Here is a 72,089-nt window from a genome sequence, read left to right on the forward strand (position 1 = left end):
TTAGGTCTTTTGTTAACCATGGACCACAGTTTGTCTGTATGTATAACATTGATTTAAACATAGAAAACGTTAAGAAAAATAAAGAGAATATACTGCTTGGAATCACAGCCCGTTTCTTAAAAAAAAAAAAAAAGTGACAGTTACCCTTAACGTTACCTTTTGTCTCTCTTGTCATGTTGGAGACATTGATAAAATGCAACTAAGTTTGTAAAAATCTTTATTAGGCATATACTTTCATGTTTTAACATTCACTTCTGGAGGAGTTTGTGTAGTAGTTCAGTCAGTTTAAGCAGACGGAATCCCGCTTCATTGGAGTCACTGCTTTCCCAGAACAAGCATCTGGTTTGGGCCCCTGGTTTCCAAAGACAAACACAGTAACAAGATGTATAATAAATATGGTGACGATGATGATATGAACAGCATATATACAGGTAAACATATGAGAAAGAAGAAAGGAAGAGAAAGCAAGATAAAATCTGAAGCAGAGAGGAGGCTAGACTACTAGGAAATGAGTGCAATATACATAGAAATCATCTACAAGCAGTGTTCACACATAGTATTTAAGTCTTTTTTTCAACCAAAACAAAGAGCGAAATGAAAACACAGAAACTGTGCAAATCTTTCAATTATAACTCTGCCCTGTCAGTACCACTCCTGGTGGAGACTTACAGAACTACTATGTGTAATCATACCCAGAATGTGATAGACAATCAAATATGGAGTGCAGTGATAGTAAATTGTGTTTTCCTTGCATTTATTTTAAAGCGACTCTGTACCCACAATCTGTCCCCCCCCCAAACCACTTGTACCTTTAGATAGCTGCTTTTATTCCAAGATCTGTCCTGGGGTCCGTTCGGCAGGGGATGCAGTTATTGTCATAAAAACAACTTTTAATCCTACAGCCCTGTGTCTAACGGCCGGGACTTACATCTGTATATGCATTAGGCTGGCACCACCTCTCTGTCCTTCTTCCCCACCCTCCTCAGCATTAGGAATAATCCAGGAACATTTACTGCTGTTTGAGCTTTGCACAGGTGTATTAACAATCCAGCCCATGTGCCAGGCTGCCACAGGTGGGGAATAGGAAGCAATCTGCCTAAGGCATTCCTAATGGTGGGGAGGAAGGACAGAGAGGGTGTGCCAGCCTAATGCATATACAAATGTAAGCCCTGGCCGTTAGACACAGCACTGAAGGATTAAAAGTTGTTTTTATGACAATAACTGCATCACCTGCCGAACAGACCCCAGGACAGATCTTGGATTAAAAGTAGCTATCCAAAGGTACAAGTGGTTTGGGGGGGACAGATTGTGGGCACAGAGTCGCTTTAAGGGAAACTAACAGTAGGTTAGAAGACTCCAGCTTGCTTTTATGTTCCCATACGGCACGGGACACTGAGAGTAAAGGTAATATCTTTAACTTAATCATTCATCATTTTTCATTAAATCCTGCATTTTTTTAAAAACTGTAAATGAGATGGTTTGGTGCACTGGGGGCGGCACTACTGATCCACCCCACTCACCACCTGCCTCATGAATATTGGGGTGGCACAATGCAGTGCCGGTACTCCAGGCTCCCATCACGGCAGAGTGCTGAATGAATATTAGGAACATTAGGAGGGGTGGCCTGTTACAGTATCATTGCACTGGGGGCTGTAGGCAATATTGTATTAACCCCTTAACGACATCGGGCGTGAACTTACGCCCTCACGCCCTGGTACTTGGCGCATCAGGGCGTAAATTTACGCCCGATGTTTCCCCGATCGCTGCGTGTTCGCACACAGCGGTCGGGGAAGATGGCCTGCTATAAATCATAGCAGGCCATCTTAGCTTCTCGGCACGGGGGGTGCTTACGATCGCCGCTATAGGCTGATCAATTCAGATCAGCCAATAGCGGCGATCGGAACCTTTCCGGGTCATCGGTGACCCGATGACCCGGAATAAAATGGCGGTCGGTGCTGTCCGAGGTCCTGATCGGCGTCTTCCGGGTTCGCGGCGTCCTCCGTCATTCCGTTCGGTCTTCGGGTCTTTCCGGCGGTCCCCGTCGTCTTCTTTCGGCTATTTTCGGCTCCAGCCTCGTCATTTTCCGGATTTTGCGCTCTGCTGCCCTCTAGCGGCTGATATGTGTAATACACGTATCAGCCACTATAGGGATGTTCAGAATATAGAAAAAGTTTTTTTTTTTTCCAAATTTTTTTTTTTTCTATTTTCCGCACCCTATCGCCGCTGAGTGTTGATCAGCATCGCACGAAAGTGCGCTGCTAATCAGCAACTCCTCCTTTTTGGCGTAGGGTGGTTTTTTTCTATATTCTACTGCCACGGTCTGCTGTTAAGTGCCGCACATAAGTGCGGCATTTATCAGCAACTCCTTTGTTGGCGTAGGTTTTTTTTTTATACTTACTGTAAAAAAAACACGTAAAAAACACTACATTACACCACACTACATTGAATAAAGTTTGACACTACACCACTACATACCCCATATACCAATCCCCGTATAAAGATGGCCCCCAGGGTGTTTTCGGCGTCAGAGGGATACGTTATTATTGCCTCCGACACCGAAACAGCCAGTGAGGATGAATGGGGGGGATCCTTCTTTCCTCCATTCATCCTCATCATCCTGTGACGTGTCTGGGGGTAGCGTAGCGTACGCTGCCCCCCAGACACGTCTTTTCCGCCAGTACCATCCCAATAAGAGATCACGGTATGGCGTGAAATTCTCCAAACTCTGTGAGAGTACCTCAGGGTACTCTTACAGATTTAGGGTACGTGCACACTGCGGAATAGCGAAGGATAACCCTTCGTGCATTCCGCAGCTGGCACCCGCCGGCGGACTGATGCGGGCGCATGTCTCTACCCGTGTCATAGACTCCATTCTATGCACAGGCGGATTCCGTCGTCCATCCAAAGAATGAATACGTTGGACGGAGAGCGGAATCCGCCCGTGCATAGAATGGAGTCTATGACACGTGTGGAGACGTGCGCCTGCATCAGTCAGCCGGCGGGTGCCAACTGCGGAATGCACGAAGGGTTATCTGTCGCGATTCCGCAGTGTGCACGTACCCTTAGAGTGTATGAAGGAAGGGACACCCGAATCCAGCCCCCAGATGCCCCCCCCCCCCCCCCCCCATCCTCGGAACAAGTGGGAAGATCGTCCGGTAACTGATCTTCCGACTGCTGGATAAAGGTTACCACCTGTACGGGGATAACTTTTATACCAGCACCCCCTCTTCCGGTCCCTCGCTACCCTGTAGCTTGCGGCACGATCCGAACATATCAGAAGTAGTAATAGAGCCCTAATATTTAGCAGCCATGGAGCGGACACAGCGCTTCTGGATATGAAGGACCCCGTATCGCACCAGGAGAACATTTTCCAGGTGACGTCCCGCACACTGGAGAAAGGGAGACCCCAGAAGAAGTGCAGAGTGTGGCGTAACAGGGGGATCAGGAAGGACACCATTTTCCAGTGTGACACCTGTCCTGATCACCCCGGCCTCTGCATACTGGATCGCTCCAAGGCGCACTACACGTCACTGGGGTTCTACATTATCTAAATTCTGTCCCTTATTCCTATTTCAGGGGTCACGTTGATCCAGGGATTATTCTGATCGCCATTATGGAGTCGGGAAGGAATTTTTCCCCTGTGATGAGGCTACTGTCGTCTGCCTCACAAGGGTTTTTTGCCTTCCTCTGGATCAACACAGATTGAGTTTGATGGACACCTGTCATTTCCAACCTTATAAACTAATAATTGGCCTAATACCCCCAAATAAATTAGAATTGTCCCTTTTCCCCAGCTAAGTAGGTATGGCTGCCATTCCCATTAGAGGATGCCATGATGCAATTACAAAGCCTCTGTGCGGCCAGGACAGTAGAAACCCCCCACAAGTGACCCCATTCTGGAAACTACACCCCATAAGGAATCTAACAAGGGGGGCAGCGGGGATATGGCCCCCTGGTGACGGCCACATTTGGGACGTGAAAATGAAAAAAATGGTATTTTTTATTTTCTCGGCACATGTTCTACGTAAGTGACTGTCACCAGTGGGGTCCATATCCTCACTGCACCCCTTGTTAGATTCCTTATGGGGTGTAGTTTCCAGAATTGGGTCACTTGTCGGGGGTTTCTACTGTCCTGGCAGCACAGGAGCTTTGTAATTGTGACATGGCCTCCATCCTCCATTCCAGCCTCTAAATGGCGCTCTGTCCCTTTGGTGGCTTGCCCTGTGCCCATATGGCACATTATGCCCACATATGGGGTATTTTCGTACTCAGGGGAAACTACCCTACACGTTTTGTGTTCATTTTCTTTTTTAACCCCTTGTGGAAATGGAAAAAATCAAGGCTAGACCAACATTTAGTGTAATTTTTGTAAAGTTTTTACTCTAAATCATTAATCTTGTCATGATTTTTTCATTTTCACAAGGGGCTAAAAGATAAAAAAAACAATAAATGTGTAGAGCAATTTCCCCTGAGTACGGAAATACCCCACATGTGGACATAAAGCGCCATGCGGGTGCAGGGTAAGCGTCCGAAGGGAAGGAGCGCCATTTCGTTTTTGAAGGCTGGATTTGAATGGAATGGATTTCGAGGGGCCATGTTGCATTTAAAAGGCCTCTGTGTTGCCAAGACAGTTGAAACCCCCCACAAGTGACCCCATTATGGAAACTACACCCCTCAAGGAATGTAACAAGGGGTGTAGTGAGCATATGGACCCCACTGGTGACGGGCACAAATGTGGAACAATGTGGCGTGAAAATGAAATATTACATTTTTTACACTATAATGTTGGTTTAGCCTTGAATTTATCATTTTCACAAGGGGTTAAAAGAGAAAAAAACACACTATGTGTAGAGCAATTTCCCCCGAGTCCGTAAATACCCCACATGTGGACATAAAGCGCCATGTGGGCGCAGGGCAAGCCTCCCAAGGGAAGGAGCGCCATTTGGATTTTGGAGGTTGGATTTGGCTAGAATGGATGATGAACGCCATGTCGCATTTACAGAGCCCTCGTGCTGCCAAAACACTGGAAACCCCCCACAAGTGACCCCATTCTGGAAACTGCACCCCTCAAGGAATCTAACAAGGGGTGCAGTGAGGATATGGACCCCTTGATGACGGGCACATTTGTGCCATGAAAGTGAAAAAATTTTATTTTTTACTTTTACGTCACATTGTTCCACATTTGTGCCCGTCACCAGTGGGGTCCATATGCTCACTGAACCCCTTGTTAGATTCCTTGAGGGGTGTAGTTTCCAGAATGGGGTCACTTGTGGGGGGTTTCCAGTGTCTTGGCAGCACGAGGGCTCTGTAAATGGCCCTTGAAATCCTTTCCAGTGAAATTCAGCTTCCAAAAGCCAATTGGCGCTCCTTCCCTTTGGAGGCTCGTCCTGCGCCCCCTTGGCACTTTATCGCCACATGTGGGGTATTTCCGTACTCGGGAGAAACTGCGCTACACATTTTGTGTCTTTTTTTTCCTCTTATCCCTTTAAGAAAATGAAAAATTGAAGGCTAGAACAACATTTTAGTGTAAAAAATTAATTTTTCTTTTTTCACGCCATATTGTTCGGAAAATCTGTGAAGCACCTGTGGGGTCCAAATGCTCACTGCACCCCTTGTTACATTCCTTGAGGGGTGTAGTTTTCTAAATGGTGTCCCTTTAGGGGTGTTTTTTAGGTTTTGGCACCCCAGAGCCTCTGCCAACCTGAAGTGGTACAGTCAGAAATGACCAAATATAACGGAGGCGTTGGAATTCACTGGGCGCTCCTTTATATCTGAGACTTGTGGTTGCGTCAAATAGCGCAATAGGGCCACATATGGGGTATTTCTATAAACTGCAGAAACGGGGCAATAATTATTGGGGTGCATTTCTCTGGTAATAGGTTTATAATTATGAAAAATATTGGATTACAATAAAATCTCTGCACAGAAAACTAAAATTTTCAAATTTCTTACACACTTAGCTTTTATTTCTTTGACTCCCCTAAAGGGTTAAAACACTTTCTGGATATGCTTTTGCAGAGTGTGGGGGGTGCAGTTTCTGAAATGGGGTGCTTTGTGGGGCTTTCTAACATACAGGCCCCTCAAATACACTTCAAACCTGAACAGGTCCCTAAAAATATCTGATTTTGAAATTTTACTGAAAATTTGGAAATTTGCTGCTAATGTTTTAAGCTTCCTATCGTCTAAAAAAAATGAAAGATCGTTTAATAAATGCCGCCAACATAAAGTAGACATGTTGCTAATGCTATTTAATATATAATTTATGTGGTATAGCCAATTTCTGTATACGCAAAAAAGTTTCAAAGTTGGAAAAATGCAGTTTTTCACATTTTTTCACATTATTTGGGTTTTTTTCATAAAGATTCGTTATGAGTATCGACTCCAATTTACCAGAAATGTAAAGTACAATATGTCACGAGAAAACAATCTCAGAATCAGCCGGATAGGTAAAAGCATCCCGAAGTTATTAATGAATAAAGTGACACTGGTCATATTCATAAAATTTGTCTCTGTCATTAAGGCCATTTCAGGCTCTGTCCTTAAGGGGTTAATCTGATAGGAATAAGCCATCAGCGTGCTGATTTTCTAATGGTCACATTGTTGATACAGCATCTGCCTTTTCTAGATTAAAACATAATTGTCTTCTCCGATACACTGTTTGTTTCTACCATAGTGTAATCTTACTCTTCTTGTAGAACAAACTATACTAGAGCTGTGTCAGGAATGGCACTTCAAATCATATCAAAAGGAAGTAGTTATGTTACAGTATCTTGTGAATGGGTTCTACTTTAGGACCCTATTACACAGGGCAATTATCTGCCTAATCAGGCAGCATAAACACAACAATCAAGAAGTTTAAAAATCATTGGCCACTGCCCATGCATCTCTATGTGTGATAGGAGGTGCGCGGACAGGGGCTGGTGAGTGTATAGAAAATACAGTAATTATATAGTTATATACTTAGCTCTCCACACTCCCCAGTGTCCTACTGCCTTTTCACTGTTCTCTGCAACTGCCACTGTCACTTATGAAGCCGCGGCTCTGTCCCATCTTGGCCAGTGATTGGCCAGTCACTTCAGAGACAGCTTTAGACATGCCAGCGTTGGCTGCGGTGAGCGGGGAACAGGCAGGAGGACACCAGGGAGCCCGGAGAGGCAAATGCTAACTTCATTATTTTTTATATGTATATACACACACAGCTCTTGCTACGTGATCATCTAGCTATCTAATAGATCTAACAGATCGGTGCTCGCTTACATCAAAAAAATTGGGGCGCATTATACAGCCCTAATGCACAGTCATAGAGTAAATCTTGACATTAGTGCAATACTTACAGTGTACGTTTCACAGATAAGGTTGAACAATGCACTCATGGCTCTATCTTGAAGTGAATCGCTGTGTTTCTAAAAAAAAAAAAAAAAAAAGAAAAAAAATTACATGAAGTGTTCATTAAAGTTCATGTAAAACATTAAAACACGGATTTGACAGCTCTTCAATACCAATAAATGTCCTATATCATGTTGGTAAGTTTGACAAGATCTAACTGTAGAAAAATGTAAAGAAATGTGAGATGAGAACCAAGGAGGAGTGAGTGCACCCTCACATTCTCCTACCCTCATACCCTCACATGCCCACACACTCCTACTCTCTCACAACCTCACACCCTCTGTTTCTGTAGTTTGTATAGGATTTAAAACAGACATGAAACACAGCAGTATCTAAGGTAAACAGGGTATAATGTTTTCATAGGCAAAGGCGTTTACATAAGTGATAGATGATAGATGTGGGTAGATGAAATTATATAATACACTACTATAATTCAGCCAATAACAAAAATCTTTCAATTTCATTTCCTTAAAATCATAAACAGTAAAACTTCTACTCTAGGGTATTAAATAGCTTAGACCAGAGTATACCCCAGGGTATAAAATAGCCTAGGCCACACTATACCCGTCCAGGCCAGAATATACCCTGGGGTATACAATGGCCTAGCCCAAAGTATACCCTGGGGTATAAAATAGCCTAGGACTAACTATACCCGTCCAGGCCAGAATATACCCTGGGGTATAAAATGGCCTAGCCGAGAGGATACCCCGGGGGTATAAAATAGCCTAGGACAAACTATTCCCCGGGGTGTAAAATAGCCTAGACAAAACTATACCCATCCAGGCCAGAATATAGCCATCTAATGTCTAACGAGGCCACAGTATACCCCGGGGGATAAACGCTATACCTGGGGGTGTAAAAGGAAGAGTTTGATCTGAATGAATGGGTTCGGTATGAATATGTGCAGTTGAGACATGCCTTTGACACATCTAGGGACAAAGACCTCTTTAGGGTAGATCAGACCCCAGAAATAATTTCTCAGATAAGGAATGGAATTGAAGTTAAGAAGTGGCTCTCATGTATTTATAGGAAAATAATACCCGAGACATGGGAGGAGAGTAGAGGAGGTAGAAGGGGAAAGTGGGAAAAGGAGTTAGGGAATATCTCAGAGGTACAATGGGAGAGGATATTGAATAACGTAAAGGATGTTTCTAACAACCAGAACCATCAGATAATACAGCTTCATATTTTATATAGGCTGTATTACACTCCCGACTTTCTGGTAAAAATTGGTAAGAGAGAGGTGGCAACCTGTGCAAGGTGTGGAGAGGAGGCAAAGGATTGGACACATATTTTTTGGTCCTGTAAGGCACTGCAGGAATTTTGGAAGGAGGTATTGGAGGAAATTGAGAGGGAGTTGGAAATAAAAATAACACCTTCCCCCTTGTTGATAATGTTAGGAGATGATACACTCATAGTAAGTGCGAATAAAACTAAGAAGAAAATTATAAATAAAAGGCTATTTGTAGCCAGGTTGCTGATTGTTAGGAGCTGGAATACCGCAACTATGTTACACGTTAATGCGTGGAGAGAAATGGTAAAGCTGTATAATAATTATGAGAAAGTTTATAAAGGATGTTGGGATTAGAATTATTACTATCACTGTGCCCGAAGGGGGGGGGGAATAAAATATATCTATTGATGTTAAGCTATGGATGTGTTTACATTTTTGTATATGTTGGAATAAAATAAAATATTATTAAAAAAAATAAAAACTGCCTAGGCCATGCTATATCTCTCCGGGCCATAATGTTATTACTTCACTGGTTTTCTCACCTCTGGCCCAGGCCACAGTATACCCCAGGGCATATATTTTCATATCCAGGGGTGTAATATAGCCTTGGCCATACTAAAAACCTAAGTATAGTCTAGCCCAGGCCACAGTATACCCCAGGGGATAAACTCTATATTTAGGGATGTAAAACAGTCTAGGCCAGACTATATCCCTCCAAGTTATCATGTCACTGGTTTTCTCACTTCTGGCCCAGGCCACAGTATACCCCAGGGGATATATTCTTTACTGGGATTATAAAATAGCTTAGACCAGAATATATCTCTCCAGGTAATAATGTTATCACTTTACAGTTTTTTGGTTTGGTTTGTTTTTTTTTTCACTTTATCTAATTTGTTGAAAAGTGTGTAGATATATTATTATTATTATTATTATTATTATTATTATTATTATTATTATTATTATTCTTAGATACACAGCTGCTTTCTCTTGTTGGGAAATATAGTACAGTGCTTACATTGAACTGACAGTAGATGGCGCTGTCCCATCAGTGCATCATCTGCACAGTTTTTTGAGCAGGAGGGGCTTTTTATGGGCGGCACAAAATTTTACGGTTGTGGCGCAAAAATCATCATTAGACACAAATGCCTTGATACATCTTGCACAAATTATGCCTATGGCTGGGTTCACAAACAAAAAAACAAAAACGGATAAAATAAAACGGATCAAAACGCATCTTTTTCTAGCGTACACAAAAACGTGGTCAACCACTTTTTTTGTGTACGCTAAAAAACGAATGCACTTTGATCCGTTTAAAAAACGGATCAAAACAGAGACACACAAATGCATCAGTTTTTTTCATCCATTTTTCATCCGTCTTTACAAAAAATGAATTAAAAAAGCAGTGTGAACCCAGCATAAAACAGCTTGGTTAAAAAACTACACTAGGGTAGGATTTAGCACAAAAACAGAAAATTTGCACATGATAAATCTAATTAAAAAAGCAGTTAATAGAAAACCCCACCAACTCTCACTGCAAACACTGAAAAAAAGGTGCAGTATGCGGAAACTGATGGACAATAGCGCAAAACCTTTAATAAATCTTGCACAGATTTTTATGAAGTGCCTGTATATTACTCAGTGCTACTGATTTCATGGGGGGATAATTTGGCCTGAGGCAGTATGAATTGGCCTAGGCCAAAATATACCCGGGGTATAATCTAGCCTTGGTCATTTTAACCCCAGGTATAGTCTGGACTGGGGGTATACTCTGGCCTGTTACACCGGGCTCGAGGTAAATAGATGGACTGTGGATTCCACAGCCATAGAAAACAATGGGTCCAATACTGTCAGCAATTGTGGACATGCTAATTCTTGATGTGGAAATTAAAATAAGCACTGGAAAATACCACTTAAAAAAACTAACTCTAGCTGCCACTCTATCTGTTCTAGAAATAGAACAGATAGAACTGGAACTAAAGATATTTATGTATTTGTAGTCTTGACCTCAGCCTGTGTTACTAAGAAACCAGGAGGACACCCGTCCACGCCCCCTGGTGTCCTCCTGGATTCTCACCACTGACATGTTGTCAGTGACAGGCCACTCACTCAACCACTGGCTGAAACGGGACTGTGCAGTGGCCAGTGATTAGCTGAGCGGCCTGCCACTTCAGAGACAGCCTCAGAAGGTTCAGCGGTGGCTGTGGTGAGCGGAGAGAAACCAGGAGAACACCAGGAAGCGTTGACAGGTAACTATTACTTTATTACTTTTTATATACTAACTATATATATTGACAAAGATAAGCAGACGTGTGAATGACCCCTAACATTTAATGCTGATTTTCTTTACTCACGCCAGCAATACATATATGAACACCGTCCACCAGCTCAACGCAACGAAAAGCTGCTACTGAATTGAGGTAAGAGATGGGGAAGGAGGCAGTACACAGTACCAAAGGTTAAAACTTACCCCATTGATAACCACCCATGGCACATACTCATGTGGAGGATTTAGTGCATCTGTTTTCATGGCATTCTCGTGCATTAGTTTGTTACCCTGGTCACCATTTGCGCAGTCCATTACGGTTTTGACTGACAGGTCTGGTTGGTAAGCTGCAAGGCACTGTAACAGAAAATCACTGGATCAAAGTAGGAGTTGGCCTCTTTCCCTACAGAATGACATATATATCAACGTTTTGTTGTTTTCAGTTGCCACCGAAAGGCAGTTTATTGTTTTGTGTAGACACAAAGGGGGCAGTTTTTATAGATCATCTTTAAGACCTCATTTACACATTCAGTAGTTTTTTAGGACCCATATATTATGTCCGAAATCTTCAAAACATGTTTACGTAGTGCATACATACTTTTAGCAGATCTGCAAAAAATGGGAAGGTGAATTAAGGTGATCCACATTTTTTGTGGATGTTATGGATGTTTTTTCTGCCAAAGTTCCGCAAAAGTCACTTTCATAGACTTCTATGGGTGATTTTTTTTTTTTGTGACACAGATTGTGAATCCATAAAACTTCGGACAGCGCAAATAGCCCAATAGGAAACAGTGATCCCTAAATTTGTCCGTAATTGCAGATCTGCAATTATAAATGAATTAACTGAATGTGTGAATAAGACATTAGACAGCAGTTCTTTGGTGGATCACCTTTTAGCTTATTCCCAGGCAACCAACATATATATTTGTTACATTCAAAAGTGGTCTGCTTTGTATACAGTGACTTGGATTGTAAGTATTATGGCCTATGGCTGTATCCATGTTTTTCAGAACTCTCTACTGCAAATAACTTCAGCAGCCACTGGTAATCAAATGACGCACACTCAGCTTTTAACGAACCCCAGCGTGCTCAAAGTTTGCTCAACTTTATTTGTAGCAGGTCCGATGTAATGTTATTTTACCCAAAAAATGAAATTCAGAAACATATACATCATATATTTGTGTGTGTACATATGCAAACCTTCTATTAAGTTCACTTTGACTTACTGGCCCCAAAGCACTTGTCACATTAGAAGACAGTTCGATGCAGAAAATAACAGGAAAGTAGCTTGGTATTTCCTTCAGGTGATGCATAACACAGGCCTAAAAATGTAAAAAGCAAATATTACGCAGGTAGAAATGAATGTAAGTGATACTTGAGGAAAAGACTGTATTTAAGTGAAATGCAGACAGTGTTCATGGAAACACTAATAGAATGGATTTGTGTTATGCCACATGTAAAAAGTAGGGAAGGTCCGAACCTGCCGAGGTAATGATTCCCGCTGTCTGCCCGCTCCGTGGAGAGGGTGGATACAGCGGGAGGACCGCCTGGAAAACTGGGATACAGCCATAGCCATAGGCTGTATCCCAGTTTTCCAGGCGGTCCTCCCGCTGTATCCACCCGCTGCATGGAGCGGGCAGCCAGCGCGAATCTGATGCCAAGAGTTCAGGTTCATACGAAGCCGAACCTCGGCAGGTTTGGACCATCCTTAGTAAAAAGTGTAAATCTTTTTTTTTTCTTTGATTTTAAAAGTGTTTTCCATAGTTAAAGTGAATGTACAATTTTATTGGTAAATTTTTTCCCTACCTTGTCAGCGCTGGCGCGGAAATCCTGGTGGTGCAGTCCCGGTTCCCGCACTCAGCTCCGTTCTCTTAATGTGCATCGATTCGGCTCTATGCACTGGAGGCTGGCATCCCCGCTGTAATGATATCCCTTCCACTCGGTGACACGGCCAGACTTGATCCTAATGGAGATGCGCCACCGAGGGAAGTGGATAACATCACAGTGGGAGCTCTAGGCCTGCCTCCAGAGCTTAGAGCCAGGCCGATGCACATGAATAAAACAGTGCCGACTGCGGGAACTGCATGTGGAAAAAGGGAGAGTGCCAGTAGTGTGCCAGTGATTGAAAAAGAAATGAATTTATGAAATGGTACATTCACTTTAAAGGAGTTGTCTGGGATAATATGATTATTGGGCATCCTGTCGAGGCTGCGGGCGGACATTTCAGTATGTTCCACTCCCCCGCTACTACCAGATCTTGGGCTGCCCGCTGTCAGTATAATGAAAACATCTGAAAACATGCAGCTCCCACCGGAAATGGCCGCTCAGCATAAACTCTATGCACATCACAGGGTGATGCTAAAACGCAGCAGAGAGCAGGCGGCCCAGCATCCAACAGCGGCAGGGGAGCGGGACAGGTAAGTATACATGTAGGATTGAGCAGGATGCCTATTATCATATCATTCTGGACAACCCTTTTTATGGGTTTTATGAAGTGATTTTAGAGCTGAAAGAAGACACAGACAAGTGTTATACAGGTATATATGGAATGTACAGCATCTAATCTTGTGGATGTTGCAGAGAATTTTTTCCCTTAAAAAATGACCATGTACTATGTTTTATCTTGCAGCAGCAACAACTAATCCAGGTCATGGCAAAGTTAGGCGCTGTTTCTGTAAAATAGCAGATACATTTTTCTAAATCTATTTTACTCTTGTAACTTTTCCCCAAACCAGCGGTAGATAAAGTAACTTGTAAAGAGTAAATTACTAACATTGCTCACCAGGTTGGTTATATATAACATTAACCAAAATGAAAACTGTATAGGCCTATATGCTTCTTGATGGCTTTATAGCACCGTATCCACAGCGGATACCTGCCCATTCCCTTTAATGGGATGACATACTTGCAGTGGGATTGTCATGCCCCTACGAGTATGTGTCAAAATCAGGGCACTAACCCCAGCGGCCTGGGAACATACTTTACCGGGTCCCCGCTCCAGCTTGCTTCAGGGGCTCTTGGCGCACAGCCAATCAGTGCACTCCCCCACCCCAGTGCACTGATTGGCTGAGCGCTGGGAGCCCCTGAAGCAAGCCGGAGCAAGAACCCGTTAAAGTATGTAGCCTGGCCGCGGGGGTTAAGGGTGCTGACTTTGACACATACTCGCAGCGGGATGGGACCCTGCGGCGAGGATGTCATCCCATTGAAGTGAATGGGCAGGTATCCGTAGCAAATGTTCCAGACGGAATCTCTGCACCAATTCTGTAGTGTGAAAGGGGCCTAATAGTTAACATTTTCCTCCGTATAATATTTGTGTTCAATATTGAAATTGCTCAGAATACGTTTCACTCTTTGTACTAGTGGCCTGCCATATTCTATATTTGTGCTAATATACAGACCTCTATTGTGTTTACATAGCATTCATCTGGTCCATGCTGACATGTAAACTCCCATTTTCCTGAGACATTCTGCTCCTATAAATAAAAAGATACTGCATATATAAGTGATAGATATATAACTTAATGGAGTGCTTCACCTTGTTCAAACTATACTCTAGTTCATCTTAAAGGAGTATTCCACTCGAAAATAACTTTTTATATGTTGCTGCCCATGGTGAGACTAACAATTCCTTCCATACTTATTATTATCTATTCTGTTCCTTTCCCCAGTTTGGAGCTGTAGCCTTCTGCTAAAGACACAAAAATTGTGTGTGAGCTTTTCTCTCCTCTCCCTATGTGCAACTTTGTAGTAACTTTGTAATGCTTGGAGGATTAATCACAAAGAGTTCGTCAGCAACTTGACCTCAGATTAACCCTCCCAGTATTACAAAGAAGATACAAAGTTGCAGATAAAGCCAGGCAGGGACACTATTTACATCAGCCATCTTGGAAGGGAGGGGAGAAGCAGCTCAGAACTGGGGGAAGGAGACTAAATTGATAATAAGTAAGTATAGAATGAATTGTTAGGCTGGGTTCACGCTGCGTTTTTACAGTCAATTTAAGGTATCTGTTTTTAAATGGTTACTTTGAGGCTGGGTTCACACTACGTATATTTCAGTCAGTATTGTGGTCCTCATATTGCAACCAAAACCAGGAGTGGATTAAAAACACAGAAAGGAGCTGTTCACACAATGTTGAAATTGAGTGGATGGCCGCCATTTAATGGCAAATATTTGCTGTTATTTTAGAACAACGGCTGTTATATTGAAATAATGACAGTTATTTACTGTTATATGGCGGCCATCCACTCAATTTCAACATTGTGTGAACAGATCCTTTCTGTGTTTTTAATCCACTTCTGGTTTTGGTTGCAATATGAGGACCACAATACTGACTGAAATATACGTAGTGTGAACCCAGCCTTAATGTACACAAAAATGTGGTCAACCTCGTTTTTGTGTATGCTAAATAACAGACAAAAACACATTTTTTTTATACAATGGAAGTCAATGGAAAAACGGATCCAAACGGATTGCACACAATTGCATCCGTTTTTGCTAATTTTTCCCTCATAAAACATATATGCTAAACAGACTGCTGCAATGTGACCCCAGCCTTAGTGTCACCATGAGCAGCAACTTATGAAAAGTTATGTTTGAGCGGAATACCCCTTTATGGTGCGTTCACACCTACAGGATCTGCAGCTGATTTTCTGCAGCAGATTTCATTTAAATAACTGAACACAGCATCAAATCTGCTGCAGATCTGCTGCAGATCCTGTAGGTGTGAACGCACCCTTAAGGTATGAATAAATCAGCCTAGAAGTTCCTTCAGGAGAGCAAGACGGAAAAGATGTTGGTCAGAAAACTGCTTCTCTGATGGACTGTACTAATAACAAAAGATGTACAACACAAAATAAACATTTATTTATTAATAGAGAACTATGGAGAAAGTGCTCAGCTCCACTACAATCTCCAGGAACCACTGGCAATTGGTCTCCACTTACCTGCAAGCAAGGGGATTGTGGGAAAGTGCATGGTTGCCTGGCAACAGCAGGGTTCAGAGAGGAAACCAGGGAGTGATTAAATCCATGTTATGTCTGTTCCTGTCTTGACTTCCCTCAGCTCATGGTGTGCAGCTGAGACTGCACCAGTAGTCAGGTTTTTTGTCACTTGCTTTTGCGTTGTGTGAACACTGTCCTATTACTGCTATGTCAGTTAATGAATTACTCACCAAACCCATCTGTTACGCATATTCCTTCTGGTCATTTTGACATGTCGCAGAATTCCGCCGAATTTGCTCAGTGTGTACAGGCCCTTCAGGGGAATTAGGAGGCCTATCCAATGGGCTTCTGGACTGGGCTCCTGGTCCACTATAAGGCTATGTTCACACACACAATTAGGCTGTCATTAAATAGCAAATAACGTCCATTATTTCAAAATAACGGCCGTTTTAAAATAACGGTAATTATTTGCCATTAAATCATGGCCATCTACTAAATTTCAACAGTGTGGGAACAGAGCCTTTCTGTGTTTTCAATCCACTCCTGGTTTTGGTTGCAAAATACTAAGCAGAAATACTGTGTGGGAACATAGCCATAAGATGGCCTAGCATGAAGGAACATGTGACTATACCCCGCCTTCTGTATCTACCGGTATATCCTCCACTGAGCTTGTATTTACCTATGGAGGAAACTTGGGACAGGGCATAGTTACACCTTATGGACAGAATCACCACAGAGCAGGACAGCACAGCCTGGAGGAGGGGAGTCTAATTTTAGCTCTATGGGGCACACAGGGAGCTGCTGTCAGTTAGTGCAGTGAATTTACCACCTGGTTTACCACTTTCATAACAGGGAAAAGAAATTTGATTACTCTGACATAAGTACATATGTATATAACATTATAATATATTTTTTCTCATGCAGATAAAGGGGAACTATCTGCAGGTTAGACAAATCTAACCTGCTGATAGTCCCCTAAAGCACCCGGGAAGCTGAGGAGGAAGGTATGTGTATCACCTTTTACCCCTACGCTGGTCCCGCTCTATTAGTTGACATAATTTTTGGCCAGGAGAACTGTTAGGAGCACTGCTCCGTCCCACAGCATCATCCGACTCGCCCATTCCATTGATAATCAATCTTAAAATAAATAATCTTGTAATAAAGAATTGATGCATAAATAATTGGATAGAGATCACCAGTTTGGAGTCTAAAACATAATATATATACAGATTATTGGCTTTGATCCTCACCTGTGCGTTTCCATAGGGCACCAGTGTAACATTCATAATCTCATTTAACATTAGCCAAGTTGGGAAAAGTTGAAGAACAAGAAATTTGCGGCAGCCTCCACACAGGCTCTCATAGTACAATTCAACCTGTACAGCGGGATCATTACTCTTTAGAAAGTCCTTGCGAGAATGGTATTCAATGCATTGTTGTTCTACCTGCAAGAAAAAAAATCACACCCAGATTTACTATAGCAAATGAGGCAGATTCTGGTGCAGTTTACACGAAAAACCAATTTACATAACTTGTACCACATTTACTATAAGTTTTAGGCACACTTCCATTGTGCCCAAAGTGCAGTTTCAAGGAGGTGTGGCGTATTTTCATGTACAGTGGCAACAATCGGGTACACCAATAGGAGCAAAGATTAGGTACACCAACAGGGGCATCGAGTAGGTACAGCATCAGGACAAGGACGATCATGGACCAATCACAATCATGCCCTCTCAAGCCAGGTCCCTGGTTGAACTGGTTGCTGGGAGCTGTCACCACTTAACTCACATAACTCAAAGTTTAATTGTCACTTTGGAGTTTTGTGCAATTTTGTTTAACTCCTTCAGGACTGGGCTAATTTACATTTTTTCAATTTCATTTTTTCCTCTTTGTGTTTAAAAGGCCATAGTGCTTGCACCTTCACCTACAGACCCAAATGAGCCCTTATTTTTTGTGACACCAATTGTACTTTTCAATGGCAGACTTAAATTTTCCATAGTATGCTGTAAAACCGGGAAAAAAAATTATTTGCGTGGTTGTATATGTTCCTCAAGTTGTTACAATTACAATGATATGTAATTTATGTAACTTTTATTTTATATGACTGCTTTTACAAAATTAAAACCTTAAAAAAAAAAATAATGGGGTTTAAAATTACTCTATTCTCAGCCTTATAGTGCTTTTATCATTTCTCTATGGGGCTGTGTGAGGTGTCATTTTTTACACCATGTTCTGTACTTTCTATCGTTACCTTGCTTGCATATAGGGGACTTTTTGATCAGCTTTTATTACAATTTTTCTGTATTTGATATGCCAAAAAAATCACCAATTTTGCACTTTGGCGGGATTTTGCGTTTACGCTGTTTACCGTGCAAGATCAGGAATGTGATAATTTAATAGTTAGAGCGATTATGCACGCGGCGATACCAAATATGTTTGTTTATTTTTATTTATTTATAAGATGGGAAAAGGGGGGTGATTCAAACTTTTAGTAGGGGAAGGGGCTTTAATAAAAACACTTTTTTTTTTTGTTTTTTTTTTTTACACATACATTATTTAGAAGTCAACTGGGGGGCTTCTAATACAACTACACTGATCTCTCATAGAGATCAGTGTACTATACATTATACAGCACTGATCGATTAGATTAGATGTATTGCTCTGGGTTTTGACAACTGCATTTAAATGGCTAATTAGCAGGCGTGGCGATCAGACTGTGGCCTACTCATAGCCGTGGTCCCCGGCTGAATATAGCAGCCGTTCAGAGTGGGTTCGGGAAGGAGTTAATACATGGACGTGAGTGGTGCTAACATGCAGCAACCCCAGGTGTTCAAGCAGGTGAATTTGCATTAAAAAGCATTCCATTTTTTTTTTATTTGTCCCCTGGCAGCAGGCTGGTCCATATCCTTTCCAATGATGATCGGTGTCCTGCGGCATGGCTTTATTCCAGTCCTGCACCGCCATTCAAATCCCGCCGGTGCCCATGTGATTTCTTCACCAACTGTCTCAAAGCAAAGGAGGCCGGAAGTTTTATATCTATTTCCTAGAGTATAGCAAGCAATGAGTATAAGGTCTCTCTTCTTTGAAAGTAATGAGTAGAGATAAACGAATACGATTCGATCGAGATGGTATTTGATCGAATATTGTGGTATTCGAAAGATTCAAATTCAGTCAAATAGTGTGGCGAATACGCGGGAAACATTTGAAAGCCCTCCCATCGCAGTTGGCGCTTTTTTTCATCCAATCACCTTGCAGGGAGGCTGAGAGGGAACCACATGACCTCGAATCTTAACTATTTGGCTCCCACTTCTCTACCGCAGATGCGTTTTCAGCCTAGCCAGGGAAAGATCTTGGAGCAGGGAGAGATAGGTTTTTAGTAGTGTTTTTGGTCAGGCAGGCTTACTACAGAACCCAAAAGTCCTCATAGTGTCCCTGGTGTAGCCCACAAAGGACACCTGATATATACTGTTCCATTAGCCCACTAAGGGCATGTGATACATACTGTTCCAGTAGCCCACTAAGGACACGTGATACATACTGTTCCAGTAGCCCAGTAAAAGGCACATGATACATACTGTTCCAGTAGCCCACTAAGGGCACCTGATACATACTGTTCCAGTAGCCCACTAAAGGCATGTTATACATACTGTTCCAGTAGCCCACTAAGGGCATGTGATACATACTGTTCCAGTAGCCCCATTAAAAGGCACATGATACATACTGTTCCAGTAGCCCAGTAAAGGCACGTGATACATACTGTTCCAGTATCCCACTAAGGGCACGTGATACATACTGTTCCAGTAGCCCACTAAGGGCACATGATACATACTGTTCCAGTAGCCCACTAAGGGCACATGATACATACTGTTCCAGTAGCCCACTAAGGGCATGTGATACATACTGTTCCAGTAGCCCACTAAGGGCACATGATACATACTGTTCCAGAAGCTTAGTAAAGGCACGTGATACATACTGTTCCAGTAGCCCAGTAAGGGCACGTTATACATACTATTCCAGTAGCCCACTAAGGGCACGTGATAAATACTGTTTCAGTAGCCTACAGCGGACACATGATACATACTGTTCCAGAAGCCCACTGAGGGTAAGTGATACCACACAGCGAAAAAAATCATCTTTGAATTCAAAGCATATCTCAGTGCTACTACATAGATTGCAGCAGCAGCACATTGGAATCATGTATGTAACGCTGCGCAAGAAATACGAACAAAATGTGAACATTGCCGTAAATGCTCGTAAAGCATTTGCAAATATTTTTCCTTCGCAACTGTGGAGAGTGGCATTATACTGCGATTTTGGGGTGTTGGGTGCACCCAGGCATGCTCCCCCTAATGTCCCAGTGTTATTCTGGAGGTGTTGGCATCATCTAGGGAGGTTTCATGGGGGACTTGGTGACCTCCAAGTGGTCGAATTTGGATTTCCAAGTGCCAAAATTTTTTTTCCCATAGACTATAATGGGGTCAAATATTTGTTCGAATAGTCGAATCTCAGTGCCTATTCGAATTCTCGAAAGTCAAATATTTCACTACTCGCTCATCTCTAGTAATGAGCACAATAGAAGTGCAAGCCTTTAGATGTTCTTTGCCTTTAGGAAAAGAAACATTTTGGAGATTAATCTCTGTGCATGCAAAACATCCTAAAGTCAGGCTGTAGTTGATGCAGTTGTCACCATGTTTCAGTAGCCAAGACGCCGGCAGCATGAAGGTCACTGATCACACCTTCTTGTTTGCCTTTCACTGTTCTTTATATTTTGTTCCTGCTTTTCTGTAGTATGCACTATGATCTAAGGAGCAGAAGCATTTTTACTAGATTCTTTAATCCTGTCAACCTAGTTGGTTCCTCTGTAGTATTCAAATATTGTTTTTGTCTTTTTAGGGGAAACTTTGCAGAAATCGTTGTCACCAGATTTGTTAAAGAAGCATTGCCAGATTTTTTTTTATTATTCATTCAGCTGGTCACCTAGTATATATAATTCAGCTCATATCACCTCATCTAGTTTTTCCTTTCTATCTGAGAATTCTTGGAATCCTTTTCTTCCGTCAGCTCTTGTAAGATCATGGTGGCCCCCATGATTTTTCTGTGCTGTCAATGGTGTCTACATCTCAGGCTGGAGAACCTGTCTTATGAAGCTGTATGGACTGTTCCACACAAGCCCACCACAAGATTTGAGTACAGTCAGTAGCGAATTATAATAGGTCCTTTTCGGGTGGTAGCCCTGGGCCTTGAGCTCCTGGGGGGCCCATGGCCACCCAAAAAGACTTTCAGGAGTGTATTATCTCCTGGCTACAGTTCTGCCATGATTTGCAAAAAATTGCTACTTTTTTACCGCAATTTTGCACAAATCAGGGCATCATGACATTATCTATCCTGTACTATGAACACCAGGCTACTGCTGCCAAAGTTACAGTGGGGTGGGGGTGGGGGGGGCCCAAGCTTGGTCAACAGCCCGGGGCCTATGGTAAAGTTAATCTGCCCCTGAAGACAGTTCAGCCTTCCTGAATGTATAGTTATAGTGTCTTAGTTTCTAATCTCTCCTTCATCTCCAAACTCCTAGAACGTTTTGGTCTATTCTCGCCTTACCCGCTATCTCTCTGACAACTCTCTTCTCGACCCTCTACAGTCTTTCAGCGTATCCTTCTCTGGCTCTACTTCCTGTCCCCTACCTCATATTGTTGGAGTTCCCCAGGGGTAAGTTCTGTGTCCTCTCATCTTCTCCCTCTATACAGCCCCCATCAGACAGACCACCAGCAGGTTTGGTTTTCAATACCATCTTTATGCTGATGACACCCAGCTATACACTTGTTCCTGTGACATCACCCCTGTCTTCCTGCAAAATACTAGTGACTGTCTATCCGCTCTCTTTAACTATGACCTCTCTATTTCTAAAACTTCTCTATTTCTCAAATCTCTCTAAAATTGAACTTCTGGTATTTCCTCCCTCTAACAAACCTAAACCCGACATCTCACTCTCAGTCTGTGGTACTAGCATAACTCCTGGGCATCAGGCTCGATGTCTGGAGGTTATGCTAGACTCTGATCTATCCTTCACTCCCTATATTCAAGCTCTTACACACTCCTGTTATGTTCATCTCAAAAACATCTCCAGAATCCGCCCATTTCTCACCACTGACACCGCTCAGACTCTGACCCACTGTCGCCCTGATCTACTCCTGTCTTGGCTACTGTAACTCCCTACTAATCGGTCTTCCTCTCTCTAAGCTCTCCCCTCTCCAGTGTATCCTTAACGCAGCAGCCAGGCTCATCTTCCTCTCCCGCCACTATACCGACGTCTCCCCTCTGTGCCAGTCACTGCACTGGTTACCCATTAAATCCATAATTCACTTCAAGCTCCTCACCCTCACCCATAAAGCTCTCCACAACTCTGCCCCTCCATACATCTCCTCCCTCATTTCCACCTACCATCCTTCCCGTGCTCTACATTCTGCTAATGATCTAACCTTAACATCTTCCATAATCAGAACCTCTCATTCCCGCCTCCAAGACTTCTCTCGTGCTGCACCAGTTCTCTGGAACGCCCTACCCAAAGACATCAGACTTATACCCAATATTCACAGTTTCAAGCGTGCCCTGAAGACTCATCTCTTCAGGCTCGCTTATAACGTTCCCTAAACTTTTTTCCCCTTCTATTGTTTCCCTTGCTCTATCTCTGACGGTTCCTGCACTTTATATGTTTACTTGCAATCAGATATTGGTGTTGTTACTGGCTCATCCTGTATTTCTAACTATGTACAATGACTGGACCATGGACAAATAAAGCACTTATGCCTGGTGTCAACCAAATTGTAGTCTGTAAGCTCCAACAAGCAGGTCTTGTTTACACTTTGTATTTTTATGTTATTTTTATTTATTCTAATTATTTAACTGTGTATTAAGTACCTCTGTACTGTATGCATAGAAAAAAGCGGTGCGGAATCTGTTGCCACTATACAAATAAATTTTTTATTAGTATTATTATTATTTGGAGCTATATTGAGCTGAGAATTATTACAATGTTCTAGCAAGAAGAGATGGCACTGGCTTTATCTGCCCATGTGATGCTTGAAAGGAAGATGATGCAGTATAAAGCGAATGTACCACTGTTATGGATTAGATGTATGTCTAATGGAGGATATTAGTTTTTTATAGATTTTTTGTTGTTGTTGTGGGATTCCTGCTCCTTGTGTAAAGAGTGTAAGGCAGATTTCACTCCGTTTTGGTGGTGGTTTGCCATATTTTGATGGGTGCCTTATTTTACCTTTTTTTTTTTTAGGGGTATGTAATGGTGTGGCTTTGTAAAGCCTAGTTCACTGATGTAAGTTATATTTCTTCAAAACTATTTTCAAAGGCTCCAGCCACAACAGTATTCCCAGGTTTATAACCGCATTTATACAGATGAGTCATGTAACGTGTGATCAGGGTGTTGATATAGAACAATTATTAAGAAGAGAAACAAGGAAACGAGAAATTAGATGACTAAAGGGGGATATTTTGCCCATATTATTTGTAATAATGCCAACATAATGATCCTGCATTACATATGCTGCAATACATATCCACTGTGGTTATGGTGAGTGCACACTTAACACTAGTAGTGTTATACTTTTTAGTGGGAATAAACAAGAGTATATGAAATACAATCACATGGGAAATCCAAAAGAAAGACAATAATGTAATCTCGATAATGTAAATAGCGATACAATAAGTTCTAAACTAAAAAAAACATATAATCCGGGAGGGGTCAATAGTGACAATCAAAGGGAGCATACAATGGGGGCATGAGGTATAATGGACAGTCCAGTAGGCTTGGAATTAAAAAAAAAATGTGGTTGTATCGCTTAATCGGTTACAGTGTAAGACTGGGTTCACACAACGTAAGACACCAGCCATTCTATGACACGGTTGTGTCACAGAACGGCCAGTGTCAGTGAAGTTCACCCCAGCTGATACTGCAGTACCGGCCGGATGAACTTCATTCCTTTAGAATTGGGATGCGGGGCGTTCTGGTGTGCCCGCATTCCAATTATGACCATAGATATATGAAGGCCGGGGGGTTTCCACTTAGAGGCCACATGGATTCTTGCAGTTCAAAGAATAAATTTGGGTCAGTTTAAATGTGGGATGTCAAATGTGGGATGTCTGAGGGTTTATCAACCAAGGAGGCAGAAGGCAGGGTGGAGGGGACAATGTTGAGATAAAACAGCAGAAACTAGAGGGGTAATCTGGTTCCAAAAGGAGGCAACAATTGGACATGACCACCAAATGCGGTACACAGTACCCTCAGACATACACCCCCTTAAACGTCTGCAGGGTTTACTTTATGCAGCATAATCAAACAATAGGTATGGAAGAAAAAATGTTCTTATTAAATTGCTGTCATCTCCGGTTTAGTGGAAACCAATACGCTCTGTAAATACAAGGCACAGTATACACTGTCTTCGTGACTTTAGTTTCATTCATTCAGAACATAGATGCAGCATATACAGGAGCTCACAGCTGATGCAAACATCAAACTCTGATGCCCAGGTACATTTTTCTTTTCCTCCGAAACGTCTGTGATAAGATGAGAGCAATTTGGTGGAAAAAGTTTTTTCCCTCCATACCTATTGTTTGATTATGTTGCTGAGCTGGACTGGTGGTGTCTGGTAGTGTGAAGGCTGCTATTAGCACTATTAGTGCGGCATTTATTTACTTTATGCAGGACAAAATATGTCCTATGAAAATTATTATGACCATTACTGCCAACGCTACCTCCCAGCTGTCTTTGGTGAGTTGTTTACAGCATGATTCCCACTTGGAAAGTGTTAGGGTAGTGTTCAAATCCTCCTCACCTTAACATGAATGGATGTTTTGTGTTCTTCGGAGGTTGGTTGGAAGATGACTATTGCTAGCCATCTGCCTCAACGAAGTAGTAGTAGTAACCTCTTTGTTCTTGTGGAGAAAGGTGTAAAGAAAAGAGAAAATCTGAAAAAAAGTTGGTAGGTTTGTTCAAGAACCACCATAAGTGTTGGTGTCCTGGTAAAGAATTGGGGTTGAAGAATATAAAGATAGCAGCGGAGATCGCAGATTGGAAATCAAGCTTAAATCTTACTAATCTCTATAGTGTACACAGGGCCGTTTTTACCACTATGACAAGGGAGAGAAAAAGAAGAAAGCGGGCACCGGCGCCTCGTGTGATACCTCAATACACCAAGGATAAGGATTATGTGAGAAGGTGCTCACCTGGATGCCACTTGGGCTTTGTGCATATCACCCCTCAACAGGGTACAAATCCGAATCCAGGGTCTTGTTTGGTGACAGTCGACTGTATAGGGGCCTACTACCCAGTGGCGAAATTTGGTGGGGGCAAAGGGGGAGGTCGCCCCCGGGCCCACTCAGGCAGGGGCCCACTGAGGTCTCAGACTGCTAATGCTGTCTGCAAAAGCTATTGCTTTTGCAGACAGCCTTAACACATGTCTGTAGTGGCCGGGGCCCCCAAGAAGGCAACAGCACCTGACAATAGCGGGCCCCCTGCTCCTGAGGGGCCCGCTCAGCTGTCGGATGCAGAGCCCGGCCAGGGCTGGATCTTCTCCCTGCATCTTCCTGCTTCTTCCTCACACGCTGCTGCTGGCCCCTCCCCCTCACTGTCCTACAGAGCTGGTATGAGGGGGAGGGGAGGGACCAGCAGCTGGAGGGATCCTCACCGTCTATGGCTGCCAGGGAGAGACTGAAGACGTCCAGCAGCAGCTCTGACAGGAAGTGAGGCTGCCGAGTGCTGGAAGATGTCAGGTACTGAGTGAGGACTGTGAGAGGAGTGACAACACACAGACAGACAGACACAACCCACCCACCCACACCACTGACCAAATGATCAGGAGGAGATATATTATATATACATATACACACACACACACAGTATATGTCTCCTGCTGCTCACTTGGTCACTGCTGTTTATATACGGTATGTGTATATATATATATATATATATATATATATATATATATATATATATATGACCAAGTGAGCAGCAGGATTTATAATTGATAAGTGACCGGCAGGATATATATATATATATATATATATATATATATATATATATATATATATACAGCTCTGACTTGCAACAGCTGGAGGGACTGAGTGTGACATCCTTGCTGTAGTCAGTGTGTAATGGAGGTCACCCAGCTTTCCCAGTGTCCTGTAGTCAGCATAATGGAGGTCACCCAGCTTTCCCAGTGTCCTGTAGTCAGCATAATGGAGGTCACCAAGCTTTCCCAGTATCCTGTCGTCAGTGTCATGGAGGCCACCCAGCTTTCCCAGCATCCTGTATGTCAGTGTGTAATGGAGGTCACCCAGCTTTCCAGCATCTTGTACTTAGTATGATGGAGGTCACCCAGCTTTCCCATCATTTTATAATGGAAGTCACACAGCTTTCCCAGTATCCTGTAGTCAGTATGATGGAGGTCACCCAGCTTTTCCAGCAATAGTACTCAGTATGATGGAGACTGCACAAGGGTCTGTACTAGTATGGTCCGAACCCGCCGAGGTTCGGGTTCGGCTGAACCCGAACGCTCGGCATCGGATTCCCGCTGTCTGCCCGCTCCGTGCAGCAGGAGGACCGCCTGGAAAACTGGGATACAGCCTATGGCTATGGCTGTATCCCAGTTTTCCAGGTGTTCCTCCCGCTGGATCCGCCCGCTGCACGGAGCGGGAAGACATCGGTAATCATTGCGGATGGTTCGGGTTCGTACGAACTCTGTTCGGACCATCTGTAGTCTGTACTGAGTGACTGAATGTGAGTGACTGAATGATGTTTTTGTATTTGGTAGAACACCGCTCTATGCCGTAATTAACACACTGCTTCTTCCAAGTAACCCCAATCTTCATGAAAGCCCCCCTTCCTTCCCCAGTGCTGAACTGAGCAAGGTCCGGGGGCCAAAGGCCCCCCACATCGACTCTGATCGCTAGCCTTCCTCCTCATGCAGCACCCACACTCTCTCAGAGGCCATGCTAACTTGTGTCCCTTTTTTAGAGCTCTTACCATGGTGAACGCTCTCCCTCCCTCTACTGCTTAGCCCTTACCACATTTTCACAAGCGCCCCCAACACATTTGACCCCCTTGCTATACCTGCTCCATCATGTAGTTGCAAATGCAGGTATCTATACACCTTATGCTAAAGTAAGTTAAAGGGGTACTCCAGCAATTTTTATTTTTTAAAATTAACTGGTTTCAGAAACTTATATAGATTTGTAAATTACTTCTGTTTCAAAATCTCAAGTCTTCCAGTACTTATCAGATAGATAGATAGATAGATAGTGAGATAGATAGATAGTGAGATAGATAGATAGATAGATAGATAGATAGATAGATAGATAGATAGATAGATAGATAGATAGGAGATAGATAGGAGATAGATAGATAGATAGATAGATAGATAGATAGATAGATAGGAGATAGATAGATAGATAGATAGATAGATAGGAGATAGATAGATAGATAGATAGATAGATAGGAGATAGATAGATAGGAGAGATAGATAGATAGATAGGAGATGATAGATAGATAGATAGATAGATAGATAGATAGATAGGAGATAGTGAGATAGATAGATAGGAGATAGATAGATAGATAGATAGATAGATAGGGGATAGATAGATAGATAGGGGATAGATAGATAGATAGATAGATAGTGAGATAGATAGATAGATAGATAGATAGGAGATAGATAGATAGATAGATAGATAGATAGGAGATAGATAGATAGATAGATAGATAGTGAGATAGATAGATAGATAAATAGGAGATAGATAGGAGATAGATAGGATAGAAGTGGATATCTAGCAGCTCATCATATATCTTTGATTGTACATACATGTATAATCACAACCAACTCACCCCTTTTAATGTCTAAAAGCATATTACCTATACCACTATTATTTTTAGGCAAAGATAATCTGGTTAAAAGGGTTCTCTAGAATTAAAAGAAAAACAGCATATTTGTTTTCTTCCAAAAACAGCGCCACCCCTGCTCTTAGGTTGTGTGCGGTATCACAACTTGGCTCCATACACTTTAGTCGAATACCACACACAAACTGAGGACAAGAGTGGTGCTGTCTGTGGAAGAAGGCAGCTATATTTTTCTAATCTTAAGCCCTTTTACTTTTTTTGTGGTTCTATTTTTCAGATGTAGAAACCTCTTACACTGCTCTTTATCCTTATTCACTATAAGAAATGTAGAAGAATATTCCCTTTATTATTCAGAAATCCGTGTCACCTGCTGAGATTTCCTATGGGTAACAATGGTTGGGGGCCCACTTAGACTCACTCGCCCCCCCTAGGCTGAACCCCTAGCTACGCCCCTGCTACTACCTCTAGGGACTGCTGAGCTGACTGTACCAAAAACACAGGATACTCCCAAAATAATGGGGCCCGTGGAGAGAATAAGTGAATAAAATAAAAAGGAATTAAGGTACTCACGGTCAGCGCTGTCCACATAGAGAAGTGGCCGAAAGCTTAAATAAATGAATTTAATATAGTGAAAAATATATTTAATATAGCACAAATATGACGCGTTTCGAAGACATACGTCCTCTTCATCAGATAAAACAAAGATGCACTTTGTTTTTTCTGATGAAGAGGACGTATGTCTTCGAAATGCGTCATATTTGTGCTATATTAAATATATTTTTCACTATATTAAATTCATTTATTTAAGCTTTCGGCCACTTCTCTATGTGGACAGCGCTGACCGTGAGTACCTTAATTCCTTTTTATTTTATTCATGCATTTACCACTAGGCACCCGTGGTCCGGTGCCTAGGGCAGCGCCTTGCAGGGGGGCAGCACCAGGGAGCAGGGGGAAGGAAACACCTTTTTTATTTATTTAAATTTTTTTTGTCTCCAACCTCCCATTCAGACTTGCCAGTTAATCTGGTGTCTTTTCAAGGGGGGTGGGGATAGGTTTATGGTTGTATTGGTCAGGTCTGGTATGGCTGTGTTAAATGTAATGCCTGAATCTATTACCTACTAATCAAGTGGTGAGAATTTCATCAGACAATATGCAAATGAAATTCATTTATGTTTAAAGCCGTTAAGTCAATTGAACATTTTGTATTAAAGGGGTTGTCATATCAACTTGTGTCAGAAAGTTATATAGATTTGTAATTTATATAGATTTGTAATTTACTTCTATTAAAAAATCTCAAGTCTTCCCATACTTATTAGCTACTTTATGTCCTGCAGGAAATGTTGTTTTATTTTCAGTCTGACACAGTGCTCTCTGCTGACATCTCTGGCCGAGACAGGAACTGTCCAGAGCAGGACAGGTTTTCTATGAGGATTCATATAAAACCAAGACAGAGTTCCTGTCTCAGCAAGAGATTTAAGCAGAGAGCACTGTGTCAGACTGAAAATAAAACATTTCCTGCCGCACATACAGCAGCTAATAAGTATGGAAAGACTTGAGATTTTTTTAAAGAAGTAAATTACAAATCTATATAACTTTCTGATATCAGTTGATTTGAAAGAAAAAGATTTTCTCCTCACAGCACAATTAGTAATACTAGCATTGCCCACGAAAAGTTTTACACCCTCCAAACTCTCTTTGGCCACGCATATGTTGGCAGCAGCTAAATTGCTGGTACCTCTCTCTTGGCTCAGCCCATATCCCCCTACGGTATCCAGCTGGCTTGATAAACTTAACCAGGTTTTGCAGGTTAGAAGAGGTGACAAGTTGGGTAGATGGCAAACACAAAACCTTTCTTAAAATCTGGTTGGCTTTCCGGGACGCTCATAGTGGTGGTGTGTCTGGTGATGGTCTGCCCAGCCCTGCGAGATCACCTTCCTCGGATTGCTAGAAGGAGAACCCTGCAGATCCTGACGCCTCTTCTACATACCACATCCTGACTATGCCAGGATTGTACCCAGGAGGGCAGATCTGCTCTGCCTACAGGACTGTGCGAATACTGAACTGTAGACTCTGGACCCGAGCGACACTTAACCCGCCATACAGCTCTCATTATTATATGCTCCGCATTGTAGTAATAATGCCCCCCACCCCTTGCCCTACCCCCCCCCCCCCCCTCCCACCCCAGTTTTTGTGGTTTCATGGTACTGCAATCATTTCCATTTGTACATCTACTTGTACCCTTAGCGCGGTGTGGCGCGTGTTTGTACTATATCCGTTTCTAAGAAATTCAATAAAATACAGATTTGACAAAAAAAAAAAAAAAAAAAAAAGATTTTCGCTGGATAACCCCTTTAAGTAAGTCTGCAATAGGAAACTTTAAAGGGGCTGTGACCAAATCAGCACTAAGGACTATAAGCTGCATACACGGCACAATGTGAGGAGGAACCGAGCACCGACCTGTCAGGTCATTGCTCACCTCCTGCCCGTTCCCGCTCACTGTCTGTGTTATTGCACATTAATTATGGACCATTTCACCTTTTCTATGTTTGGTCTGTAAATGTTCTAAAGTTGCATGGTCTAAATGTCAAAACACATGTTAGATTTGGGTGCCTATTAGATGCATGCTGGTCCCCCAGGTTTATACATAGGATAGATGATATTGGGTTTAATCAGGCAAAAAATCTGTCACAGAATCCACATCTCTCTCAGGCAGGTTTTATTATGGATTTTGATGTGGATTATGCCACTTTAATCCTCTGTGAAAATCTACAACATTTCTGCAACAGGGAATGCTGTGGCTTCTGCTGGCTGCATTTTCCAGCTCTCTGGTTTGTTCCTAATGAATTGAACATAAAGCTGCAATATAAAGCCATCTTATGGTCATGTGAAGCATACTAAAGCAGCGGGCCTTTATTTCCAGAGAAAGATCTAACTTAGTTGTTACTACTTTATTTTTAACCACTTCCCCTTTTAATTGCAAATGATATATATGTGTCTAAATCACTTCTGAATTTATCTTCTCCTTTTTTCATTACAGAATTAAACTGCATTTTAGCAAGGAATACATTGCTGGCAACGCTCCACTCCGGGTGCCTGGAAAAGCTGGATACAGACCTGGGAAACTTATTAAAGGACTGCATCCAGTTTTCCAGGCACCTGGAGCAGAAGTTAAAGCCAGCCAGCTGACAAGCTGACCATCGAGTCTACTGAAGCACTTTATTTCGCTAGTACTGTAAATTCGCTCATCCCTGCTTTTAGTGTCTATTTTATCTGTAAGTTTAGGTAAATAATGTTGCTACATTTAGGCTTAAATTGGTATTTTAGTCATCCGCCCTCCTAGAGACTAATGGTACTTTTACACGGAACGATTTATCGTTAGAATTTGCACGATAGCGATCGAATTCGAACGATAATCGTACGTGTAAACGCAGCGAATGATCAAACGACGAGCAAGAAATCGTTCATTTTGATCTTTCAACATGTTCTCAAATTATCGTTGGTCGTTCGCAAAAAATTCGCAGATCGTTCAGTGTAAACAGTCTTTCAACGATTTCACCTATGTGTGATCGCAAAAAGATTGCATAACGATTTTTCCGTACGATGTATCGTTCCGTCTAAACGCTGATCGTTATAAAAAAAAATTGTTCATTCAAAATCGTTAATCGTGCGATCGGGCGAATTATCGCTCCGTGTAAACGTGACAAAGTGATTTTTAACGATTAACGATAAAAAATCGCAAACGAGAGCTACCTGAAATCGTTCACCATATTACACAGAATGATAGTCAATAGTTACAATCGTCACTATGATTGTTTACTCCATCTGATCCCAGCAAATGAATAAACAATCTCAGTCTTTCCTTTATGACCTGATCCCTGTATATAGTCTGTTCCTTGTTTTGGCTTCAAAGATCTGTCAGATAAATCTGTCTGTGTAAACGCACCATTATGCTAAGTTTACACAGAGCGATAATTGGCCTGATCGTATGATTAACGATTTCGAAGTAACGATTTTTTTTTTATAACGATCAGCCTTTAGATGGAACGATATATCGTTCAGAAAATTCGTTTTGCGATCGCTTAACTTACTGTTTTCTGACTCTTTGAGAAAAAAAACTGTCAGAAAACAGGAAGTACCGTGTTTTCCATGATAACTAAAAAAAATTATGAATGTAAATTGCAAACTTGCTTCAGATTTTGAAAGTTATAACGACAGTGACACTTTAAGCTGATCACGCTATTAGTGTTGAGCGGAGATGCTGAATTGTTCCTGTAGCTGTATCCACGATTTCCGGTACTCCCTAAGGCTGCATCCAACTTCTGCAGCCATGGGGGGTAAAATGCTGAGGTTCGGCTTAAAAGAACATTGCTGAACGTGAACAGTTTGGTATCTCTGCTCAACACCACTCACTATATGTACTGTATAGGACAGAGTAAAAGTCATATCTTCATGTCACAGAATTAGCGATGGTCCGAACCTGCCGAGGTTCGTGTTCGTATAAACCCGAACTCTCGGCAATGATTGTGGATACAGCGGGAGGACCGCCTGGAAAACTAGGATACAGCCACAGCCATAGGCTGTATCCCAGTTTTCCAGACGGTCTTCCCGCTTTATAAACCCTCTCCACGGAGGTTTAAGACGGCGAAAATCATTGCCGAGAGTCCGGGTTCGTACGAACCCGAACCTCGGCAGGTTCGGACCATCCCTACACAGAATCCATAAAAGGTATAGTCCTGTAAATATGTCATTTATTGCAGTGTGATACCGGAGGAGCTATTAATAGCAATGGATTTGGAAAGTTACACTGTTACTGTCACAGTTACACTGTCACTGTAGCTGAAAGAAGAGAATAGAAAGCTTGTACTTTCTGTGGAATATAAAAAGGTTAAATAAAGTAAGTGTCTTACCTTACAGGCTTTAGCAATCTCCCAGGTGCTGCACCAGTCACTTGGAGGGTAGTCACATAGCTGCTCGGAGTAAGCACCTGCAAAGTAAAAAGTCAAGAGAAACACTGCAGACTTCATTGTGTATAAACAAGAGCAGCGTCTGGCTGGTAAACTGAAAGCAACTTAGTTATAGATACAAAGCCACTCCCTACAATCTCAGGCCCTTCCTGATCCTCCCACAATACGTTTCCTAGTAAAGAGAGTCACTGGCTCAGATTTATCAATCTCAGACAAAAAAAATTTAATTTCCTACAGCAACCAATCACAGCTCAGTTTTCATTTTACCAGAGCTTGTTGGTTGTTATGTGGAAATAAGACAGTGTTTGATATAGTGGCCAAGTTTGATTAATCCATATGCACGATGGAAAAGGCTTAGTTTTATTAATTGAAAAGAAATAGGTTTATGGTGGTATTACATGGCCCAATAATTGTTGTAAGTGGGCACCGATCTCCTAGATCTGCTAGTGAGCCTATTACATGGCTCAAGAATTGTACGCCAAGGGCTGTAAACATATACATATACTGTATATATATATATATATATATATATATATATATATATATACAGTGTATGTAACAATGTCCAAGCAGCCCTTGCTTTATACAGAAAATAATAAAGTCATACTTACCTGTCAAGGCTTCCACAGTGTCCAGCCGCCTCTTAAGCTTGTGAAGCCATCTCTGAAGTGACAGGCCACTCAGCCGATCACTGGTCGAGATGGGACAGCAGCCAGTGATTCGCTGGGCAGGCTGTCACTTCAGAGACGGCTTTAGAAGCTTTAGCGGCTGCTGTGGGGAAAAGCAAGGAGGATACTGCAGGAGCCTGGACAGGTAAGTATAATTTTATTTTCTTTACATTGTCATCAGCTGTTGGCAGCACATCACTGTTACACATAATGACGCACAGTTTGCAGCCGATTACTTTTAAAAATGTTGAAAGTCAATCATCAGCCGATGATCGGCTCCTCTGTGTAATGAATGGTTCGAGCATGAGGAGGGGATCCACCTGGATCAGCAAGGAGTGCTGGCGTTCCTTCCCCCAGGGGCGGAGTCTAAGGAGCTCCCAATTTTCACCAGCCCCCGAGGCAAGGCCGGTTGGATGCAGTAAACTCCCACGTGGCTACCCTCAGAGAAGGACCTCGACTGAAGAACTGAAGGAGTGCTGGAGTCCGGGACTACTGTATGTTCTCAGTGGTAGAAGTGCAGGATGCAGCATTAGTAGATATAATTCAGACTGGAGCTGAGCTGAAAGTGCTAGAAAGTGTGGAAAGCCTGGGAGCACAGATATGGTTGCTGAGTGAGAAACAACAACAACTGAGCAAAGAGGAGAACATGCCAGAAGACTCCAGAGCCTGTGGGTTGAGCTTATAAATACAGGTGGACAGGTGCATGCCTGCCACTAAAGGGAGCCCAATCCTCCAGGAGGCCAGCCCAGAGCAAGAGAAACTGCCCAAGGACAAGCAGACTGAGAGAAAGAGAGATGATCACAGCACAGTGCAACCCAGAGCAGGTAGGGGGTAACGGACATGGCTGCGTGCCGTTACACTCTGTTGATCATTGTCTTTATTACGAAGAGTGATATCTGCCCAAATCAGCCTGATTCAGCAGATAATCGCTCTGTGTAATAGGACCCTAGTTCCACTGTGGAGCACGTCATCAGACATTTTTCTAGTTATACTGGAGTGCAAATTGTTTTTTGTAACATATGCCTTGCTGCTATATTGTAATCCAGTTCCTGAAGAATAACTTGAATTGTGTATTACAGAACTTTACATTAGCATGTTGGGAAAACATTATTAAGAAGGACAGTATGTCTGCAACACATTGACTTCATATTATCTTAGGTAGGACATGTGGAAAGCAACAAGCAGACTGTTAGGGCAGTATTACAAGTGTCCATTCACAGTATAATGCCCGCTAAGTGACACAAACAGTATATTTGCCCCTTTGTACTACATAAGGGACAATTAATTCTGCCACACCATGATCACTACTATTACCATTAAATGGGCGATTCGATCATCTCTAATAATAACCACTGTACACAGTCCAAGATCCCCCTGTACAGTGCCAATATAATGATGATCCCATCTCTATGCAGGCACTGTAGACAGTGCAAGAGGTTATATTGCAGTTATATCCAGTGATTCACAGGAGATGTCTTCTTGGAGTTGTTCTCTTTTATTTTCTTCTCTGTCTGGCTCAGGCTGTAATGAAGACTACTTCCAACCAGGACTCATCTTGCAACCAGAATCTGCCAGACAAATATCTTAGGCTCTGCCAATTTCTAGCACATTCCCTACCCTTAATGCCCTAAATAATGCCTCCCTTGGTGCTCTGCAGTGTATGTGTGGATGGGTTAGAGGGTTGGAAGGAAAGGTAGGGAAATTGGGTGGGCAGGTAAGTCTCCCATTAGGTAATCCCCCCCAATTAGCTAGATGCCCCCAGTAGTTAGAGACCCTCCAGTAGCGCCCCCCATCACAATAAAGTAGATGCCCCTTTAGGCTCATCCAAATGAAAAATGATTAAAATTCGAACCCACCTGCCCTTGGCACCAGCTTTGAGGCCGTCCCACTTTATTTTCCACTCTAGATGCGGTCTCCCGAAGCCATGACCATTGTCCCATGTCTATTTCCTCGTTTCTGTCTCAGCTTGATCCTGCCTGTACCACATGATCTTTCCTGCAGATGAGCCATACTGTCATTTCAGAACTTGTGCTCCCTGCCTCAACCATCATGCCAGTACCATACACTGTGAAATTGAAAAAAAAAAGAGCAATTTTTTTTCCATTTGAGGGGTTTCGTGTTCACGCAATTCGCCCTATGGCGACATGTTATCTATGCTCCTCAAGTCTCCTCCAGTATATATTCCCCCCTATGTGACCCAAAATCTGCCAAAATGTGACCAAAATCAATTTCGCATTTTGATATTTTTTTGGATGTACGACATTTATCGTATAAGATCAGGAATGCCACTATTTAATTGTTCGAGCGATTCTGCAGCTATATCAAATATGTTTATATTTATTCATTTTTTTTTTATTTTAAGAGTAATTTGAAGTCCCATTATGGGACTTCTGTATACATTACATTGATTGTTAATATAGATCAACACAGTACACATATACTGCATTGATCTATGTTATCTGCACTGGATTAATATGGGCTGCTGTAGCCCATAGTAATTAAATGTCGAGCGTCTTTGCGGCGCTCCCCTCCAGCCCGGCAACAGGAACAAATTGTCCACCAGACCACCAGGGATGGCGTTTGTAGAGCATTTGAATGCAGCTGTCATGGGAGGCTAAGGGATTAAATCGTGTTGCCCCAAAAAAAAAAAGAAATGTTCAACCAAGACTTTGCAAAGTTGTTTCATCCTGTACTTTAGATTCATTGTAAAATGGCTGCACAGAACTAAACTGCCTTTTAAAGGGGTAGTTCACGGAAAAAAAAAATTCTTTCAAATCAACTGGTGCCAAAAAGTGAGATTTCTATTTTACTACCTACTGTATTTTAAAAAATCCAGTCTTCCAGTACTTATCAGCTGCTGTATGACCTGCAGAAAGTGGTGTATTTTTTTTCCAGTCTGACACAGTGCTCTCTACTGCCACCTCTTTCTATGTCAGGAACTGCCCAGAGCAGGAGAGGTTTTCTGTGGGGATTTACTACTGCTCTGGACAGTTCCTGACTAAAGATGAGTGAACCGGGTTCGGGTTTGAGTCGATCCGAACCCGAACGTTCGGTATTTGATTAGCGGGGGCTGCTGAACTTGGATAAAGCTCTAAGGTTGTCTGGAAAACATGGATACAGCCAATGACTATATCCATGTTTTCCACATAGCCTTAGGGCTTTATTCAACTTCAGCAGCCACCGCTAATCAAATGCCGAACGTTCAGGTTCGGATGGACTCGAGCATGCTCCAGGTTCGCTCATCTCTATTCCTGACATGAACAGAGGTGGCAGCAGAGAGCACTGTGTCAGACTAGAAAGAATACTCCACTTCCTGCAAGATATATATAGTTTTTTTTACATGATTATAAGCTGTTGGGCATCCAGGGCTAAAGCCTTAGAATTAGGTCTGAGTTTTCCACCATTGGCCACTTGCCCAGCCGTGATGATGTATTGAGGATGCAGGCATGAATACAGAGCTTACTGCCAACCCCCACAATGTTATATGTCAGTTCCCCCACAAGTGGTCACATTGTGGCGTACATTATAAAGGATTAAACGTCACAAACAGTGATATGGGTATGAGGCTTGCAGAGGTAACAGTCACATTCGGACCCTGGTACACGAGGGGACCTAAATATTCACCAAGCTGTCATCGTAAAGTGCTGGACACTTTAAATAATCTGATAGTGATTTCTGTATAAAACTGTTATAGGGCTCTGTAGTGAGCATGTAGTTATGCTACCATCACTGGTGCAAAGAAGACCTTGCCTAAGCTACGAGTTACCATACCAAAATGGTGACTAATGTAAGAGGACCACAGGCCATAAGAGAAGCTTTTCTCTGAGGTCTATCTCTACACTAAAACATTTTACTGACCCAACAACCTATTTACTATGTACCATGTATAAATCTTGTCCCTGGTGCACATAATAATATTGCACCTCCTCTGTCACACCTCTGTATACACCTTCCCCAGGTACTTTCCCTCCCAGGACAGTATACAGTGACTTCCTTGAAGACTTGCTTTGCTGGATATGCTTTTAAAGGGGATTTCCAGGATTTTAAAATAGATTCATATGGAAAGTACTGAACCTTTCTGCTGCAGTTTGGTGTTTTAAGTACTTGTGTGCCCTTGTGTCTATGGGGACATTTCGTACTTTGATACAAGAAAAGCGAAGATCCCAAAATGTATAGACCGGCAGCTCAAGTGAACATAAACTGTCTATACACAACCCAAAGAAAAGGGACTGACTAGCTAAAGAGAAATGTTAAAGCAAACCCGTTAACATAAAAATGCTCTAGAAGTTATCGGCATTATGTTATAGAGCAGATGGAGCTGAGCGGATTGATATACATCATTATGGGAAAACATTCAGTATAACTTGTAATTTAATGATTGAAATCTCTGATGTTTCCGTGCTAAAGAGTCCAGTCTATTGAGTGACACCGCCCACTGGACTCCTTAACTCAATGATCAGGGATTTCAATCAACATGTTACAAGTTATACTTTTTTTCCTTCTATTTCTTCTGCTCAGTTCTTCCTGCTCTATAACAGAGATGGAAAACATGATGACGATAGACTAGGTAACATTGTCGTGGTAACTGGTTCTCTTTAAAGGGAATCTATCAGCATCTATTGCATCAGAATCTATTGTGCTGATATGGTTCCCAGAATTATAGTATAGAGCTACTGTGCAGCTCGCGGCTGCAGCAGTAACTTTAGTAAGGAAAAAAAGGACTTTTATTTTGCCACGCAAGACAGGGAGAGGGGCGGCACTAATGGGCCTCTCTGCCTGTCAATCATCCCTGCACTGCACTGCACACAGGCAGAGAGTGGTAACTAGTCATGGGTGGCTCCCTGGCCAGATGACTAGTTGCTGCCCTTTCCCTGCCTTGCGCTGCTTTTTCTCCTTACTAAAGCTACTGCTGCAGACATGGCTGGTATGTGCCGTGAGGTGCACAGTAGCAGGGCCGTCTTTCCCATTGGGCAGGGTAGGCGGCTGCCCGGGGGCCTATGACTCATGGGGGGCCCCAGTGGCAGTCGCCTACCCTGCAGAAAGGGAAAGACCAGGGGCGGGCTGGGCCGTGGGGCATGTGCCCCCCGGGCCGGTCTTCCTCACCATTGAGTGGGCCGCGGCCGACCCTTTGCAGTAGCTGAGACTGAGAGAATAGCGCGGCCGTCCGCCGTGCAATTCCCTCAGTCTCTTCTGAGCCGCCTAATCCCCCCCAGGAGCCGCAGACATGCCGAGCGCAGGCACGTCTGCAGGCACCTACATCAGGTCCCCAGCGGTGACGTCATTTCCCTGACACGCTGAGTACCTGAGAGCGGAGAGAGGAGCCGCCGTGCTGCAGCAGCAGCAGCTGCTGCAGACTGAAGATCTGGCCCGAGGAGAGGTGTTGCATTTTTTTATTTTTAAAACCCCTTCACATGTGGCCACGCGGGGGGGCAGGGGGGGATGGGGGTTTGAGATGCACACGGAGGGCTATTTTATATGGGATGATGCACGGGGGGGGGGGGGGGCTATTCTTTATATACAGGGGGGCTATACTACATAGGGGGTGCATGGGGGGGCTATTCTATAAGGGGGTATTCTATATGGGGGGGATGCACAGGGGGGGCTATTCTATAAGGGGTGGATACACAGGGGGGGCTATTCTACATAGGGGGATGCACAGGAGGGGCTATTCTACATAGGGGGATGCACAGGGGGGGCTATTCTATAAGGGGGGGATGCACAGGGGGGGCTATTTTATAAGGGGGGATGCACAGGGGGGCTATTCTACATAGGGGGATGCACCTGGGGGGCTATTCTATAACGGGAGATATACAGGGGGCTATTCTACAAAGGGGGGTGCATGGGGGCTATTCTATAAGGGGAGTATTCTATATGGGGGATGCACAGGGGGGGCTATTCTATAAGGGGGGATGCACAGGGGGGGCTATTCTATAAGGGGAGATATACAGGGGGGCTATTCTACATAGGGGGGTATTCTTTATGGGGGATGCACAGGGGGGGCTATTCTACATAGGGGGATGCACGGGGGGGGGGCTATTCTATAAGGGGAGATATACAGGGGGGCTATTCTACATAGGGGGTGCATGGGGGGGCTATTCTATAAGGGGGGTATTCTATATGGGGAGGATGCACGGGGGGCTATTCTGAATAGGGGGATGCACAGGGGGGGCTATTCCATAAGAGGAGGATGCACAGGGGGGGCTATTCTTCAAAGGGGGATGCACAGGGGGGCTATTCTATATGGGGGGATGCAGGGGGGGTATTCTATTTCTTTTTCACCACATGGGGCTGCACAGCACAAGGTTAGGGGGGAGGGGGATGCGGGGACTTGATCTTGTCCACAGCTGTGCCCAGGGGCCCATAGTTTTGTTAAGACGGCCCTGCACAGTAGATCTATACTAAGGATCTGGGAACCATATTAGCACAATCGTGCTAATTTGTTCCCTTTAAAGGGGTTATCCAGCTCTACAAAAACATGACCACTTGTCTCCAGATTAAGTGAGGTTTTGAAACTCAGTTCCATTGAAGTAAATGGTGCTTAATTGCAAACCACACCTGAGATGGAGACATGAGTGGTGCAAAAGTGGCCATGTTTTTATAGCGCTGGATAACCCCTTCAAAATAGGCCCAACCCCTGGACCCTTTACAGTAATGAAAATAAAGAGGCCATGACACTCAGTAACCATTGCTTCCTTTTCCATTGTTTACACAGGCTCTTCCACATGGACAGCAATGTCTGATCTAGCACCTCAGTCCCATATTCTCTTGTCTTTTACATGTATCTTTCCTGGTTTGAAGTATTTACTGTAAAGATAATAGAGTCAGCTTCGTGCACAAAAAATAAACTAACCTTTGGTAGACATTCGCTTCCCCTTTAAATATCTATGTAGAAGTGAAATTTCCTGCAAATGTAAAAGTCCATTTGTCATCTGGGGAGGAGGTTTATAAATAGTTAAAAACTGTTGGTGTGTAATTTCCTTTCCTTCAGTTACCATTGCTTTACATAGACAGCAGTGTACCAAACTACAGTATACTGTATGTAAAATATTCAGCTATCCGGTGACAGCTGCTCTAACTAAAAACGTCTTCTGATAACTTACTGACTTCTTTGCTGCTTGCTATGTCAGGAGGCTGCATTCCCACGTTCCATGTTCCTCAAGAGTAACGGACTCTCCCCCGCCCGGGCAGCATCTGTAATTAGATGCTGGGAGACGGGGAACTGTACAGATATGCGCCGCGCTGTAATGACAGCACCGCGTGGCTGATTCATTACAGAGCGTCACATATCTGTACATTTTCCCCACTCTCAGCATCTAATTACAGATGCTGCCCGGGCGGGGGAGAGTCCGTTAAAGGCATTCCACGTCCGTGTTCCGTGAGGAACATGGAACGTGGGAATGCAGCCTTATTGTTTTCCATCTCCTGACATAGCAAGCAGCAAAAAAGTATAGAAAACATCTCCTGCTCTGGACAGTTCCTGACATGGACAGAGGTGGCAGCAGAAAGCACTGTGTCAGACTGGAAAGAATACACCATTTCCTGCAGGACATAAAGCAGCTGATAAGTACTGGAAGACTGGAGATTAAATAGAAGTAACTTACAAAGCTACAAAATTTTCTGGAACCAAGATAGATAGTCATGACAATTGCGCTAATGTGGTAATGCCAAAAGCCATAAGAGGTCAAAGTGCCGAGTATGCAGAACAACAGCATACACACAAAAGCAACCTAAAATGAAAATAAAGAAAACCAAAGTACTCAGTAGTTATAGACTATCACTGTATAAGAGGCAGTATGTTGCAGTCTGCCGGGGGAGCCGCACTTCACCTGGCAGTTAACCCCATAGACATGGCGCTCCCTCAGTCACCCCCCCCCCCTTCCCCAAGCTGTGCCATAGCAACCCAGACGCTGGACAGTGTGTCTGGGTTGCTATGCTGGTTAACTGGGGCAGGGGCCTGAGGGTTTATTTGAGCTGTCAGTGTAACAGCTCATACACTATATAATGCATTACCACTCAGGTCATGTGCAGTAATATAATATATATACAGTGGTACCTTGGTTTAAGAGTAACTTGGATTAAGAGCGTTTTGGTTTAAGAGCTCACAGTTTTTCAAAATTGTGACTTGGTTTAAGACAGGGAGGATTTGATTTAAATCTAACTGATTTAAATCACGATTTAAATCACAATTTAAATCACTTGTCAGTAAGGCTTGATTTAAATCAGTGATTTAAATCAAAGTTTCTACCTAAACTAGTTCTTGCTATTTTAACATGAAAGTAGATGAAGATTTTTAGAATCACTTTTTATATTACTTTTTTTCTCCCCAGTTTAATGGGTTAATCATTCATATTTGGACACCACTGTTCCGTTGTACTTAGGAAGGAGAAAAATAATCCTGACCTTAATAACAATTTAAATAGATTTATTCAACTGAAACAATAACAACATTACAGCATAAGTTATTTGCTTAAACAAACATCCATGTTTGTTAACTAATTTGGCTAAACAAAATATACAGTGGTACCTTGGTTTAAGAGTAACTTGGTTTAAGAGCGTTTTGGTTTAAGAGCTCACAGTTTTTTAAAATTGTGACTTGGTTTAAGAGCATTGCTTTGGTTTAAGAGCTCCCTGTACTGGGTGAAGTGTGAGTGGAGGAGGGGCATGGTCTGCATAGCGTGGTCTACAGCCCTGTACTCTGACCCAGGAAGTCTCCCTCATCTTCCAAATCATAGCAGATCCACTTCAGGCTGGGGCTTGCATCAGGGGACAGGACTGTGGGGGTCATCTCTTCATAGCTGTAACCCCTCTGTTCCCGGACAGAGAGCACTGCATTTATGTGCCCACATCTGCCCTGCTCATTCCTTCCTGCTCCCTGCAGTCAGGGCCGGCCTTTGGGGTGTGCGACCTGTGCACTTGCACAGGGCGCCTCACTCCCGGCCAGCTAGGGGGCGCTCTGGCAGATAGAGAGCTGCACTGCACATCTATGGACGTTAGATGTGCTGCCTGTCTGCTGGAGCGCCCTTCCAGCTGGCCTGCCCTCTTTCATGCCTGGTGGGCTTGCTGAGGGCCCCTGCTGGATTGAGGAGGCTCCAGCAGCTGCCAGACATAGGGAAGAGACCGGCTCCATCCCCTCCTGCACTCTCCGTGGATGCCCCCCCTCCCTCTCAGCAGCAGCTCCCAGGCTGGACATACCACAGAAGATCCAGTGAAGAGCTGTGGCCCCCTCTTCTCTGTCCTGGTCCCCTTCCCCCTGCAGTGATGTCTGCCCCCTCCTTTATGCGATGCCCTGGCCCCTGGGGGCCACTTCCGCAGTGCTGGTGTTATGAGCGGGCAATGACCGGGGCAGCTGCAGGGGTTATACTTGTCACGGTATAGGCCTGAGGGCGGCACAGCTGTAGGGCCAGTCTGTGGAATCTGCGGGTGATGATGGGCATGCGATTCTTCGCTGCACTTAGTCAGGGCACCAGTTAGTGGACACCAATGCCAGGGTTCAGTAACAGCGGTTTTATTATAGATGAGGTAACTAGTAGCAACAGTTCTGTCCGGATGCAACCGGGTATATAGCAGGCTTTGACAAATAAAGCAGGAGTGGTGCTGCATAGGCTGTGAGAATACGTGCCGGATGATGGGAGTAGGAGTATGAGAGAAATAGCGTTGCTGGGTGGATTAGCTTGAGAATAATACTTGCTGTGAATCCTTGTAGCGATGAGGAGAGATAACGGAATGACACCCAGATGAGAGAGAAGAATCCGGTCACTTGAGCAGGCAGAAACAGCCGAAGACTGGTATATAGCAGCAGACTTAGTCACTCTTCTGTGGGAGAGGATAGAACCACACAACCTCCTTGCTTGGAAGCAGGGGGGAAGACTAACTTGTCAGCAGGAAGTGGGAGGTCACATGGTTGCTCCTGGCCAGAACTAGTCGGCCATTGGAGGAACCATGGTTACAGGTCACGTGATCAACAGCCTTGCATACCACTGTACACTGTAATAATACACAGGAATACATGACAATACACATGAAAATGCACATTACCAGAGAATACTAGGGGAAAACCAGCAGCAGTTGCAGTGCAAACACTTACCAGAACAGGCATTGACACAGCAATAGAAATGGCCATAATAGGAGTAGTAGTCTGCATGTTCTGGGACACTGCATACCTCCCTAGCAAATTTGAGCCGACCTCGGCGAATCTAGAAGGCAGCAAACATGAATAGACTGGACAATCAAACAACAGGAATGAATGATGAGAGTGAGTGTGATGAGGTGTGTGTTTCCCACGCCCAAGGCACAGGTGAAAAGAGAGAGAGAATGAGAAACCCTAGTGGCAGTACTTCACCTAGGGGTGCCTAACGTACTCTGGCGACCAGGTAGCTAGTGCGTGAACCATCTGACGTGTAAGCCAGGACAACTTAACTGCTGGCGGGTGACCCTCCATATTCCAGCCAGTTAGACAGTAGGTTTTCTGTTAAATGTGTTACCCTACTGGAGGAGAACGTGAAGACCTGTGTACTACCTTGGCGTGTCTGAGTAGTGTCTTGGATACCTGGAAGAGAAAGGAACAAAATAATAAAAGCAAACATACATGGGGAGCTCCCTTTCATACCACTCAATCACACACACAAGCACTCCACAGGCCAAACACACGAAAAGATATCCAAGGTGCGATATGTATGGACAAGTGTGAAGGTTAGGTATGACTATGTGTGATAACTATTGTGTTGGGACAAGACAGAGGTGAACAAATACTGGAAACAAAAGGAAGGGAAACACAAAAGACAACAAATATTGCGAGGTCTTGAGGAGAACTGGCTCACATGAATCTGAATGAAACCTGAGAGAAATCTGAATGAAAATCTGAGAAAAATCTGAATGAAAATCTGCATACGAACTGGTTCAACTAAATCTTTCCAGCTATAGATATGATAATAATACACAATAATGAGACTGGATGAGAAAATACACTCCTACATAAACTGGACTTTCTCTGAGGTATATGTAAACTGACTTCTCTTACTCAGAGGAGGAGCTATCTGACTTAGACACTGGAAAATATACTGTTTTACAAAAGAGGCACTCTACTCTGAGGCAATCTAAGTAACCTTGTGCTTACTCAGAGGAGGAAATACAAAGACTTTGATAACACTGAAATGCCATAGTAGAAAAAAAAAATGCAATAATGAAATAAGTGCCATAATACCCTGTGTGGAACACACAATCACAGGAAAGTGCATTAGGAAGGAATGGGTTAAGTGTCTCTGTTAGGTAGAGTCTCTTTTAGGCAATTAGACATCGTCCATGTAAAAGGCTCTGGGACAGGCACTAGAGAACCTTTTGTTATTGTAAGTGTCCATCAGCTCATGGCTGGTTAGTACAGGGAACTTGGTCAGGAGGACCAGGCACGAACCTTGAACGTTGCAGGAACTAGAACAAAACAGTTAGACAACAGAAACAGTTAAGGGCTCTGGTCTCTGTAAGGATACTTAGCAGAAATGTCCTGGAGGACCCTGAGTAGGCTTCTTCTTTTTCTTCTTCCACGGATAGCGATAGCGTGAAGGGCCTGGAGCAAAAGCATCACTGGATGCCGTAGTGACTACAATGCTGGGCGTCACCATGGTGATAGGAGAGATGATGGGGGCCACATGATAGGTGACGGTCGTGGTAGAAGAGGCAGCCTTAGCCACAGCAGTGGGGGCAGTAGAGGGGACCGCAGTAGTAGACGGGCCCGCTGTAGTGGAAGCTGCAGGAGTAGCACTAGGCATAGCGGTGGCAGCTGTAGTGGCAGGCGACAGGGCAGCGAGGGCCTGCTGAATGTCCTCGATCAGCTGCATAATCTTAGGCCCCGGCCCGAGCATCCATTGCGGCAGGGGCGGCGAATCACGCCCTGGAGGTTGCCACAGACCCGGGGATATGAAGGCCTTAGCAGAGTTCTCCCCTTTAGGGCCAGGGACTGAGGACAGAGGAGTCGGTCCACTTACAATCTGTTGGCTGTCCGGTGATGAGGACCCTCCGGTACAAGAAGCGAGGTCAGCGGTGCTGGAGTGACCGAGTCCCGGAGAAATGCTGGTCTCAGGTATGGGCCCCTCATTCTGATCAGCAGAGGCCGGGATGAAGGCCCGGCGAAGACTTCTGTCGTCCGACGGGGCAGCGCCCCAGCTGGTGTCGCTGTAGGATGGGAGCGGTGCTAGCAGGCAGGCAGGATTGCTCCCCGGCAGCTCCGGTATCACTGGAGCTGCGGCTGCAGGCAAACGTTTCTCGGGGGCCGCCATCTTGTCACGCTCTGGCCGGAACTTGTAGCAGGAAGGGGAGGAGCGCCAGGCTGGAGGATCAGGCCCCAAAGTCTGCCCAGCAACAATGACGTCAGTGGAAGCGGCCGGCCAATCAGGAGAGACACAGTCATTATCAATGGCGCCAAGCAATTCCCTCTTCTCGGCCGCATGGCAGTTAACCCCCTCGTCACTGGGGGATGGCGCAGGTAGAAATAACAGCAAGAAGCGGCCATTTTGTGTACAGTCCCAGCCGTGCAGCGACTCAGTTATCAGAACTCCCATGGCAATTTTAGCACAGTCTCTGGAGACGATATTAAACTGCTGATCTGGTACACCGCGTGGCGGGTAGATCCTGTTCGTGACGCCAAAAATGCGATGCCCTGGCCCCTGGGGGCCACTTCCGCAGTGCTGGTGTTATGAGCGGGCAATGACCGGGGCAGCTGCAGGGGTTATACTTGTCACGGTATAGGCCTGAGGGCGGCACAGCTGTAGGGCCAGTCTGTGGAATCTGCGGGTGATGATGGGCATGCGATTCTTCGCTGCACTTAGTCAGGGCACCAGTTAGTGGACACCAATGCCAGGGTTCAGTAACAGCGGTTTTATTATAGATGAGGTAACTAGTAGCAACAGTTCTGTCCGGATGCAACCGGGTATATAGCAGGCTTTGACAAATAAAGCAGGAGTGGTGCTGCATAGGCTGTGAGAATACGTGCCGGATGATGGGAGTAGGAGTATGAGAGAAATAGCGTTGCTGGGTGGATTAGCTTGAGAATAATACTTGCTGTGAATCCTTGTAGCGATGAGGAGAGATAACGGAATGACACCCAGATGAGAGAGAAGAATCCGGTCACTTGAGCAGGCAGAAACAGCCGAAGACTGGTATATAGCAGCAGACTTAGTCACTCTTCTGTGGGAGAGGATAGAACCACACAACCTCCTTGCTTGGAAGCAGGGGGGAAGACTAACTTGTCAGCAGGAAGTGGGAGGTCACATGGTTGCTCCTGGCCAGAACTAGTCGGCCATTGGAGGAACCATGGTTACAGGTCACGTGATCAACAGCCTTGCATACCACTGTACACTGTAATAATACACAGGAATACATGACAATACACATGAAAATGCACATTACCAGAGAATACTAGGGGAAAACCAGCAGCAGTTGCAGTGCAAACACTTACCAGAACAGGCATTGACACAGCAATAGAAATGGCCATAATAGGAGTAGTAGTCTGCATGTTCTGGGACACTGCATTTATACAGCTCTGCAGTCGGTGCAGAAGGTAAGGGGGAAGGCCTGCAGGCTGCAAAGTCATGAGGAGAGGAAGATGGAGATAAGTGCCCTCCTGGAGCCTGGAGGCCAGCATGAAAAGTAAGTGTCTGTGAATGTCTGTGTGATGGGCCTGTCTGTGTGTGTCTGTGTGTGTACATAGCTATGTCATGTGTCTGTGTGTGTGTCTGTGTGTGTACATAGCTCTGTCATGTGCCTGTGTGTGTGTGTACATAGCTCTGTCATGTGTCTGTGTGTGTGTGTACATAGCTCTGTCATGTGTCTGTGTGTGTGTGTACATAGCTCTGGCGTGTGTGTGTGTGTGTGTACATAGCTCTGTCATGTGTCTGTGTGTGTGTATACATAGCTCTGTCATGTGTCTGTGTGTGTGTGTATGCATAGCTCTGTCATGTGTCTGTGTGTGTGTGTACATAGTTCTGTCATGTTTCTGTGTGTGTGTACATAGCTCTGTCATGTGTCTGTGTGTGTGTGTGTGTGTGTGTACATAGCTCTGTCATGTGTCTGTGTGTGTGTGTACATAGCTCTGTCGTGTGTGTGTGTGTGTGTGTGTGTACATAGCTCTGTCGTGTGTGTCTCTGTGTGTATATAGCTCTGTCATGTGTGTGTGTGTACATAGCTCTGTCGTGTGTGTGTGTATACATAGCTCTGTCGTGTCTGTGTGTGTGTACATAGCTCCGGCGTGTCTGTGTGTGTGTATACATAGCTCTGTCATGTGTGTGTGTACATAGCTCTGTCATGTGTGTGTGTGTGTACATAGCTCTGTCGTGTGTGTCTCTGTGTGTGTATATAGCTCTGTCATGTGTGTGTGTACATAGCTCTGTCATGTGTGTGTGTGTGTGTGTGTGTATACATAGCTCTGTCGTGTCTGTGTGTGTGTACATAGCTCCGGCGTGTCTGTGTGTGTGTATACATAGCTCTGTCATGTGTGTGTGTGTGTGTGTACATAGCTCTGTCATGTGTGTGTGTGTGTACATAGCTCTGGCGTGTGTGTGTGTATACATAGCTCTGTCATGTGTGTGTACATAGCTCTGGCGTGTGTGTGTGCACATAGCTCTGGCGTGTGTGTGTGTGTGTACATAGCTCTGTCATGTGTGTGTGTGTGTACATAGCTCTGGCGTGTATGTGTGTGTATACATAGCTCTGTCATGTGTGTGTGTACATAGCTCTGGCGTGTGTGTGTGTACATAGATCTGGCGTGTGTGTGTGTGTGTATACATAGCTCTGTCGTGTGTGTGTGTACATAGCTCTGGCGTGTATGTGTGTGTGTACATAGCTCTGTCATGTGTGTGTGTACATAGCTCTGTCATGTGTGTGTGTCTGTGTGTGTACATAGCTCTGGCGTGTGTGTGTGTGTACATAGCTCTGTCATGTGTCTGTGTGTGTGTACATAGCTCTGTCAGGTGTCTGTGTGTGTGTACATAGCTCTGTCATGTGTCTGTGTGTGTGTACATAGCTCTGTCATGTGTCTGTGTGTGTGTACATAGCTCTGTCGTGTGTGTGTGTGTATAGATAGCTCTGTCATGTGTGTGTGTGTGTACATAGCTCTGGCGTGTATGTGTGTGTGTACATAGCTCTGTCATGTGTGTGTGTCTGTGTGTGTACATAGCTCTGTCATGTGTGTGTGTCTGTGTGTGTACATAGCTCTGTCATGTGTGTGTACATAGCTCTGGCGTGTGTGTGTGTGTACATAGCTCTGTCATGTGTGTGTGTGTATACATAGCTCTGTCATGTGTGTGTGTGTACATAGCTCTGTCATGTGTGTGTGTGTGTGTGTATAGATAGCTCTGTCATGTGTGTGTGTGTGTGTGTGTGTGCGTACATTTCTCTGTCATGTGTCTGTGTGTACATAGAAGAAGACATTTAAAGAGAACCAATTAGCCCAACTGGGCTGATATGGTTCCCTGGAGCGCTGTATGAAGCTCCTGCAGCAGCCGCAGGACATACTGGCCGCAGTTGCTGCAATATATTTATACTGGAGAAAAATGAGTTATATTCCCCAGGCGCACAACAGGCAGAAGCGGGAAGGTAGTCATCTGGGCGGAGGCCATAGAGGCCAGTAACATACCTCTCTTCCTGTCAATCATCCCTCCGAGCGTGCTGACAGGCAGAGAGTGGTGACTAGACACAGACGGTGAGCCACCCAGGTGACTACCTCCCTGCCTCTGCCTGTCACGCACCAAGTGTTTTTCTCTGGTATAAAGCTTTTGCAGCAGCCGCGGCTGGTACGTGCCGCGGCTGCTGCAGGAGCTTTATACAGAGCTCTTGGGAACTATATCAGCCCAATTGGGCTGATTGTTTCCCTTTAAGTTTCATTTCCACTTTGCTGATAGACTGCAGATTTTCTGCACTCAAACCTGCAGAAAATCCTTAGTGTACCTGGCCTTGTATGAATAGACCCTTGGCGTGGAGGCTTATGTGTGTGTCTGCATGTACTGTGTGTGTCTGTGTGTATTTGTGGGTAGCTGTGTGGGGGGCTGGGGTGGTAGTTTGGGGAGCTGAGGGTGGTAGTTCTTTGGGGGCTGGGGGTGGTGACTGTGTGTATGGCTAGAGGGGTTGGTTGTTGTGTATATGGCTGGAGGGGGTAGATATGTGAATGGCGGAGGGGTAGTTGCATTTATGGCTGGGGGGCAGAGTAGTTGTGTGTATGGCTGAGGGGTAAGGTAGTTGTGTGTTTGGCGTGGGTAGTTGTGTGCATGGCAGGGGGGTTGGGTGATGGGTGTTGTCTGGAGGGCAGGAAGCTTTATGTTACTTTAAAGGTGTCGGGGGGGGGGGGGGCGCCGAAAGAAAGGTTTTGCACAGGGCGCCATTTACCCTAAGGCCGTCCCTGCCTGCAGTCTCTGTCAGCCCCTGTGTTTCCCATCCTCTCCATTACTGTACAGTAGTTTATGATATCACATATTGTGCTGTTTCTGATTGTTTTTTCATTTGTTTTACATGTTATTCAGAATAATAAATCATTATTTTTGGAGTGTGGAACCAATTGTCTTCATTTCTTTGATTTCTTATGGGAAAATTTGCTTTGATTTAAGAGTGGATTTGGATTACAAGCGCAGCCCCGGAACGAATTATGCTCGTAATCCAAGGCATCACTGTATATATATTTTAAGAACACATGAAAAACTTAAATACTACTGTCCCTGCTGTCCTCTGTAGCTCACTTGTCGTCATCTTCATCATCATCTCCTCCTCACACTTAGATTCACATTCTTCCTGTGTTGTGCAGATCTATTCCACTCAGGGGCGTAACTAGAAATGGCTGGGCCCCATAGCAAACTTTTGATTGCCCCCCCCCCCCCCCGACTGACCACTAAACGGTCAAGTGAAGTCATAACTACATAACTGCTAGCTCTGGTCAGGAGTGCTTGCAGTTAAAGGGACATTTGCAAAACCCAGGAGACCAGCAGGGCCACCCGGTGCTGCAAATGATGACGGCTCAGGGGGCCCAGTGTATTGCAGGAGCAGGCCATGGGGCCCCCTGATGAGGCGGGCCCCATAGCAGCCGCTATGGCTGCTATAGTGGTAGTTACGCCCCTGATTCCACTCCAAACAATCATAAACATATTGTCTAACTTCTTGGACTTGGCACTGAAGGGGTTGATTCTGTATTTATAGGTTTGTAGAACAATAGGATTAAGTTCTTTTTCTCAACTCTGTTCATGTTGTAACATTTTTGCTGTGAAGAAGAGGCTTTGACCTCTGCGGAGTCAAATTCAGTTTTGAGAACTGCGTAAGTAAACCAAGCGTCTGTGATAATATAGGAGAGAAACTGCCCACTAATCCTACAGAAACCTCTGGAAGAGCATGGCATTGTAAATGTTACACATATACAGCCTTTATTCTACTGAGTTAAACAACTCAGCTTTATCTCATGATGGAAGAACCTTTGGATGGTAAAATATTTTTCTCACAAAATCCGATTTAAATTAAAAAAAAAATCCGATTTTTTTTTTTTTTATAAAAACATTGATTTTTATCCACCCTGGTTTAAGAGCATTGCTTTGGTTTAAGAGCTCCCTGTACTGGGTAGGAGGGCGAGTGGGCGAGGGGCATGGTCTGCATAGTGTGGTCTACAGCCCTGTACTCTGACCCAGGAAGTCTTCCTCAACTTCCAAATCGTGGCAGTTCCACTTCAGGCTGGGGCTTGCATCAGGAGACAGGACTGTGGAGGTAATCTCTTCATAGCTGTAACCCCTCTCTCCCCGGACAAAGAGTGCTGCATGTATGTGCCCACGTCTGTCCTGCTCATTCCTTCATGCTCCCTGCAGTCTCTGGCAGCCCTTTTGTTTTCCATCCTCTCCATTCCTAGAACGAATTATGCTATATAATCACCTGGACGCACATCTGCCGTCTGGATGGCTGCACAGGACTTTCCCCACATCTAAACGGGAAAGCGTCCCTGGCACTTCGATCCTCAGTATATGGGAGCCTCCCTGACACAATTGTCTCCATTATCTGGGTTTATCTGATGCTCATTTTTCAGGCCAGGACAATAATATTACTGGACAGCCTCCTATAAATATCACTGTCGGCATTTAAGTTATCCGTGCTCCATTATCTCCAAATGTTATCTCGTACACTAAGAACACTAGTGGCGGACTCTGACCTGGTTGACGTACCTGAGAGACCACCTAATAATGGCTTTGAATATAAAGTACTGGAACATTGATGAATTCTCTACGGCTAGTCAATGTATATCTCTAGATGCAGTTTAATAACAAGATATAAATGTTTCAGTTACCTGTTAACATAACACAGGTAATGGGGAAATTCACTTGCAGAACTATTTCAGATACAAAGTGCATGGTTCTGAGGAAGGGAGGATACTCTCCCGAAACATGTTAACGTTGTGCAACCAAATAAACAAGTTTTTCTTCATTCGCCTGGTGAATTGGATTTTCTGGCAGTGACAGCGCTGGTAATGATACCATTTTTTTGGATTTTTCTTTTAACTCTTGTTTACACACGGCCCCCCCCCTGAGAGCATCCCGTTTAGAGGTACCACAAGCTTTTGCAGTCCTGTGAATCCAGCTAGCAAGCGAGAGACCCCGGCTTGGATATATACCCTAATTAGGGTGATACGCTACTAGCCCAAGTGGCTTTAAGGTGAGCACAATACCACCCCTACACTCTCCACGTTTACCTCTGGTATTGCAGTGTCCCAGAACAGCCCTTCTTATGCTCATACTTTTATTATAACCAGTTTTGTTCTGGAAAGCTATGGTCCACTGCAAACTGCGTGTATTGTGTTGCCCTTCTCAGTATTCAGGTCTGCTATTTCATTCATTTATTGCATGTATATTCAAGTATCAGTGTCTAATGGTATTGTGTCGCCTCCTAGTGTTCAAGTATGGTACTTCTCATGTATATTTCTCTGTATATGCCTAATGGTGTGATGATGCAATGGCTGGATGTCACGTGACTGTGCCCTGCTTCCATGGTAACACCAATGGTCATCAAGCTTTTGGCTGGGGTTACCATGTGACTTCCTGTTCTACCTCAGTCTATCTCCTGTCCCAGAGGGGATAGGGTGTGTTGCTCTGCTGTTCCTGTGCAGTCTAGTCTTGTCCTCCACCTTCAGGAGACAAGTTGTGAGTCTATTCCCTGCCCCATAGGGAATAGGTTGTGTGTTTGTCCTCTTTCCCTGCTAAGAGAGAGGCCTGCGTGTGCTCTGCTGCTCCAGTCCACTGGCTGTGTTCCTGTCTCAAGTCTCAAGATTCTCATCTGGGTGTCGATTCTTCAGTCATTCTTCAGTTCCTCTCATCATTATCTTCTCTAATCATCAAACAGCAAGTATTTCATTCAAGTCTCATTCCACCCAGCATCTCAACTTCAGTTTTACTCATACTCCCATCATTCTGCACGCTACTCTCACAGCCTATTGCAGCATCACCCATTGCTCTGCTTTATTCAAGATTGCCTTATTCCCGGTTGCATCCGGAGAGACTGTTGCTACTAGTTACCACCGTTACAATAAATATACAACTACCGTTGTTTCTGAACCTTGGCATTGGTGTGATAATTGGTGCCCTGACTAAGGACAACGAGGAATCGCATGCCCAGTATTCCCGCATGGTCAGGAGCCCGGCTTCCAGCTGTATCACCCTCGTGCCTACACCGTGACCACATTATCCTACAGCTGCCCCGGTTCCTGCCTGTTAGCACCATCTATACTGCGGAGTGGCCCCTAGGGGCCAGGGCATAACAGTATCACACGAGGTGCCTGTGCCTCTTTTTGTCTTTATTTTCAAGTTTAAAAGATGTTTTTCAGGACAATAACTGCATCACCTGCCGAACGGACCCCAGGACAGATCTTGGATTAAAAGCCACTATCGTACTTCTGTTAAACTCCTTGTATCCTCTATGTAGCATATGATGTGGAGTTTGGGCCTTTATTGACCCTTTTATTTTGCAGAGTATGGCTCAGCTAAATAATGAGATCTTAGGGTGCGTTTTCACAGAGAGATTTATCTGACAGATTTTTGAAGCCAAAGCCAGGAACCGACTATAAACAGTGACCAGGTCATAAAGGAAAGGCAGATTTCTCCTCTTTTCAAACCCATTCCTTTTTATTATGTTGGGGTCACAGCAGTTATTTATATCTGGCTACATGTCCAGCATTTTATAGGCTTATTGTTGTGCATGCATCAGCATCTTTGTCATCTTGTGGTGGCTTGCCACCATTGCTTAGTAGTGGATTTGCGGTTTGGATCTCTCTGCTTGTTGCCTTTAAGTGATATATCTCATAAGAGTGTGGTACAACCCTACCTTAGGCCATTTCTGCATATTGTGCTTAAGTCTGCGTTTACACTACGTATATTTCAGTCAGTATTGTGGTCCTCATATTGCAACCAAAACCAGGAGTGGATTAAAAACACAGAAAGGATCTGTTCACACAATGTTGAAATTGAGTGGATGGCCGCCATATAACAGTAAATAACGGCCATTATTTCAATATAACAGCCGTTGTTTTAAAATAACAGCAAATATTTGCCATTAAATGGCGGCCATCCACTCAATTTCAACATTGTATGAACAGATCCTTTCTGTGTTTTAAATCCACTCCTGGTTTTGGTTGCAATACTGACTGAAATATACGTAGTGTGAACCCAGCCTAAAAGAATATTCAACTCAAACATAACTTTTCATATGTTGCCGCCCATGGTGAGGCTAATAATTCATTCCATTGTTATTATCTATTCAGTCTCCTCCCAGCAATACAAAGTTGCTACAAAAATGCAGATAGGGACTTGTATAAATCAGTCGTCTCAGAAGGGAGGGGGATGAGGGGGAGACAAAGAGAGAGGCTCACACACAGTTTGTGTCTTCAGCAGAAAGCAGCAGCTCAGAATTGGGAGAGGGAGACTGAATAGAAAATAACAAGTCATGAAAATAAGTCAGAAAATAACAAAAAGTCATGTTTGAGTACGGTTACATTTTACACTGAGCAAAAGTGACACAATTTCAAGTGGAGCCATGTCCCTTTTTTGGGCGGAAAGCGGCGTATGAGAAATTCCATTAAATCAATGGGACAGGCGGAATGTCAAGCGCTGCGGGCTTTTTTCCACTGTTGGCTAAATGACCGAGCCAATTTTCGGTTTTGCGCTCTAATTTTTCCTCCTCGTGTTTAGTCATAGCGCTTGCATATTTTCACCTACTGACCGACATGAGCCCTTATTTTTCTGAGACACCAATTATACTCTGCAATGACAGACTTAATTTCTCATCATTTGTGCAGTGAAATTGAAAAAAAGGTACAATTCTTTTTATTTTGAGGGGTTTTGTGTTTACGCCGTTCACCCTATGATAACTCAGTACAATTACGCTATGTAATTTATTTAGCTTTCATTTCATCTGATGGCTTTTAAAAAATTAAAACCATTAAAAAAAACTAAAAAAAACCTACATGTGTTCCCTCTATTCCCATGCTTATAACGCTTTTATTGTTTGGTCTATGGGGCTGTGTGAGGTGTCGTTTTTTGCACCATCGTCTGTTCTTTCTTTTGGTACCTTCCTTGCGTATATGTCACGTTTTGATCACTTTTTATTACATTTTTATGCATTTGATGTAAACAAAAAAGCACAATTTTACACTTTGGAGGGTTTTTGTGCTTACACCGCTTACCGAGCAAGATCAGGAATGTGATAAATTAATAGATCAGACGATTGCGCACATGGGGATACCAAATATTTTAATTTCTTTATTTTTATTTATAAAATGGGAAAAGGCGGTGATTTGAACTTTTATTAGGGGAGGGGATTTGTTTTTTTTACATACATTAATTAGAATTCCCCCTGAGGGACTTCTAAAACAACCACACTGATCTATGATGTAGATCAGTGTAGTATACATAATACAGCACTAATCCATTAAATTAGGGCTGTATTACTCTGGTCTGCAGCAGACCAGATGCAGTGATTGCCAAGCTGGGATCAGTGCCCCCACTAGACACCAGGGAGTCCAGTCCATTGAGTCCTTACCACAGAATGATGTGGAATTTTAATCAAGTTATACTGAATCTTTTCCCACAAAGATTTATCTCAATTTGCTCTCAAAGTTCTTCCTTCTCTATAACATAATGTCGATAGGTTAGATAGCATACCGTATTTTTTGGACTATAAGGCGCACCTCCAATTTTAGCCTGCTAAGCCATCTAGGTTCATATATAAGGCGCACCGGACTATAAGGCGCACCGCATTATAGTGTATAAGTTTGGCGGAGGAAGCTGGAAGCCTCTCTCCCCTTTGCCCGGTCAAAGCAACATGGCGCTGGAGTCCCTGCGGCTCCCCCTCCATCCTGCTCATATGCCGGCTGCGGAGCGGTGTGGCAGACTGCTCCGTCACACACAGCATCAGCGGGGACACACAGGGAGCCCATGGCAGCCCGTACTCTTCCCTCAGCAGACAGCTCCTCAGCACAGCAGCGCTCAGGCCCTCTTCTGCATCCATTTCTGCCTGCCTCCGCTCCTGTTAAGTCCTTGCCTGTAGAGGATCCCTTTGACAATCTGTGCATCCCTGACACTCAGCTTACTATTGCTGGAGAGAGCGGGACACCTTGAGAGCGGGACAGCAGGAAAGGCCTTTGGAGCCATGGGCCGGGAGTCCAGGTGAGGGAGCACTGCGCTGTTCTGTGTGGCGGGGAGATGTGAGCTCGGCAGCCTATCTGCGCCATGGAGGCCGGAGCTATCCCGGTCCATATATAAGGCGCACTGGACTATAAGGCGCACTTACAATTTCTTAGAAAATCATAGTATTTTAAGTGCGCCTTATAGTCCGAAAAATACGGTAGTCTTGTTTCCCTTTAAGAACGCATGCTCTTAAGGCCCTATTACACGGAACGATTATCGTCCGTATTCGTCCCGTGTAATAGAAGGCAACAATCAGCCAACATGAACGATGATCGTTGCAGTCATTCGTCTTTCAACATGTTGAAAGACAAACGACCCATATAGCAACGATCTGCTGCTGTCGGTCAGTGGACTAGGAGCAGCAGCAGCAGACCGCTGCTATATACTATGGACTGCCCGGACGATCTAGCGACCACCCGGGCAGCGCCCCCCCCCCCCTGGACTTACCCGCTTGCTGCTGCATGCAATAGCAGAGGCAGCGAGCAGGAAACAAGGAGCAAACAAGCGCTAACAGCACATGTTTGCACCTCCAGTCGCCCCGTGGAATGGATGGAATTGGAATACAGCCTTTAGGGCAGCACATGCGCAGTTTATGATAAATGCTAATTGGAATCCAGGTGATGCAATCAGAGTGTACGCTGTGACTTGATCACTGCGCCGTGGTTGGCCATTTGGGCTCCTGTTAGATTGTATTTGCATTTCAACCTCATTTGTTGATGAGTAAACTCCACATATGGGGATCATTTAGGCTCTGTTTACACACAGATAATTGACCAATTTATCTCACAGATTTATGAAGCGAAAACCAGGAATGGATTTAAAAAGGGGAGAAATCTCAGTCTTTCCTTTATGACCTGTTCTCTGTTTATACGCTGTTCCTGGTTTTGGCTTCAAAAATCTGTCAGATAAATTGGTCAATTATCTGTTTGTGTAAACATTCTGTAATAGACTGGCCGTTCCGTGACCTGGCCGGGTCACGGAATGGTCCGTCTCAGAAAAGATCATTCCCAGATGATCTTTTGGGCCGCAGAGTTCGCGCCCGCATCAGAACTCCCTACTACACACTATGGAGAGTGCGGCCGGAGCCATAGTGTGCACTGACAGGGTTTTCTGCGGCCGGTATTCACTGAATAGCGGCTGCAGAAAACTGACATGTCAGTTATCTACGACGCCCCTAGGGATCCCAGCCGGAGTGTATACCATGTGTATACACTCCGGCTGGGATACCTTCAGCCTGCAGTACTACGTACGTTCCGTGGAAATTTTCACAAAACTTACGTAGTGTGAATATAGCCTAAGACTCAGGGCCCTATTACATGGGATGATTATCGTGCAAAAAAAAAGTTATTTTGTTCGAATTTACATGTTCCGTGTTATTGCAGGCAACAATCGAAAAATTGTTTGTGTTTCGGTAATTGTTGATTTAGATCTGAACCTAAAATCATTGTTAATCGTCCACTGTAATTCCACATTCGTTCGATGTAGTTCCGCATTTTTTTCACTAGTTTGTCAGTGTATTTGCACATTGTTCATTGTTTTGCTGGGATCAGATGGAGTAAATGATCATAGTAACGATCGCAATAACGATCGTAGTGAACAATTTCAGGTTAACGATAAACAATCTCGTTTGCGATCGTTTATTATTAATGGTTAAAAATCTCTCCGTGTAATATGACTTTTACTTGGCGGTACAGATACTCGGATTTACTTTACTGGTGATATCACATTACATTTACACTACCGTTCAAAAGTTTGGGGTCACCCAAACAATTTTGTGTTTTCCATGAAAAGTCACACTTATTCACCACCATATATTGTGAAATGAATAGAAAATAGAGTCAAGACATTGACAAGGTTAGAAATAATGATTTGTATTTGAAATAACATTGTTTTTACATCAAACTTTGCTTTCTTCAAAGAATCCTCCTTTTGCAGCAATTCCAGCATTGCACACCTTTGGCATTCTAGCTATTAATCTGTTGAGGTAAGCTGGAGAAATTGCACCCCACGCTTCTAGAAGCAGCTCCCACAAGTTGGATTGGTTGGATGGGCACTTCTGGCGTACCATACGGTCAAGCTGATCCCACAACAGCTCAATGGGGTTCAGATCTGGTGACTGCGCTGGCCACTCCATTACCGATAGAATACCAGCTGCCCGCTTCTGCTGTAAATAGTTCTTGCACAATTTGGAGGCGTGTTTAGGGTCATTGTCCTGTTGTAGGATAAAATTGGCTCAAATCAAGCGCTGTCCACTGGGTATGGCATGGTGTTGCAAAATTGAGTGATAGCCTTCCTTATTCAGAATCCCTTTTACCCTGTACAAATCTCCCACCTTACCAGCACCAAAGCAACCCCAGACCATCACATTACCTCCACCATGCTTAACAGATGGCGTCAGGCATTCTTCCAGCATCTTTTCATTTTTTCTGCGTCTCACAAACGTTCTTCTTTGTGATCCAAACACCTCAAACTTGGATTCATCCATCCACATCACTTTTTTTCCAGTCTTCCTCTGTCCAATGTCTGTGTTATTTTGCCCATCTTAATCTTTTTCTTTTATTGGCCAGTCTCAGATATGACTTTTTCTTTGCCACTCTGCCCTGAAGCCCAAAATCCCGCAGCCGCCTCTTTACTGTAGATGTTGACACTGGTGTTTTGCGGGTACTATTTAATGAAGATGCCAGTTGGGGACCTGTGAGGCGTCTGTTTCTCAAACTAGAGACTCTAATGTGCTTATCTTCTTGCTTAGTTGTGCAACACGGCCTCCCACTTCTTTTTCTACTCTGGTTAGAGCCTGTTTGTGCTGTCCTCTGAAAGGAGTAGTACACACGGTTGTAGGAAATCTTCAATTTCTTAGCAATTTCTCACATGGAATAGCCTTCTTTTTTAAGAACAAGAATAGACTGTCGAGTTTCAGATGAAAGTTCTCTTTTTCTGGCCATTTTAAACGTTTAATTGACCCCACAAATGTGATGCTCCAGAAACACAATCTGCTTAAAGGAAGGTCAGTTTTGTAGCTTCTGTAATGAACAAGGGTTTTCTAATCATCAATTAGCCTTCTGAGTCAATGAGCAAACACATTGTACCATTACAACACTGGAGTGATAGTTGCTGGAAATGGGCCTCTATACACCTATGTAAGTGTAGCTTTTTATACAAGTTTTTTTTACAATAGTTTTTTTTCTCCACGGACACTTTAAACTGGATATTTGCTAATTTTTTTGTAAATGGTGGGCAATATTTGTTGTGCTCCTGTATTGTTGATTTGTGCTCATATGGGCAATTCATCTGCCGGTCTAAAAGGGCCCTAAATATTTTTGCTTTGGCATCTACTCATACCACCCAAATTTCTTTTTTTAAAGTTGACTTATTTCTCTAAACAGGAAACCTCTCAAGGGCTGAATTTGATAAGAAGGGTTAACTAAAAAAATTATATGATGATGCCCTTTAATTTCCTTGCAATGTACTCCACACAATTGGTATTGCTGAAACCAGAGATGAGCAAACTACAGTATGTATCTACAAAACTGAAGCATAAGCAGTAAATTTGTTCTCTTAAGCTCGTGTAAGCTTGAGCAATGCAGACTGGGCATAGAGTCTATCTTACATGTTTTTGGAAATTTGAAGTTTGCAATATTATTACTAGAAATGAGCAAACCCATTTGTGTGGCATTTGATCACTGGTGGCTGAAGAAGTTGGTTTTAGATGTGTATCCATCCATATCCATGTTTGCACTGACCAACTGATTGCAATGGGTGGATCCGAGTGAATCGCTTCTTTAAAGGGGTAGTGCGGCATTTAACATTTATTCACTAAATAACACACATTACAAAGTTATACAACTTTGTAATGTGTATTTTTTAAGTGAATGGCCCCCTTCCCCTTTTTCCCCCAACCCCAGAAGTGTGGTGCATTATACTCACCGACCCTGGCCGCCATCTTGGGTCGACGTCATCTTCGGGAGGTCGGCCGGACCACTCTGCCGTGCCTCATTCCGGCCCCCTTCTGCCGCGCCATCAGCTGCTCAGCCGCAATTGGCATTACTCAATCGCAGCTGATGACGCGGCAGAGGGGGGCCGGCATGAGGAACGGGGGGTCGACAGCAATTGAGTAAGTATACTGCACCACACTTTCGGGGTGGGGGGGAACATGGGGAAGGCGGCCATTCACTTAAATAACACACATTAGAAATAGAGATGAGTGAACCTCGAGCATGCCTGAGTCCATCCGAACCCGAACTTTCAGCATTTGATTAGCGGTGGCTGCTGAACTTGGATAAAGCCCTTAGGCTATGTGGAAAACATGGATATAGTCATTGGCTGTATCCATGTTTTCCAGACAACCTTAGAGCTTTATCCAAGTTCAGCAGCCCCAGCTAGTCAAATGCAGACCGTTCGGGTTCAGATGGGCTCGAACCTGAACCCGTTTCGCTCATCTCTAATTACAATGTTGTATAACTTTGTAATGTGTGTTATTTAGTGAATAAATGTTAAATGCCGCACAACCCCTTTAAACACATCTCTAGTCACAGCCCTTTTATGGATCGGCAGCAACTATGGATGTGTATAAAGGTCCATTCAAATGAATATTCTGTGGTCCAAAGAGTTAAAGAGGCTTTCCCAAGTTTCTGATCTGCTGCAAGCTGGAATGCCTCCTCCTTCCCTTTTCAGTAGCAAAATAGTTTTTTCTTTTTTTTTTTAAGTTTGTCCTCTTTCTCTGAGAGCAGTGGTTGGGCTGTGAAGCCAAGATCCTCCGGAGCAGTAAGTACTTTCACGAGCTTAAACACATCGCTTGGGCTTGTATTGTCCCTGTAGACCTGTAAGCTCAGTGGGAGACACAGGCATGCCTAGCGGATTCAGCTCAGCACCACTGCGTCCCGTCAGCGCTCCCTGCACGCTGAACCAGGAAGTGAGGGGTGCTGAGCTGACAATAATCAGCTTTAAATTATGCTGCAGCTTTACATGCACTATGTGTTGTACAGCCCTAATTTCACACCTCATAAAAATCATTCCTCTCTGGCCTCAAACAACACAACTGTTTTCATCTGCTTTTATTTATTTTTTTAAGTACCATACAAAATGTCGTCTTTGAGTACCAGGCTTGGAAACAAATACTGAGTTTACATTAGTAAACATTTATTTATAAACAGAAACATTGTTAAGGGGAAAAAAAAGACAAAAGAAAACCTCTGGTAACATATGCAACAAATAGCATTAAGTATACAAGAGAAATCAAAAGTTTATCATCTTCTCAATGTTTACTGAATAAAACAGCTTATGGCATAAAACATATGGAAAATTACATGTACAACAATAAAGCCAGCTTATCACATAGAAAGAGTCAGCATTTGTGTCAAATGGCTTGTTGTGTTAAAAAGAAAAACAGGCTATATGCTACAGAGCATCTGGCTTAGTCTAGGAACTGACAAGTGATTCACTCTAAACTTCCTAGTAAAGGGATAAGAGTACATATATGGAGGATTTTCACAGTATGCTTTTTTTCCTGCATAATCTACAGCAACAAAAGCTTAAATGTAATAATCTAGAAGTGAAATGGAATACATCTATATATAAAACATGGTTAGGTATAAAAATCTATAACACTTTCCAAATCGGCTTTCTTGTCTGCATAGGGTTATAAAGTATAAAAGGATTCAAATCATCTGCCCTGAGAAACAATCATAGCAATGTCTCCGGTTCAGGCACTAAAAAAAATGTGACGCAAAACAGACACAGTGCATACTATACATACAGCTTGTGACACGTACAACAAAGTCCACATTAGTTCTTGCAGTCCATGGTAGTTTACTATCGGAGCCTACACTGCATCAAGAAAATTGTAGAAGCTAATGAACTAGCTAAGTATTCCTGTAGCTTGGGATCAGCAAAATTACACTACTAGCAAAGCGCTTCGCTAGGCTTGGTGGCCTTCTGGCTGTTTTGAACTCTGTGCTGCTCCTCCATGGGTGCTGGGAAAGGGTATGTGCACACTGAGTAATTGTGACGGAAATTTTGTCGTGGAATTCTCAGCTCACACATGTCTCCGCCCGTGTCATAGACTCCATTCTATGCACGCGCGGATTCCGCCCTCTGTCCAAAGAATGAACTTGATGTTTCTTTAAACGGGTGAAAGAATCCGCCCATGCATAGAATGGAGTCTATGACAAGGGCCGAGATACGCGCGAGCCGAGAATTCCGCAACAGAGTTTCCGTCACAATTACTCAGTGTGCACATACCCAAACACTGGATTCTGTCCTGGGAAAGTAGGAAAAGTTTCCCAGGACTAGATCCAGATTTTTGCTAATACTGTAAATTTGTTCATCCCTACCTGTAGCCATTCTACACATGGCTCACATCAGCTATAAACAGCTTATAAACTACAGATCTATAGTGATTTGCTTTAGCTATTCTTGCCCAGATATTTATAATACCGTGGACTTCCTACTGCTACATAGTTTGACTTACATGGGTCGATTATTGCGCAATTTCCCAATAATCAGACTGTGAAAAGCTGTGTTCAAACATGTATTTTCATTGCATTCCTGCATCAATTAATTGCAGTAATGAATCTTTTATTTGCTATCCTTCATTGTGTTACTGCAATTAAACACCAATGTGTGTGAACATACTCTAAAAGGGCCAACAAACAAGCAAATGTTCACTGACTATTGGCTGCACATTGCCCTGTGTAAACTTGGGATATGCAGCCAACAGTGATTAATGTAACAGGCCACAAATATGATCCAGCAATTGCTCATGCAGCCCAGCCGCACAACAGATAAAGCTTTTGTGATCAATGCTCGTTCCTTGCCTCCTGTTGGCCTATGTAAAAGGACTCTTACTTGTAAAACTACGCAGCAAATATGAACATGAAAAGTATAAGGCATAGGAGGGTGGGGTACAGACTAAGGCCCTGGGAACAGAGTCTTATACACAGAGCCAAGAATGGGAATGGTCTTGCATTGGGAACGGCTTTTCTGATTTCATAATTTTAGATCCAACGTGGTCATTAATACAAATGAGAGCGCAACTGGAGCATGCTGGAGTCCGATAGTTGGGCATTTAATGACTGGTGGCTGAAGAAGTTGGATACAGCCCTAGGAAGTTCTGGAAAATATGGATACAGCTTCCAGCCTATGGATGTAACCATGTTCTCCATAAATCCTTCTCTAACCAAAACGGTCAGCTGTCCATAGGAACCAGACCCAGCTCAGCCTTTATTTTAGCAGGGCTTTTTAATATAAGAAAGCTGAGCTTTGATTGGTTGCTATGGGCAAAACCATACCTTTTTTTTATTATTTTAAACAGATTGATAAATCTGAGTCCATGTCTTATTACATTTTTAGATTCCCATTAAACCTACAGTTTTAACAGATGGGGAAAAAATCAATTGGTTGCATTGTTGGTGCAGCATGAGATTACTGGTGGCTGCTAAAAATGAATGCAGCCCTGGAGAGTCTAGATTCGAAAAACATAGCCATAGGCCATAGACTTTAGCCAACTTCAGCAGCCACCGCTAACCTGGGCATGCTCAAAGTTTGCTCAACAACTAGCAACCCAACAATGTCTTCAACAAATCTTTAGATTTCATGAGACTAACTTTTTTGTGTACCGCTAATAAAATTTCTTCACAGTTTTTCCCTATTTTTTTCTTGATAGGATGTGACACATTGCTTCTGACTGTTTCAAGGGGCAGGTTTAGTCTAGTGCAATGACCCCCTGCAAACCTACATATTCATTCTAAAACTGCAGAAAAAGCATATTTAGAAAATAGGCACACATTCTAAAATAAAAAAGAGCTTATTTAAAATGTTAAAAGCACTGAGGGCAGGGATGAAGAAAAGCTTACAGCATTATATTACTAGAAGGTCATTCATGGAGGCCATCAGTAAATGCATAAGGTAGACTCCACTCGAGTTCAAGAGTAGCTAGTTGTCTGCCACTAGCCATAACTAGAGAAAGCATGCGCTAAGGGCACATCATCTGCATGCTAGAATGAAATCCTGGTGTTCTCTAAGAAAATACACACTCCCCAATGAGTTCCCCAATGACTGGGCCTAAATAACAAGGCTGTGAAGGACCATACAACAATGCTGTGAAGCTTGTACCAGACTTATAAAGGCTAAAGTGCAACAGATAATAGGACAAACTGACTGGTTTTTGATGGCAGACAAAAAAAAAAAAAACACCCTACAAAGTGTGTAGGGACAGCCTCATCTGTAGGGACTAACATAGGATTAGAGGGGAAAAATGGGCAAAGCCAGATGATCTGTCAGTCACCTATTCCCCATCCATAGAACATTTCCAACAAGTTGTCAGGGAATTATTTGGGACAGCCAGTCTATGGTCAGCTTTACTGTGAGGTATACTATCGCAACAACATGAACATTTAGTGTTTTACCATTTGGTCGTGATTGCTTAGGAATCGGCAATCTGATACATTTCTATAGGAATAATAGATGTAGTCCAGCAGAATTCCAAAACTAAAATAAAAGACTCTAGTGCTGGATGGTACATCTATCTCCAGAAATGATGAACTTACAAGATAAATCACAGCTTATGTACAGTGGAATCAAGTCTAGGTTATCAGAAAGAATACGGCATCCAGCCAGAACGGTGACTTCCAGAAGCATTGAAATCTTCAGCTTCACGGTCACTTTTTACTCTGAATCCAGACAAATATTACAGGGAGACATGGGGAGTCCCCTGTCCAGTCTTTATTTTCTTGGTTGTTTTTGAAGTGTCTCTGGTTTAGTAACCAGCCCCTCAGTTGGTGACAATGCCGGATCTCCATGCATTACCTTGCGGCAGTGCTGGTAGTTGCCAACATTTCCAGTCTCCGCTGGCAGGGACAGAGTTACTTGTGTAGCTGCCGGAGTTCTTATTTAGGAAGGTAGAAACAGTGTGTTTTCGTCTAAATACAGTACATTAAATGTGCAAATATTATTTCATATAACTGCTGTTCATTTTACCTGTTTAGGTAAAGCCCTAGAAAGGTTATAACTAACCTGAAGTCCTCTCATATGGGTTTGGGAGCTACTTTTCAGCCACTCTAATACAGCTATCCTCTTAGGGGGCATTCACACTTCCCGTGATTACAGTCTGTGCATGAAAGATGTGCTACGGACTGGATTTATGCCGCAAAGACTGAAAAAGTTGCAGAGCTCCCGACATCATTGTGACATGTTAATAAAGCCTTACACACTGCTCTCAGCCAATACTGATATAAGTAATGACCACCTTAGCATAAACCAGTATTGTCGGCACAATTAAACAATTCCCTATAATTTCTCCTGGAGAACTGCATTATATTTCCATATTTATGGGTGGGATGATGGTTATGCTTTGAATGGAGATCACTCTTAAAGGGAATGTGTCACCTACATTTTCTTTTAATGATTAGTCAAATACAAAAATTGTTCTTTTATTCTATTCTGTTTCTATTTTTTGAATGAATTTTTTAAATTTCACTTTTTGTATATTGTTATGGGGGCTGCCATCTTGCTATCCGGGCTATTCTTAACAGCATTTAGTGACAAGCTTTACAGCAAGACTCATAGACATAGATGACAATATACAGACTGTCACCTTGAGATGAATGTAAAACATCATGCTCTGTGACCTTTAAAGAGGTCGTTCCACAGGGAGCTGCTATTGTCTGACTGGTGTCACATAATGTCTGACTGGTGTTACATTGAGCGTGCTCTGTGACCTTTTAAGAGGTCATTCCACAGGGAGCTGCTATTGTCTACTGGTGTCACATAATGCTGCAATAATGTACAGATCACTTTACAGCAGTCTCATCACCACAGACACAACAGAAAGTCTCCGCTTAGTTTCAGCCCCAGTAGTGAAAATGAAAACTGCAAGATATCAAGATTTTATAATATAAATTAAAAAATGGAAAAGAAAAAAAGGTCATCAAAAATTCTTAAAAATTTTTAAACATGAAAATGTTATCTAAAAATAAATCATTTTTCTGATGACACATTCCCTTTAATCATAACAACCCAAAATAGTGTTGCTATACAGCAGTAATCATTTACTCTGTCCTTCTGAGGATCTATGCATAATGTAGGAGGTTTCAGTGCAATATAGCATTCAGACAAAATGAAAGCAATTCATCCCTCTAAAATGTGATCCCAAAAATCCTGATCTTCGGCTATAAGAAATGCTGCCAGGGAAAAACTGTGGAGAGACTAAGTGAATCTGACAGCTGCAATTCACATTCCAAATTGCTGACACTGTTAGGTCAAGAAAACACATGAAGCATTTCATATATCAGTCTGTATTTCCATAATGTACAAAAATGTTTTTTTTCTCTGATGCAAAGTGTCAAAGAGGCTTTCCCAGGCTTCTGAATTGCTGCAAGCTTTTCCCATTCCTTTTACTGATTACGGATCAGCTTCCAGCTGACTGACAATTAAACAATCAGGGTCAGGGAAGGGAGGGGGAGTGAGAAGATGTTACAGCTTGCTGCACTTCAAGAGCCGAGGAAAACCTCTGACACTTTGCACTGGAGAATATTTATGTTACAAAAGCACAGACAGATATAGGAAAGGTACCATGTGTCTCCATCACCTAACAGCTGTCTAATACTTGGAATGTGAATTGCAGCTTACAGATTCACTTCAACCACTAAGTGGTTCATTCATTTTAAGGATCATTAGGAGTCATGGCAGTCAGACTTCCATGGGTCCAAACATAAAAGTATATCATGTGATGGAAAACAACAAGCTAAGCAATAATTGTACAAAAAAACAGGAATGTTGGAAACTTCTAGCTTGTCTTATGGCAGGGAAGTAAAGTATTTCTGAAATCAAAAGAGCCCATCGATTCCAACAAGATGAAAAGTAAATAAAAAGGGCAAGAACCTCCACATTGTGTAATACTAATGATTTATACAAAAAGTATCCTCTTGTACTGGGATATCACTTGGGTATCGAAGCACTTTCCCAATGCTAGGGACACATTTATATACATATACTGCTGGGCTTTGTTACAGCATCACAAACTGGATGGTCGACCTCCAGAACCCTAAAAACTCTGCTGAGCCAAAGCAGCGTACACTTAAAATTGTCACCAATGTGAGCTACTTGCAATAACAGAAATGACATACCATTGCCACCCAGAAGACCATTATGGAAACAGGATACCAGCACAATATGAATCTATTCTCAGATCGTCAAGTAAGGAGTAGTGTAGTAAGTGAGGACTACAACCATCCAGGAACAATTCAGCCCAAAATCTTCATAGCCAAATATAGGAATGTTACTTCCTTGTTATATATTTCTCTGTCTTAATTGATCTTCAGATCGATCACTATTGGCTGCCCTCTCACAACAATAATATGATAGCATATGGGTTTCAAGCTGAAATTACATTTCCGGTACATCTCTCATCTTGTATGACTGCGTAGAGGTATGAAAAAAAACAGGAGCATCCAAATCGGAGCATTACATTCACATTCACTACCAGTATTTTGGCCCGGAACACCCTCAGTGTTGCCCATGTATACAGACTGTGAATGGTTCTGTGCTTTACACATAACAGAAAATATTGTATAGCTTATTATTTTGTGTACAAAACAATCTCCATTCTAGTTCTGCTGCCCTATGTGATTTATAGTTAAAGGGGTATTCCCAACTCCATAACTATATCTAAATAGGGGTGTCAAACTCAGGCCCTCCAGCTGTTGCAAAATTACAATTCCCATCATGCCTGGACAGCCAAAGCTTTAGCCGGCCACCTCATCTCTGCAGTAATCCATTACACTGACAGATCCCTTCTCTGTGCAGCTGTCAGAGTTGGTGTAGCTGAGCTCAGCACAGAACAGCAGAGCAGTCATGATGCCAGCCCTAGTGCTGCAGGTGAAGAGGACCAAACATAGTGAAGAAGCCCGCCCACAGAGGAAACCAGGAAGTGGAGCAATCTTCAAGCAATATGCAAAGTAAAAGGGGGAGGTAGGAATAACCCTTTATGATTCTGATTAGACTCAGGACTACATCAGAAGGTGGAGAGGATGATGACTGAAGGTATAATGTCCTATATGAGAAAGGAATCTGGATTTTGCCTGAATTAAATTCCAGCAAGGAGAAAAAACAAAACACAATATAAAATCAAACACCTCTAAGAGTAGATGGGAGGCATAGCTCTTACTGCATGTTGTAAAATTAAATCATACTTTCAATTACTACCGTATATGGTGTAAGCATTTACCAAAAGCATTAGATGACATAATGCTACTGATATAAATGCAGCATATAAAGACAACCAACTTCACAAGGCTCAAAAAAAAGCAATTCCTTCTAAGGAAAGAAGTAATGTTCTGAAGGAACTGAACAGCCAAATGACCTTAAAGCCATTAATTCCCCTGAAGATTCTTCTAGGAGGAGTTGATCATCAAAATGCGGTAGAAGATACCATTGGTAGATGATTAGAGGTTCACCGTGATGGCGGGGCCAACACAGGGTTCATCAGAGTGACATTCAGGGCATCATTGTGTTGTACCAGGGATGTGTGCTGGTAATGCAGGACTAGCTCTTTTAAAGAAGCATAAAGGTAATAGGGTTCAGCAAAGCCATAGCCAGTAGCGGTCTTGTAGATAACGCAGTGTTTTGTGTCACCATCAACCCTAGAAAAGAGATTTATAGTGTTAATGCACAAAAAAGCATTTAGAAAATATATGCTATCCAGAAAACTAACACCTTAAGGACCCATGACATACCTGGTGCGTCATGTGGCCCTTTAGGGGGGTACATAGAGGGATCATGCGGTGACACTGCTTAGTACCAAGCAGCTCTCAAAACTTGACAGTGGCATTTAAATGTTGTTAAAAAGGATCCCCCAGTGGTCTAGTGGCAGGATCGCCTACTACCTGGACCGGGGCTCAGCAACTTAATGACACTGACCCTGGCTTGGCGTCCCCCCCCCTCCCACAGCCACTTCCTGCAGGACATACAGAAGCTGATAACTACTGGAACTACTTGAGTTTTTTTTTATAGAAGTAAATTAAAAATCTCTGGGAGTTTCTGGCACCAGTTAATTTGATAAAAACTACCTATTTAAAAGGGGTTAATATTTTAAGTAAGTAAATTTTTACTTACACAACTGAGCATGCATAGCAACCTTTCTGCCTGCTCTCCCGAATCAAGAAAGTACCATCTGGCTTCCCACTAAGCATTTCTTCAGCCTGCTCGCGTTTCATCTTTCCCATGTACCAGGTTCTCTCTTCATGATGAGGGAGATCCTCCTCATCGTCCATCATGGAGTATGGACTAAAAAAAAAAATATATATATATAGATCAGGGGTATTCCATTAAAAAAAGAAAAAAAAACTAATATGTTACTGAGGGAGTGGTTAAAATAAATATATATATTTTATAAAAAAGCCATTCTAACCTACCCCAGAAGTAGAGATGAGCGAAATGGCCAAGGTTTGGGTCCGTATGAACCTGAACTCTCGGCTTCTGATTCCCGCTGTCTGCCCGCTCCGTGGAGAGGGTGGATACAGCCTGAGGACCGCCTGGAAAACTGGGATACAGCCATAGCCATAGGCTGTATCCCAGTTTTCCAGGCGGTCCTCAGGCTGTATCTCATCTCTACCCAGAAGCTCCTCACCACTTGTTGCTGTCAAGATGCTTGAATAGGACCTGCCTGCTCAGCCAATCATTGACACAGGACACCTCTGCGGCGGCCAGTGACTGGCTGAGGAACGACAGTCGTGCTAAAAAGTCGCATTTCTGAAGTGATGGTGAGCAGGGGAATGAAAGGCACAGGAATGGGAGCTGCAGGAGTTAGGCGAGTATTACTTATCTTTGGAGGCCAAGTCTGTGCTCAATATCAATTTTTAGTCTTAAATATGCATATATGTTTGGCAGGTTATAAATATATTTTTTTCCTAGTGAACCTTTTTTTTAATTGTCATTTATTTGGTTATTATCAGAGATAAGCGCAACTGAAACATGTGTGAGTTTGATTGTTTGGTATTTGAATACAAGTGGCAGAAAAAGTTGGATGCAACCCTAGGGAGTTTGGGAAAACATGAATACATCCATAGGCTGTATATTATAGTTGATATAATATCTGTATCTTACACTGTAGTGATCAATGCCACATTAGGTGATGACTAATATTTAAGTTATTATAAAATCTTCATATAGAAGTTAAAGATGAGGCACTCACCCAGCCATCGGTTATCATGTTGCTTAACTTTATTTAAGTTTCATCTCGGGAACACAGGACGCGGTCGAGTGAGTGAGCGGGCTCACTCACTCGACCGCGTCCTGTGTTCCCGAGATGAGACTTAAATAAAGTTAAGCAACATGATTACCGATGGCTGGGTGAGTGCCTCATCTTTAACTTCTATATGAAGATTTTATCTTTATGCATCTGTGACTTCGGATGATTGAGCACCACCTGTATCGGAGGGCGACTAGTTACAGTTCACACGCTGCTGTATATACTGGTCAGTAGTGCCGAGGTGTACTCTCTTGTGGAAAGACTTTATTTAAGTTATTATGTTTTAACAACACTTACTCTTCAGGCTCGTTCTTCATGTCCAGCCATTCACTGATATCTTTCTGTCGAGCACCTTTTCCAACCAGCCAGCTGAAAATATCAATAGAAATAAATAGTCAGAGATTATAATAAAAAAATTTAAAAAAAATAAAAAAATCAAGGTCTACAGCAAGGAGGTCAGCAAGTTACGATTGTATCGACGCAGAAATAAAAATGGAAACCACACACAAAACACAACAAAAGTATGGCAAGAAAGAAAGCAAAAAACAAAGGGGCACTAGCCATACAAGAATACACTGGAGAACTATCTGACAAGACAACGTGGTAGATTTATCAGACAACATTATAGTAGTTACCCAAAGGAGACAATTACATTTTAGCTTTTGTTTTCCAAAGAATCTATTTTGACGAGAATATAGAGGACATAGATCTGCAAAAATTGGGAAGGTGATCTGTAAGGCCCCGTTCACACAGAGCAAGAGAGGCGGAATGCCGCCAGCCTCTGTGTCATAATGACACTCTATGGGAGGCGCACACGCTGCATCTCTCAGCGCTGAAGAATGAACATGTTCATTCTTTAGCGCAGAGAGACCCTGAGCGATGCGTGTCATTATGACACAGAGGCTGGCGGCATTCCGCGGCAGACAATTCCGCCTCTCTTGCTCTGTGTGAACGGGGCCTGATGTCTACAAAAGATGCGGATCCATAGACTTCTATTGGCTAATCTGTACCACAATTACAGTCCGCACTAGGACATGTCCTACTTTTGGCAGAATGGACTGCAGATCTATAAAACTGTAAATAGTGTGAATAGCTCAATAGAAACCAATGGGCCATAAATTTGTCCATAATTGTGGATATGCAATTATGGACTAATTTAGGGAATGTGTGAATAAGGCCTAAGATTACTAAGATTACAACGTGGTGGGCATCAAATCAGTGATACAATACAGTTACCTAACAAATTACTCCCCATTAAAGCCAACAAAAAGTTAAAGGGATACTCCAGCTGCTGTATGTCCTGTAGGAGGTGGAGTCTTCTTTCCAGGCTGACACAGTGTTCTCTGCTGCCACCTCTGTCCATGTCAGGAACTATCCAGAGCAGGAGAAGTTTTCTATGGGCATTTGCTACTGCACATTGACAGAGGTAGCAGCAGAGAGCACTGTGTCAGACTGGAAAGAATACACATACATTTTATGCAGGGCATACAGTAGCTGAGTACTGGAAGAGAGGATTTTTTTTATAGTGTAAAAAAAAAAGTAAATTACAAATCTCTGGCAATTTTTGCCACCAGTTGATTCAAAAGAAATAAAAAAAAATCACTGGAGTACCCCTTTAAAGTGCTTACCCAGGATTAAAAAAGCAAAGTCACTTTCATTAACTCAAATAATAATTAAGGGAGGAGGTGTTACAGCTTGCTGCACTTCAGGAGCTCAGAAAAGCCTCTATGACTCTTCTTACTATATATTAAAAGCCTTGCTCTCCCAATCAAAGAAATATGAAAGTTAACAGGTGTTGCTCTCAACT

At 43.3% G+C, this 72,089-nt stretch overlaps 2 protein-coding genes across 2 annotated transcripts in view; both read right to left on the reverse strand.

Annotated features, from left to right (window-relative positions):
* Positions 1–200: 200 nt before the first annotated feature.
* On the reverse strand, positions 201–32,794 carry IFI30 (IFI30 lysosomal thiol reductase). Its single transcript, XM_069976664.1, has 7 exons — positions 32,634–32,794; positions 17,075–17,269; positions 14,282–14,356; positions 12,110–12,205; positions 11,088–11,240; positions 7,335–7,403; positions 201–352 (listed from the first exon to the last, which is right to left on the reverse strand). Exons 1-7 carry the CDS (start codon positions 32,748–32,750, stop codon positions 281–283), a joined length of 777 nt encoding a protein of 258 aa, XP_069832765.1. The 5' UTR covers positions 32,751–32,794; the 3' UTR covers positions 201–280.
* A 28,295-nt stretch (positions 32,795–61,089) lies between these two features.
* Positions 61,090–72,089, reverse strand: part of PIK3R2 (phosphoinositide-3-kinase regulatory subunit 2) — a 70,319-nt gene continuing 59,319 nt past the window's right edge. The window contains exons 14-16 of the mRNA XM_069977953.1: positions 70,580–70,651; positions 69,148–69,318; positions 61,090–68,675 (exon numbers count right to left, since the gene is read on the reverse strand). Of these exons, the coding sequence (XP_069834054.1) occupies positions 68,486–68,675; positions 69,148–69,318; positions 70,580–70,651 (433 nt within the window). The 3' untranslated portion in view covers positions 61,090–68,485. The remainder of the gene's footprint in view (positions 68,676–69,147; positions 69,319–70,579; positions 70,652–72,089) is intronic.

The sequence above is a fragment of the Dendropsophus ebraccatus genome, chromosome 7 (genome assembly GCF_027789765.1).
Source record: "Dendropsophus ebraccatus isolate aDenEbr1 chromosome 7, aDenEbr1.pat, whole genome shotgun sequence".
NCBI lineage: Eukaryota > Metazoa > Chordata > Amphibia > Anura > Hylidae > Dendropsophus > Dendropsophus ebraccatus.

What these genes read in the sequence shown, in the direction of transcription:
- IFI30 (XM_069976664.1), bottom strand. Translation starts at nt 32,750, where the DNA reads ATGAAGTCTGCAGTGTTTCTCTTGACTTTTTACTTTGCAGGTGCTTAC. An exon ending in TGCCCTATGGAAACGCACAG is followed by an intron (nt 14,357 to 17,074) that starts GTGAGGATCAAA and finishes TTTTATTTATAG; the next exon opens with GAGCAGAATGTCTCAGGAAA. An exon ending in TGACAAGTGCTTTGGGGCCA is followed by an intron (nt 11,241 to 12,109) that starts GTAAGTCAAAGT and finishes TTTCTGTTACAG; the next exon opens with TGCCTTGCAGCTTACCAACC.